The 72,089-nt window shown below is 38.1% G+C and overlaps 1 protein-coding gene across 1 annotated transcript; it reads left to right on the top strand.

The window, feature by feature from the left end:
- The first annotated feature begins 22,989 nt into the window (after positions 1-22,989).
- Positions 22,990-63,104, top strand: LOC148553471 (zinc finger BED domain-containing protein RICESLEEPER 2-like). Its single transcript, XM_088494825.1, has 4 exons — positions 22,990-23,112; positions 60,730-62,710; positions 62,812-62,843; positions 62,991-63,104. The coding sequence occupies exons 1-4, from the start codon at positions 22,990-22,992 to the stop codon at positions 63,102-63,104; spliced, it is 2,250 nt and encodes a 749-aa protein (XP_088350951.1).
- The last annotated feature ends 8,985 nt before the right edge of the window (positions 63,105-72,089 follow it).

Genomic DNA, 72,089 nt, shown 5'->3' with positions numbered 1-72,089 from the left:
GAAGACCAAAGAACCATGAGAAAGGAACAACAAAGGCAAGGAAGAGATATTGAGGAGCTCAAGCACTCCATAAGATCTTCAAGAGGAAGAACAAGCCGCCATCACTAAGGTGGACCCGTTCTTTAATTTCCTTGTTCTTTATTTTCTGTTTTTCGAAAATTGTGCTTTATGTTTATTTATGTTTGTGTCTTTACTACATGATCATTAGTGTCTAAGTGTCTATGCCTTAAAGCGATGAAAATGAATCCATCACCTTTCTTAAATGAAAAATATTTTTAATTGCAAAAGAAAAAGAAGTTCACGAATTTCAAATTTTAAAACAGTTTAGTTATTTTGATGTGGTGGCAATACTATTGTTTTTCTGAATGAATGCTTGAACAGTGCATATTTTCAAATTTGATTGTTTATGAATGTTAAAATTGTTGGCTCTTGAAAGAATGATGGGAAAAGGAGAAATGTTATCTGATGATCTGAAAAATCATAAAATTGATTCTTGAAGAAAGAAAAAGCAGTGAAAAGCTTGCAGAAAGAAAAGAAAAAAAAAGAGGCGAAAAAAAAAGAGAAAAGAAAAAAAAGAAAAGCAAGCAGAAAAAGCCAATACCCCTTTAAACCAAAAGGCAAGGGTGATAAAAAGGATCCAAGGCTTTGAGCATCAGTGGATAGGAGGGCCCACAGGAATAAAATCCTGGCCTAAGCGGCTAAACCAAGCTGTCCCTAACCATGTGCTTGTGGCGTGAAGGTGTCAAGTGAAAACTTGAGACTGAGCAGTTAAAGTCGAGGTCCAAAGCAAAAAGAAGAGTGTGCTTAAGAACCTTGGACACCTCTAATTGGGGACTCTAGCAAAGCTGAGTCACAATCTGAAAAGGTTCACCCAGTTATGCGTCTGTGGCATTTATGTATCCGGTGGTAATACTGGAAAACAAAGTGCTTAAGGCCACGGCCAAGACTCATAAAGTAGCTGTGTTCAAGAATTAACATACTTAACTAGGAGAATCAATAACACTATCTGGATTCTGAGTTCCTATAGATGCCAATCATTCTGAACTTCAAGGAATAAAGTGAGATGCCAAAACTGTTCAGAAGCAAAAAGCTAAAAGCCCCGCTCATCTAATTAATACTGATCTTCATATATATTTTTGGAATTCATTGTATATTCTCTTCTTTTTATTCTATTTGATTTTTAGTTGCTTGGGGACAAGCAACAATTTAAGTTTGGTGTTGTGATGAGCGGATAATTTATACGCATTTTGGCATTGTTTTTAGTATGTTTTTAGTATATTTTAATTAGTTTTTATTATATTTTTATTAGCTTTTAATTAAAAATCACAATTTTGGACTTTACTATGAGTTTGTGTGTTTTTCTGTGATTTCAGGTATTTTCTGGCTGAAATTGAGGGACCTGAGCAAAAATCTGATTCAGAGGCTGAAAAAGGACTGCAGGTGCTGTTGGATTCTGACCTCCCTGCACTCAAAGTAGATTTTCTGGAGCTACAGAAGCCCAATTGGTGCACTCTCAATTGCGTTGGAAAGTAGTCATCCTGGGCTTTCCAGCAATATATAATAGTCCATACTTTGCCCGAGATTTGATGGCCCAAACAGGCATTCGAAGTCAGCTCAAGAATTCTGGCGTTTAACGCCGGAACTGGCACAAAAGCTGGAGTTAAACGCCCAAACTAGCACAAAAGCTGGCGTTTAACTCCACGAAAAGTCTCTGCTCATGGAAGCTTCAACGCTCAGCCCAAGCACACACCAAGTGGGCCCGGAAGAAGATTTTTGCATTAATTACTGATTTTTGTAAACCCTAGGCTACTAGTTATCTATAAATAGGACCTTTAGCTATTGTATTTTTCATCTTTTGATCATCCTGGAATCATGTTTTGATGATTGAACCCTCTTTGGGAGGCTGGCCATTCGGCCATGCCTAGACTTTGTTCTTATGTATTTTCAAACGGTAGAGTTTCTACACACCATAGATTAAGGTGTGGAGCTCTACTGTTCATCATGAATTAATACAATTACTATTGTTTTTCTAATCAACTCAAGTCTATTTCTTCTCTAAGATGTTCATTCGCACCCAAGAACATGATGAATGTGATGATTATGTGATACTCATCACCATTCTCACCTATGAATGCGTGACTGACAACCACTTCCATTCTACATGAACAAGCTTGAATGCATATCTCTTGGGTTTCTGATCTAAGATTGGAACCTTCGTGGTATAGGCTAGAATTATTGGCGGCCATTCCTGAGATCCGGAACATCTAAACCTTGTCTGTGGTATTCTGAGTAGGATCTGGGAAGGGATGACTGTGACGAGCTTCAAACTCGCGATTGTTGGGCGTGTGACAGACGCAAAAAGATCAATAGATCCTATTCCAACATGATCGAGAATCGATAGATGATTAGCCGTGCGGTGACAGCGCATTTGGAACGTTTTCACTGAGAGGACGGGAAGTAGCCATTGACAACGGTGATGCCCAACATAAAGCTTGCCATGGAAAGGAGTATGAATGATTGGAAGAAGGCAATAGGTAAGCAGAGGTTTAGGAGGAACAAAGCATCTTCATACGCTTATCTGAAATTCCAACCAAAGAATTACATAAGTATCTCTATCTTTATTTTATGTTTTATTTATCTTTTAATTATCAATTCTCCATCACCATCTGAATTCGCCTGATTGATATTTACAAGGTGACCATAGCTTGCTTCAAGCCGACAGTCTCCATGGGATGGACCCTTACTCACGTAAGGTATTACTTGGACGACCCATTGCACTTGCTGGTTAGTTGTGCGGAATTGTGACAAAGTGTGATTCACGTTTAAGAGCTCCAAGTGCTTTGGCGCCATTGTTGATAATCACAATTTCGTGCACCAGTGGTCGCCGGCGTTAGTTAGTCGCGGTGGAGGTTGGATTGAGAGTTGGGTGGTGTGGATGTTGGGAGGGGTTGGTGTGATTTCAGAGAGAGAGGGAAAAGAAGAAGGAAAGGGTATGGGTTGGAAACTGAAGCGCGACACTCCCTTTTTCGAATTAACGTTCGAAAAGTGACCTGTGCGAATGCACAAGGTCGTGTGCGGACGCACACAAGGAGAAAGAAGGAGGTATGCACGTGCACAAGTAAGGCCGGTAAGGCTAGAGGTAAGTGTATTTTGGAGTTCTTTTTGCCCTTGGAGTATGGACCGGAGTGTCTCATCTTGATTGGAGGAAGGGGAAGGATAGGTGATTTGAGGTGCTTGTGATTGGTTGGGTTGAGGTGGTTGGGTGGTAGGTTAGTTTGGTAGTTTCTTCCTTGGTTTGGTTGTTGATGTGGAGGGTTTTGTGAGTATCAGTTTTATGAATTGTTGTTGTTTCATCTTTGGTTTCCTCCATTGTCCCTCCATCCTTGGTTGGAATTATCTCTCTAACCTTGATTATAATTGTTACTCCCTTGATTGTAATTGCCTCCTTGTTGGGGGTACCCTTGGTTGAAATTGCCGCCTTGTGAGTGATATCATTCACTAGGGCGGTCATAGAAAGGGCAAATTATGGGTAGCCGCCAAGGTGTTATCTTCTTGGAGACTTGGAAATTCATCCGTGTAGTGGGAGTAGTAAGAACAAATACCGCATATTCTTTGGGGGACCAATTATTGACTTTGTTGGTGTTGAGGAGGTGGAGGAGGTTGTTGTTGATTTATTTGGAGTTGCTTCAGAATGCTTGTCATCTCGCACAAGGTCTTGGTAAGGGTGGTGGTCTCACCACTAGAAGAAACCTCATTAACGGTTCTAGGGTGATTGCTCCTTTGTCTAGCATGCAAGGTGGACTCGGCCAAATTGGTTATCAATTGCCACGCTTCTTCCACCGTTCTATATTTTGTCAAGGAACCATTTCTTGAAGCGTCTAGGAAAATCTTGTCTTGGGGTTTCATTCCTTGGTAAAAATAGTTAAGCAACACTAGGGTGTCAATCATATGGTTGGGGCATGTGTCAAGAAGCTTTCGGAACCGCTCCCAATACTCGTATAGAGTTTCCAATTCACCTTGGACAATGCATGAGATTTCTTTCCGCAACTTATCGGTCACTGCCGCGAGAAAGAATTTGTCTAAGAATTCTCTTCGAAGCAAGTCCCAATCACTAACAATCTCACTTGGCAAAGAGTAGAACCACTCCTTAGCTCTCCCATCAAGAGAGAAAGGAAAAGCATATAACCAAACCGCAACTTCACTAGAGCCTTCTCGCCTAGTAGTAGAGCATACACCTTGGAAGTCCTTAAGGTGTCTAATAAGATCTTGAGCGGGAAGTCCTTGATACTTGGGAAGAAGATTGATCAAAGCGGTTTTAAGCTCAAAATTAGCATTCAAGTCCGGATGACAAATATGAGTAGGTTGAAGAACAAAATCCGGAGCACCGGCTTCCTTGAGAGTGACTCACCTTGGAGCGGCCATGGTGTCCGTACCTAGATCAATAGAAGAGTTATTAGTAGTATCTATGGAAGAGTAAACAGTGCCTTCTTCAAATGACGATTCGGAATCAACTTCGGATATGGTAGGTGAATTGGCGAAAACCTTTTCACCACCTTCAAAGGCTAACCGTCTCCGAGCTTGTCTAAGGTGAAGAAAAGTTCTTTCTATTTCCAGATCAAATCTAGCTAAGATCGGATCGGGTAAAGAACGCGTCATTCAAGGAAAGAGATAGTGAGCTCATGACAATAAAGTGAACCAGACAAAGAGTAATCCTAACTAACACAAACAATCAAGCAAAATACAAGTATATACATATCCACATATTTACACTAACCAACAACATGGCACTCATGTGCAACTCCCTGGCAACGGCGCCATTTTGATGAGTGAATTTATGCCGGCGTAGAATTTATCAATAAATCCGATCGTAGTATAGTCTAAACCAACACGCAATTCCACATCAAACAATCTAAATTCAATAACCGAGAGTATGACTCCCGAGTCATTCTCCCTAGGAGTGCTTCACGATGCACATTGTTGGTTAGAAAGTGTATTGGTGTTTGGAGTTTCATACAAGAGAGGAACAAGCCAATAGTGTGAGTGAAAATCAAGCAATATAAATGCCATGGCTATAAGTGAGAATTGGACTTCCTATCATCATCATCTCCATCAATTGTGATTACAATTAGTTATTGCTTCACTTAGTTAACCCTTAGTATTAAGGAATGTCAAGTGAAAGTAACAAATTTGAGTTCACAAGTCCTAGTCTAACCCTAGGAAAGTCTAGCTTTAGTGACATTCAAACCAATTAGCAATCTCCAATTGATAACCAACAAAGGACATTAATAATTCAAGTGTCTCCAATATCTCAACTCCCAAGCCAAGTAGGAAAATTCTACTCCATAGTTAAAGTTGGCATTTTCTCAAACACTTGGAGAGCAAGGATGAAAGACATTGTAAAATTGAGAGTAAACTTGCAATCAAAGGTATACGCTACAAGAGATTAACAATAATCAAACAATTGAAACTAAGAACATGAAATTACCTCAATGTATTAATGGAAATAGAAGTAACAACATCCAAAAGCTAAGATCCCGAAGTAACTTGAACAATAAGAACTAAATTGAGAGTAGGAGAATCCAGATCTACAATTGGAAGCAATGTAGAGTTGAATTGACAATAGATCTCACCAATGGATACAAGAGAATTCCAATTTGAGAAGCAAAACCTTAGAAAGAAGCTAGAGTTTTCTCCCTAAAAAATGTAACTTCCAAAACTAATTAGAAAATATCTAAAAATGAGTGAATGAATGAGAATCTCCTCATCCCTTGGTCTTCTTATGGTTTTTTGCTCCAGAATCAGTTCCAATTGGGTCCCACAACTTCTGTGAATTCGCTGGGCATGTTTTCACTTAAAAATCACGTGCGGGCACCGATGCGTATGCGTATAGCATATGTGCGCGTTCCTAGGGTTTTTCACGATCGACGCGCAAGTGCCAAGCACGCCTGCGCATCCATGAGGTTCTGGCTAAGCCACGCGAATGCGCCGGCTTCTAGCTTTGGCTTCCTCGCGCCGATCCAGTAGCTCGCATCTGCGCGTACGCGCAAGGTACGCGTACGCGTCGCTGCTCAAGCTCCAAAGCTTCATTTTCCATGCTCCTTCCATTCATGCATGCTTCCTTCCTCTCTTCTAAGCCATCCTTGTCCTAAAAACTCTGAAATCACTTAACACCAGATCACAGCATCGAATGGTAATAGAAGAGGATTCAAATATGGCGTATTTAATATAAAAGAGGCATGTTTTCATTCATGAAGCAAAATCGGGAAGGAAATACAAAACCATGCATTATTTATGAATAAGTGTGAAAGAAAATCGATAAAACCCTTAAAATCCATACAAGATAAACCCTAAAAATGGGGTTTATCAGTCTCCCTCCATGGGAATCCCCCATCCTTCTTCACTCCCAGCCTATTATCCTCGAATCGGGCTTGAAACTGGGCCATAAATCAGCTCAGAAATTACCCACAGCAATTTCTCTTTAATGAGGCACATGCTGCTCGTCATGCATTCGCGTCGCTTGTAGTATGGCGCGATCACGCGCACGCGTCGTCCATGCGTGCACGTCAGCATTAGCTTCTCAAATCTTCATTTTCTTGTGTTCTTTCCACTTTTGCATGCTTCCTTTCCATCCTCTAAGCCATTCCTGCCCTATAATCTCTGAAATTACTTAATAAATACATCACGGTATCGAATGGTAATAAGAGCGGTTTAAAAGTTAGTGATTTTAAGGCCCTGGAAGCATGTTTTCATTCATATCACAAAATTAGGAAGGAATCTTAAAACCATACAAATTGTATGAATAAGTGTGAGAATAGTTGACAAAATCCACTAAATTTAGCACAAGATAAACCCTAAAAACGGGGTTTATCAACCTCCCCACACTTACACATTAGCATTTTCTCATGCAAAGCTCAAGAGAAGCTATAAAGGGATGAACAGGGATGGTAGGATTTATTAAATGCAACATGCAATGCAACCTATCTATATGAATGCAACTAAATGTTCTTACCTACTTGGTTAAAAGTAAATCAATCTCCAAGAACATATATAAGCAAGTAGGGCTAGGATGGTATGATAAATCATGAATTCCACTAATTCAAATCTCAAAATGAAGTACAAATAGACTTGCAACAAGAAAGCTCATGAAAGCCGGGAATAAGGAATTGAGCGTCGAACCCTCACCGGAAGTGTTTGCACTCTTATGCTCTCAAGTGTTTGAGGGTCGATTCTCTCAATTCTCTACTAATCTTGCTTTCTAAGGCTTGCTCTTCTTCTAACAATCAACATATTTTCAATGCATGAATACACATATCAAGAGGTCTTTCCAAGGGTTGTAATGGGGTCAGGGTGAAGGTAGGATTGTATTTGGTCAAGTGGACTAAAATTGAATCCTTGATTAACTATTCATACCCTGGGTCGAGCTAGGTGATCCAGGATGGGCGAAGACAAAAACGGCCGACCTCTTATAAGGTTGGCCCATCACCGACCTCTTCTCAAAGAGCTTGGCCAAATCGCGATAAGGTCCTAAGTAGGCCCAAAGCAGAAGATCACATCCCACCTGAAGGCGGCTGGCCAAAGATAAGTGGACTCACCCACGAAAAGATAAGATAAGATAACAAACTTATCTCAGGGAAGGTCACTCCACACTACTATAAATACACTGTATCCCCCAGGTATAACTCATACTCTGATTCTACACAAAAACCTGCTTAAAGCCCATGCTAACTTAAGCATTGGAGTCTCTTGTAGGTACCACCAACCTCCGGTGATCAAGGATCAGCAACATCTCAAGATTCAGCAAGTCAGACACGACAGCTCAGGCCACAATAGCAGATCTCCTCCGAGATCGACCTTCAGTTTCAGGTAACCCTCAGAACGTTGGTGCCGTTGCTAGGGACCCTGGAAGTCATCCCATCATCATGGAGGACACCCTCGACAACGATCACAACTCTGGTCTGGAAGACAGAACGCTGCATAAGAACACGGATACCACACCGAAGGATACACCTCAAAACAAGGAAGACAAACAACCCCAAGTACAGAAATTTTGGAGGCTATTCGTGCACAATAGAATCGCCTTAAACAGTTAGAACAAGAAGCCAACGGCAGCGGGAGGCTGAGTGATAAGAGAATTTTTGTATGGTTTGGAATCAATCAAAACTAGAATCAATTTGTTGGTAGCATAATCTAAACCAACAATGAATTCTCACTATCAAATATTAAATCCAATACAAAATATAAACCGAGAGTATTTAGCTCCCGGGTCGTCTTCCCTAGGAGTTGTAATTAAGTGTACAATTATTGGCTATGAGAGAGAGCATGGAGAACTGGGAATGAAAGCAAGAGAGCAAGTAATGTAAATAGAAAGAAAACAAATAAACATGCAAGGAATGTAAATGGCAACTCTTGGCAAGAATTGGAGAGTTTATGATTCCTATCCTAGTTATAGACCACAAACATGGCAAATGTGTGGAGTCAATCTAAATTAATCAATCCTCCTTGAGAATTAGACAAAAGCATAATTGATCTGAATCCATAAGTCCTAGTCAACTCACTAATTACTTAGTGAAAGACTAGCGTCAATGGAAACCAAACCAATTAACTATTACACAATGCGGAATGGACATCCACAACTCAATTCCACCCAAACATCCAATTTCTCAACCAAGAGTGTGAAAACTAAACAAGCAAGAAATTAAACATCAAAGTAATAAAAGTCAAAGTAATTAAATGCAAGGAAAGGAAACTTCAAATGCAAGAAAACATCTTGGCAAGTAATTGAGAGCTAAGGCTACCTATCCTAAACATTGACCACAAATACATGATGATTATGAAGATTTAATCCTACTTAGTCAACCTTACATCGAAGATAAGTCAAATAGGCATAGTTAATTTCAATCCCTAAGTCCTATGTCAACACTAAGGGGTCACATAGAGTCAAGGGAAACCAAATCAACTAACTACTCTAATATATCAAACAAGAATGGACATCAATGACTCAAGGATCACCAAAGTCAATAATTTCAAGCCAAGGGCGGAGAAAAACTAAGTGAAAACTAAGCCAAGCATTTTATCAAACACTTGGTGTGCATGAGAATAAAATAATATTAAATTACAATAAAACAAATTCTAAAACTACCAAACCAAGAAAGTGACAATGACAACTCAAGAAAACAATAAATGACATGGAAACATAAATTTGCATTAATTGGAATTAAAATAACAAAAGTGTTTATAACATGAAAATTGCCATAAAAGAGAAAATAACAAAAGAGATGAAGAAGATAAAGACAAGAAAGCATAAAAACATAAAGGAAACTACATTAAAGCAAGAATTAAAGTGCTGAAATTAAAAGGAAACTAAGCTAAAAATCCTAATTCTAGAGAGAGGGGGGAGCTTCTCTCTCTAGAAACTAAGAGAAAACATCATAAAAACTAAACTTAATTGCCCCCACTTCATGCTTCTTCAATTTGGCCTTAAATCGCTTCAAAAAATGAGTTGGATTGGCTTTTGAGGGCCCAAAAATCACTGCCAGCGAGTTGCAATTAATGAGGTCATGTGCAGGGACCTGTGCGGACACACAGATGTGTGCGTCCGCACACATGCTGAATCTTGACTTGTGCGTGCGCACAAGTACCTATGTGTACACACACTTAGACTTATGTCCACCATAGCAAATTGCATATTATTTTAAAGCCCCGGACGTTAGCTTTCCAAAGCCGCTAGAACCGCCTCATTTAGACCTTTGTAGCTCAAGTTATGACCAATTTAGTATAGAGAGGTCAAGGCTGGCAGCTTTCCAAATCCTTAATTTCTTGAATTCTTTCCTTTTGCATGCTCTTTTCCTCACTTCTTCAACCCATACTTGTCTTGGAAACCTGAAAATCATTTAACAAATACATCAAGGTACCAAATGGGATTAAAATGAATAAAATTGACTAAATCAAGCACAAAAGAGTATGTTTTCACTTTCAAGCACAAAATTAGGAAGAAATCTCAAAAGCATGCTATTTAGGTGAATAAATGTGGGTTTATGTGATGGAATCCACTCAAGTCAAACCAAAATATATCGTAAAATATGGATTCATCAATTCCCCCACATTTAAACCAAGCATGTCCTCATGCTAAACCAACCAAAGGAGATGGGTGCGTACGCACAAGTGCGTCCGCACGCACAGGTTGCAGGAAGCAGGGGAACACGCGCGCACAAGGCATGTTGGCACTGCGAACAGAGGGCAAAATCATGCGTGTGCATGTACACAGGTCGGTGTGCACGCATAGGAAGTAGAAAATAGCTGTTTTGTGCGCACGCACAAGTACGTGCGTACGCACAGATGCCCTGTTTTGCAAAAATTTTTCTTCAAAATTCTAAGGTACCAAGCCTTAGTTAAATCAAAACCAAACACCAAAACATGCAAGAACCCATAAATTCATGATCCAAACCAAAATTAACATAACCAACTCAAAATTAAACTAATTCTAAGCTAACCAAGCATAACAAAAAAAATAAGTCAAAATATGTACAAAAGAGAAGAGTTAGAACAATGTTACTGAAGAGAGAACTTTTGTGTGGCCTAGAAATTCGCAGAATAAATCCTCGTTGTAGGTATAGCTTCTAAACCAACAAAAGTCCTTTCTCACAAACGTTTTGGTTGTCACAAGTAACAAACCCCTAAATAAATTGATAACCGAAGTATTTAAACCTCGGGTCGTCTTCTCAAGAAACTGCAGGGAGGTATGTTCTTATTATTGGTTATGAGTTTTGTAAATTGGGGTTTTGAAAGTAAGGAACAAGTAATTTAAATGACAATTAAAATAAATAAATAACTGTAAAATAAACTCTTGGCAAGGTATGAGAATTTGGAAGTCCTATCCTAGTTATCCTTATCAATGGTGATGAGAATTGAATTTTAATCCCACTTAGTTAGCCTTTACTAAAGCAAAGGAAGGTCAAGTGACTAATTAGTTTGATCCTCAGGTCCTGGTCAATTCCTAAGAAAGGACTGGAGTTATTAAAGTTCAATTCAATTAGCAAAGACAACAATTATCAATCACGTTGAGTTTGATAACTCAAGAGTTACCAATTACTTTACCAAGGCCAAAAGGGAAAAAGTAAACTTACTCGAATAAAAATATCTTCAGATTGGAAGCAACAGTAACATAATTAAAAGAAAGCAATCATAAACTAAAATACCTCAAATAACATTAATTAAGAGAATCATATGTAACATAGAAGAGTTCATAAATTAAATTGACAAAGTAATTAAAAAGGAAACATTGAACTTGATAAAGAGTTGGAATACTAACTTGAAATAATAAGAAATCCTAAATCTAAAACCTAAGAGAGAGGAGAGAACCTCTCTCTCTAAAAAGTAAATCTAAACTATGAAAAGTGAATAATTGGAGAGCTCTCCTTGAATGGATGCATTCCCCCACTTTATAACCTCTAATCTATGCCTTCTGAACCTGGATCTGGGCCAAAAAGGGTTTCAGAAATCACTGGGAGTGTTTTCTCTAATTTCTGGTGCGTGGCGTCTGTCACGCATCTGCGTGGGTCACGCGGTCGCGTCATTTGGAGTTTTCCTTATCACGCGTTCGCTTCGGTCATGCGTACGCGTCATCTGTGTTCTGCTCATGGCGCGCGTCCGCGTCAGTCACGCATTCACGTCGTTGCCTTTTCGCACTGGGCATGCGGCCGCGTCGTCCATGCGTTCGCGTCGCTGCCAGTTTCTTCAAAAACTTCATTTTGTGCTTTCCTTCCATTTTTGTATGTTTCCTTTCCATCCTTTAAGTCATTCCTGCCTTAGAAGATCTGAAACTTCTCAACACACAAATCACAGCATCGAATGGTAATAAAGGGTAATTAAAATAAATAATTTCAAAGTATAGGAAACATGTATTTCACATATATCACATAATAAGGAAGGGAAAGTAAAACCATGCAATTTACATGAATAAGTGGGTGAAGGATTGAATTAATCTCTTGAATTGAGCACAATATATATCATAAAATATGTGTTTATCAACCTCCCCACACTTAAACAATAGCATGTCCTCATGCTAAATCCAAGATAAAGAGTAACGTAAGGTTAAAGTGGTAGAATCTCATGCAATGCAATCTATCCTAAATACAACTACCTAAATGAATCAGGCAATTCTAATTATTCTTCACTTGTATATAAAACTTACATGTAGTTAAATTAATTCACATTCTCAAGGAATCATATATGCATAGCCAAACCCTAGATAATGTTAAAGCACTTTTACAATTGAGATGGGTAAAAATATTTTTCAAACTTGCAAGACAATTAACAATTTAAGCAGAGATACACGGTGATGAGCTATTGAACCCTCACTGGATTTTGTGTTTACTCTCTAGTCACTCAGTGTTTATTGGGTTAATCACTCTATTCTTCTTTTTATCCTTACTTTCTATAACTTTGTTCTTCATCTAACCAATCAACAATTATAGAATACAGATATACAAAAATCATGAGGTCTTTTTCAAGGTTGTAATGGGACCAAGGTAAAGGTAAGAGTATATGTATAAGGCTAAGTGAGCTAATAAGTGAATCCTTGATTAGTCTAAGATCTCACCTAGCATACATATTTTGTAAATCAAAGTTTCTTAACCTATTTTCCTAACTTTTCTCACTTTGTGTTGCAAGCTCATGCATTAATTTTAATTTTATCCCATGTGCATTGATTCTTTTTATTTTTGCAATTGGGGAATTTTGTGTACCCCTTAATTAAATAAATATATTTTTTTTGAATGCACATGGTAATTCAATTGTTTTTGATTTCATGTAACGACCCAACTTCCAATACGTCATGATCGTACCAAAAGTAAGTCGTTACTGACCTGTTTTCCTTATTAACTATTTACTATTGAGCCTTTAGTTCGATATCGCGATCCAGTTTTAGTAAAAATACCAGAAAATTTTGTTTTTATTTATCAAATCATATATCAAGCATCACCAAATAATAATAATCATATAATTATTAGTAAATATTATACAAACAAATTCAAGTGTAACTTAGATACAAATCCTATCCCTCTGTATAAAACAAAAACTAAAGTAACAAGGGCGAGGGAATTCTATGAAAATAACCTAACTCAAAAACTTATCTCATAAATAAATTCTATAATCGCCCGCAGCTTCAAACTGAGTCTTCAAACCTGTATTACTGAAAAGGGTGGAAGATTTTGGGGTGAGAACAAACCACACGTTCTCAGTAGGGAATGGGAATGCTGTAAAAGTAATGATTAACATGCAAATAATTAACTTTGCTTAATAAACCATCTTTGTTAAATCCCTTGAAATACTTTTTAATCTTACTTTAGATAAATAATTACTTTCTTTAAATCTCTAAACCCAAAATAGATATCAATCGCAAAACTTGTCATATTAAATATCTTTCAGCCACATAATTGTTTCTCGGTCATAACGACAGATATTAATCATCTCTTTCCATTCACAAACTACTAGCACAAGTAAGAAACTCAATTCAGCACACAAACAAATCACAATAAAACAAATAACACAATTACAGAGAAGTAATACAAGCAAACACAACCAAATGCAAATGCACAACCACTATGATGCATGTCTGTCCTAAGCAGGCCATGAGCTCACGTGACGGTTTACACCCTGTAGCTCGACATTACCTAAGAACAAGTCCCAGATATGGCTTCCCTTTGTGTCCTTAGTGCATATGTGTCGGTGGTAAGAATACCACTCCTTCGTGACTACCGATAGTCGGCGCAAAGCCCGACCCCATAATATACGCACAAGGGGAAACAGTGATCCTCAGTTCGTGGGCGTCCCCGAGATCAATTCACAAACAAAACAGAGATCTTCAGTTCGTGGGTTATTCCCCGAGATCAATACACAATAACATAGTGATCTTCAGTTTGTGGGTTATACCCGAGATCAATACACAGCAAACAATGATCTTCCGTTCATGGGCTATAGCCGAGATCAACATACAAGAATTCATGGGTTATTCCCGTAATCAATGATTATCATTCCGTGGATTTTTCCCGCATATAAAATAAATAACAATCTATAGGTTTCCCCGAGATCAATGATCAATCAGTTCGTGGGTACTTCCCGATTTTAACCAATTATCAATTCGTGGGCTTTTCCCCGTTAGTTAAACAACTAACAGTTCGTGGGGTTTTTCCGCCTTTTATCACTTTTCATTATCCTTTCTAAAACGCAACAATCCACATATCAATTCGTCATTCTCTTTTTCCCTTTGAGTTCTTAACATTTTTCTTTAAACCTTTCTTAACTTTCTCAGGCATTTATCCATAAAAATCTTAACCATCAAGCCAGTCATAATCTCTACTTTAGCAATCTTGACTCAAGCCAACTCTAAAACTATTTTTCAGTTTGGTTCTCTATCGAAAGACTCAAGAAAAATCATTTATTTTAAATTCATTAAACACTTTACAAAACATAACCTCTCTTTGGAAATAATCGAATAGAACTCTTTCTCAAGTTCACTAACTTCACAAAGATTCAAAAATCATCTCTCTTACTATTCAAATTCAAATATTATTATTTCACCAAATTTCTAAAAAGGTAATTCTTTATTTCAATCCCAAAACATAACTCTTTCTATATTGAATCAAATTCAAAACATAATTTCTTTCTTAAATAATTCAAGTTCGAAACATAATTCCTTTCCTTGGTAAATTGAACTCAAAATATTTTAATTCTTTTCTAAATTAAATAAAGCTCAAGTAATATAATTTTCCAAATTCAAAGCTTCTAAAATAACTTTTCAAATGAAACCTCAGGTGTTTATAAAATTTCGGCAGCACCTCCCCTAAAACTCGGACTTAACCACCCTTACGGGTTCCCTCTTTCTCCACAAATCACCAGCCCTTTTCTCAACAATTTTCAAACAGGCAATTCTCAATCAACCAGAAATTCACAATTCATAATAATTAGCAAGTCAATCATACTCCACAATTCCAACTAATCCATCAATCCAACTCCAATCTCATCAATTCACAACTAAATTCATAAGTCATAAAATCCTTTCAAGTTAAACTCAATCAATTCTCCATCCGTTCATTAGCAATTATCATAACAGATTCTTAATAATTATCTCATCATAATTCAGTTTAAGAACTAACATCCTTTCATCAATTAAAATCAGAATTTCACCCAGTCATCATTTATTTTAAAAGTTAACCAGTCTAACTTTAAAAACTCATAACTAATTTTCCAAAACCATTCTTCAATCAGTCACTAACCAAATCCACTACCGTTACAATATATCAAATAACCAGCACATCATTCAATTCAATAGAAATCCGTCAAAGATCAGAATTTCAGTCAATTTGCAACCATCAAGCAAACCAGCCTATGGCAACCAGCTCAACATAATCAAATAACAGGATTCTCAGTAATTCCAAACAATCAGAAAATCAGAAATAGTTACAGCCTTAAATCAAAATCAGTATCACCGATTAATCATTCACCGCAATAAAACCAATCACAATTCAAACTCAATTCATCAATCTTTAACATGTTAGTTTTTCTTTATAATTAACTCAACATATTTTAATTTTGTAAATAGCACCAGTTTAATCACCGTTCACAACCACATTTAATTCAAATCATAACTCAGAAAAATCACCACTTACAGCCACATTTCAACCAATTCCAACCCATCACAAGTTCTTTTTATAGCCATTCCAATATATTAAAATTCCAATCCAATATCAAATAATTCAAAATAACTTATTCAAGATCAGAATCTCAGCCAACTCATCATAAAAATCAGTAATTCAAAATACAATTCACAACCAGATTTCAACCAATTCAGCAATATCACATAAGATCAGAATTTCCAACAAATCCATCAAAATTAGAAAACCAATATCAGTCACAGCATTAACCAAAATTAATCTTGTCAAGTTAATTACTCACGATAACAAAACCTAGTAACATTCACAGCCATAAACTAAACTCAATAAACCAATTTAGAATATTATCTCAATACCAAACTTTATCCAAATTTTACAACTTCAAACCAAGCTTATTCCTATCAATTAATCATATTTATGAATTATTTGCAATTACACACTAAACCTCTTTGGCATTCATAAGTTAAAAGCTGTTAATTTCAAATAAAATCCCTTACCTCGATTAGTTGAATTCACATAGATTAAACGTGGAAACTCCCTTCTCTTTTAATTTTTATGGCAGCAGCATTGTCAATCTCTTATGGCAGTGACGATGGTTGCAGCGAGACAAGGATTCGAATTGGGTAAGAATCAAAAGCAAACATAGCTCTGGAAGATTCAAAACAATTCAAAGACCAGAATTGTATTAAAACAAGAACATGGCAATTAAAAGTGACAAAATAAAACGTGCCAAATAGGTCAGAACCAAGGAGAAGAGCAAACCAGAATCAATGTAATAGGATTCGGAACCAACAGCAGCAACGGTGACATCAGTTCTCTCGGAGCAAGAACTACAACGATCTCAGCATCAATTATGCCTTTTTCGAACAGTAAACCAGCAACGACTAAAACAGTAATCCATAATTCTATAAATAAGCCAGGAAGGAACAGAGGAACAAGATAAAAACAGAGCAAGATTTAAAGCGTTTCAATTTCAAGAATAGGAGAATTGAAATCAGAACAAGGCTGGCGCTGTCTTTGACACTGGTGGCGGTGCACAACTCACCGGCGACTGAGGCAGCAACGTAGACAAGGCTTCCCCTCAACGGTGAGAAGCGGCGATGGCACGTGGTGGTGGTAACCCCGGCAATGACAAGGCCTGGCGGTGGCTGAACAACAATGAACGGCGGCGCAACACCTTCCTCTCTCACCTGCGAACTCTTTCTCTCCCACTTGTGAGCTCAACGGCAACGGCGATGGAAGCTTCTGCTCGGCGGGTTCGACGGCGACACGGGCTTCAGGTAACGGCGACGCCGACCTCTCCTCGCGCGGCCCTCTCCCTGGGTTTTGGTCTTCCTCCGTGACGGCGTGCAGCAGAACACGATAATCGGTTCGGCGGCAGCAGGCAGCGAGGCCATGGTGGCTGGGTAGTGACGTGACGACGGCTGGGCGGCAAGTTCGGTGGCGGCAGGGCACGAATGAATGACGGCAACGCGGGCTCGGCTCCATGGACGGGACGGCACTGTGCAGCAGCTCGACGGCGACGGTGGTACCAGGCCGGCGACGCTCTTCTTCCCTTCTGCCGGCGCTATCTCTTCCTCCGGTATCCTCTCTCTGTGTGTGTGTGTGTGTGTGATTTTTACGTTTAGGAAAGGAAGGGGAGAAATGGGGGTGCGGCTGAGTGTGGTGAAGGAGTTAGGGTTAGGGTTTCTGGGATTTGGGAATTAGGGTTTCTGATTCAATTTGGGAATTTGGGATTAGAAATTAGGATTTTATAAAATAATAAGGATAGGTATGAATAGATATTTTGATAAAATTGAAAGGTAGAGTTATTTTAAAATCAAATGTACTCTATTGAAAATATTTAGAAACATTATTTATCAACATATTGCTAAGTTGAATTAATTATTTCTAGTTTAAATTATAAAATAAGCATATTAATCATATAATTATAAAATATAGTTTAAACTCAATATTAATTATTCAAATTGAATGATATAACTTTTTATTATATTTCTATTATCAAAACTCTAATTTCAATTTGTGTAGAATAACTAATTATAACAAAAATTGTACTTAAACATTAATTAACTTAAACTTAAACTATTTATAAAAATCAAACTAATTATTTCGAGTAAATTAATCTCTAAGAGTATAAATTAATAAAATAGAACATAATTCATTCATAATAAAAATTACTTAAATTGAACGGTAAAATTCTTTCTTATTTTTCAATTACTAACATTATAATTTCAATTATATCAAATATTCAATAAAAATTATATAAGAATTCTAATTAATTTAAACTTCAATTATCATGAAACTATATTTAATTACCTTTAGTAAAATAATTTTCTTAAAATAAATCACAAATAACTAATTATTTTATTTTCAAAAACTAGGGTTGTTACATTCTACCCACCTTAGAAAAATTTTTGCCCTCGAAAATTAGAAAATAAATTTAAACTCAAATCAAAGAAAATGGAATCTATGAACAAAAATATAAGCATGGTCAAGAATGAAGATTCGGAAATAGTCAGATAAGTAATTAGATTTACAAGCAAGGAAAAGTATACAAGAACAATAAGTTAAGCCTGAAAGATAAGCAAGTTATATGCTGACGAGGAAATCCAAAACAAGGAATTCAAATGAAAACAATGAAGAGATAACACAAGTTCACGTGGCACGAATACAGATTATACGTTGAATCGAAACTAACTTCCTAACTTCTAACGCTCCCAAACCCCGTGAATCGCATTACCTATTCTTCTATTTCGTCTATGATAACCCATTAGTGTTCCTATATACATAAATTATTAGTATTAAGTTGGCCAGACCTAATACCATGAGGAATGCAATGGTAAACTAACAGCGTTGATCATCAGACAGTCATGCATATAAAACTCAAACTCTTGTTATCAGAATAAGTCACAAAGCATGACAGATACTCAGAGTATGCAATGAAGCATAGTCAGTCCATTCCCAAGGCTCTAACAGGAACGAACTGCTCTGATACCATATTGTAACGACCCAACTTCCAATACGTCATGATCGTACCAAAAGTATGGCGTTACTGACCTGTTTTCCTTATTAACTATTTACTATTGAGCCTTTAGTTCGATATCGCGATCCAGTTTTAGTAAAAATACCAAAAAATTTTGTTTTTATTTATCAAATCATATATCAAGCATCACCAAATAATAATAATCATATAATTATTAGTAAATATTATACAAACAAATTCAAGTGTAACTTAGATACAAATCATATCCCTCTGTATAAAACAAAAACTAAAGTAACAAGGGCAAGGGAATTCTATGAAAATAACCTAACTCAAAAACTTATCTCATAAATAAATTCTATAATCGCCCGCAGCTTCAAACTGAGTCTTCGAACCTGTATCACTGAAAAGGGTAGAAGATTTTGGGGTTAGAACAAACCACACGTTCTCAGTAGGGAATGGGAATGCCGTAAAAGTAATGATTAACATGCAAATAATTAACTTTGCTTAATAAACCATCTTTGTTAAATCCCTTGAAATACTTTTTAATCTTACTTTAGATAAATAATTACTTTCTTTAAATCTCTAAACCCAAAATAGATATCAATCGCAAAACTTGTCATATTAAATATCTTTCAGCCACATAATTGATTCTTGGTCATAACGACATATATTAATCATCTCTTTCCATTCACAAACTACTAGCACAAGTAAGAAACTCAATTCAACACACAAACAAATCACAATAAAACAAATAACACAATCACAGAGAAGTAATACAAGCAAACACAACCAAATGCAAATGCACAACCACTATGATGCATGTCTATCCTAAGCAGGCCATGAGCTCACGTGTCGGTTTACACCCTGCAGCCCGACATTACCTAAGAACAAGTCCCAGATATGGCTTCCCTTTGTGTCCTTAGTGCATATGTGTCGGTGGTAAGAATACCACTCCTTCGTGACTACCGATAGTCGGCGCAAAGCCCGACCCCATAATATACGCACAAGGGGAAACAGTGATCATCAGTTCGTGGGCGTCCCCGAGATCAATTCACAAACAAAACAGAGATCTTCAGTTCGTGGGTTATTCCCCGAGATCAATACACAATAACATAGTGATCTTCAGTTCGTGGGTTATACCCGAGATCAATACACAGCAAACAATGATCTTCAGTTCATGGGCTATACCCGAGATCAACATACAACAATTCATGGGTTATTCCCGTAATCAATGATTATCAGTCCGTGGGTTTTTCCCGCATATAAAATAAATAACAATCTATAGGTTTCCCCGAGATCAATGATCATTCAGTTCGTAGGTACTTCCCGATTTTAACCAATTATCAATTCGTGGGCTTTTCCCGCGTAGTTAAACAACTAACAGTTCGTGGGGTTTTTCCGCCTTTTATCACTTTTCATTATCCTTTCTAAAACGCAACAATCCACATATCAATTCGTCATTCTCTTTTTCCCTTTGAGTTCTTAACATTTTTCTTTAAACCTTTCTTAACTTTCTCAGGCATTTATCCATAAAAATCTTAACCATCAAGCCAGTCATAATCTCTACTTTAGCAATCTTGACTCAAGCCAACTCTAAAACTATTTTTCAGTTTGGTTCTCTATCGAAAGACTCAAGAAAAATCATTTATTTTAAATTCATTAAACACTTTTCAAAACATAACCTCTCTTTGGAAATAATCGAATAGAACTCTTTCTCAAGTTCACTAACTTCACAAAGATTCAAAAATCATCTCTCTTACTATTCAAATTCAAATATTATTATTTCACCAAATTTCTAAAAAGGTAATTCTTTATTTCAAGCCCAAAACATAACTCTTTCTATATTGAATCAAATTCAAAACATAATTTCTTTCTTAAATAATTCAAGTTCGAAACATAATTCCTTTCCTTGGTAAATTGAACTCAAAATATTTTAATTCTTTTCTAAACTAAATAAAGCTCAAGTAATATAATTTTCCAAATTCAAAGCTTCTAAAATAACTTTTCAAATGAAACCTCAGGTTTTTATATAATTTCAACAGCACCTCCCCTAAAACTCGGACTTAACCACCCTTACGGGTTCCCTCTTTCTCCACAAATCACCAGCCCTTTTCTTAACAATTTTCAAACGGGCAATTCTCAATCAACCAGAAATTCACAATTCATAATAATTAGCAAGTCAATCATACTCCACAATTCCAACTAATCCATCAATCCAACTCCAATCTCATCAATTCACAACTAAATTCATAAGTCATAAAATCCTTTCAAGTTAAACTCAATCAATTCTCCATCTGTTCATTAGCAATTATCATAACAGATTCTCAATAATTATCTCATCATAATTCAGTTTAGGAACTAACATCCTTTCATCAATTAAAATCAGAATTTCACCCAGTCATCATTTATTTTAAAAGTTAACTAGTCTAACTTTAAAAACTCATAACTAATTTTCCAAAACCATTCTTCAATCAGTCACCAACCAAATCCACTACCGTTACAATATATCAAATAACATCATTCAATTCAATATAAATCCGTCAAAGATCATAATTTCAGTCAATTTGCAACCATCAAGCAAACCAGCCTATGGCAAGCAGCTCAACATAATCAAATAACAGGATTCTCAGTAATTCCAAACAATCAGAAAATCGGAAATAGTTACAGCCTCAAATCAAAATCAGTATCACCAGTTAATCATTCACCACAAAAAAACCAATCACAATTCAAACTCAATTCATCAATCATCAACATGTTAGTTTTTCTTTATAATTAACTCAACATATTTTAATTTAGTAAATAGCACCAGTTTAATCACCGTTCACAACCACATTTAATTCAAATCATAACTCAGAAAAATCACCACTTACAGCCACATTTCAACCAATTCCAACCCAACACAAGTTCATTTTACAGCCATTCAAGATCAAATAATTCAAAATAACTTATTCAAGATCAGAATCTCAGCCAACTCATCATAAAAATCAGTAATTCAAAATACAGTTCACAACCAGATTTCAACCAATTCAGCAATATCACATAAGACTAGAATTTCCAACAAATCCATCAAAATTAGAAAACCAATATCAGTCACAGCATTAACCAAAATTAATCTTGTCAAGTTAATTACTCACGATAACAAAACCTAGTAACATTCACAGCCATAAACTAAACTCAATAAACCAATTTAGAATATTATCTCAATACCAAACTTAATCCAAATTTTACAACTTCAAACCAAGCTTATTCCTATCAATTAATCATATTTATGAATTATTTGTAATTACTCACTAAACCTCTTTGGCATTCATAAGTTAAAAGCTGTTAATTTCAAATAAAATCCCCTACCTCGATTAGTTGAATTCACATAGATTAAACGTGGAAACTCCCTTCTCTATTAATTTGTATGGCAGCAGCATTGTCAATCTCTTATGGCAGTGACGATGGTTGCAGCGAGACAAGGATTCGAATTGGGTAAGAATCAAAAGCAAACATAGCTCTGGAAGATTCAAAACAATTCAAAGACCAGAATTGAATTAAAACAAGAACATGGCAATTAAAAGTGACAAAATAAAACGTGCCAAATAGGTCAGAACCAAGGAGAAGAGCAAACCAGAATCAATGTAATAGGATTCGGAACCAACAGCAGCAACGGTGACATCAGTTCTCTCAGAGCAAGAACAACAACGATCTCAGCATCAATTATGCCTTTTTCGAACAGTAAACCAGCAACGACTAAAACAGTAATCCATAATTCTATAATTAAGCCAGGAAGGAACAGAGGAACAAGATAAAAACAGAGCAAGATTTAAAGCGTTACAATTTCAAAAATAGGAGAATTGAAATCAGAACAAGGCTGGCGCTGTCTTCGAAACTGGTGGCGGTGCACAACTCACCGATGACTGAGGCAGCAACGTAGACAAGGCTTCCCCTCGGCAGTGAGAAGCGGCGGTGGCACGCGGCGGTGGTAACCCCGGCGACGACAAGGCCTGGCGGTGGCTGAACAACAACGAACGGTGGCGCAATACCTTCCTCTCTCACCTGCGAACTCTTTCTCTCCCACTTGTGAGCTCAACGGCAACGGCCATGGAAGCTTCTGCTCGGCGGGCTCGACGGCGACACGGGCTTTAGGTAATGGCGACGCCGACCTCTCCTCGTGTGGCCCTCTCCCTGGGTTTTGGTCTTCCTCCGTGACGGCGTGCAGCAGAACGCGATAATCGGTTTGGCGGCGGAATAGGTTCGGCGGCAGTAGGCAGCGATGCCATGGTGGCTGGGTAGTGAAATGACGACGGCTAGGCGGCGAGTTCGGTGGCGGCAGGGCGCGAATGAACGACGGCAATGCGGGCTCGGCTCCATGGACGGGACGGCACTGCGCAGCAGCTCGACGGCGATGGTGGTACCAGGCCGGCGACGCTCTTCTTCCCTTCTGCCGGCGCTATCTCTTCCTCCGGTCTCCTCTCTGTGTGTGCGTGTGTGATTTTTACGTTTAGGAAAAGAAGGGGAGAAATGGGGGTGCGGCTGAGTGTGGTGAGGGAGTTAGGGTTAGGGTTTTTGGGATTTGGGAATTAGGGTTTCTGATTCAATTTGGGAATTTGGGATTGGAAATTAGGATTTTATAAAATAAAAAGGATAGGTATGAATAGATATTTTGATAAAATTGAAGGGTAGAGTTATTTTAAAATCAAATGTACTCTATTAAAAATATTTAGAAACATTATTTATCAACATATTGCTAATTTGAATTAATTATTTCTAGTTTAAATTATAAAATAAGCATATTAATCATATAATTATAAAATATAGTTTAAACTCAATAATAATTATTCAAATTGAATGATATAACTTTTTATTATATTTCTATTATCAAAACTCTAATTTCAATTTGTGTAGAATAACTAATTATAACAAAAATTGTACTTAAACATTAATTAACTTAAACTTAAACTATTTATAAAAATCAAACTAATTATTTCTAGTAAATTAATCTCTAAGAGTATAAGTTAATAAAATAGAACATAATTCATTCATAATAAAAATTACTTAAATTGAACGGTACAATTCTTTCTTATTTTTCAATTACTAACATTATAATTTCAATTATATCAAATATTCAATAAAAATTATATAAGAATTCTAATTAATTTAAACTTCAATTATCATGAAAATATATTTAATTACCTTTAGTAAAATAATTTTCTTAAAATAAATCACAAATAACTAATTATTTTATTTTCAAAAACTAGGGTTGTTACATTTCACATGAGCATGCTTCCTAAAATTTTATTTGAAACATCTTATTCTTTTTAACTTCCTACTTGTTTCTATCATCCATGTTCCCATAAAGTTCCCCACACTTAAACAATACACAATTTCTATCTTAAGCTAACTAAGTATTCAACTTGGGATTTTTATTTTATTTTTCTGCTTAAGGCTAGTAATGTGGTTTATAGAACAAGAGGGGATTAAAAAGCTCAAGGGGGGCTAACAAGGGGGCTAACAAGGGTGATGTAAGAGGTAGGCTAATTTGGGATAAGTGAGGAAAAATTCATATGATGGCCTCAATCATCTCTTAGTATGTATCTATACTCTATAAATGGACATATAGATTAAAACAAAGCAAAGAACATCAGAATAAAGAGAATGGTGAAACACACAGGAATAAAAATTATGGTTTGAATGTAACCATATAATTAAGCTCAAAACTCACAGGCTGTGTGTTCTCTAGCTCAAAAATCATATATCAGTTATACATGTCATGCAAGTAAAAATTAAGAGTTCCCATTATTCTCAATGTAAAAATTTTTTTTGTTTTTTTTTGGGTGGCTTTAAAGATTTAGTGTTCCTCCTTGATGAAATGTTGTTAACTAACTAACATGTTATGTTCTATATACAAGGTGTGTGGATTGTTTTTGATTATGTTAAAGTCTCTATTTTACTTCCTTTTTATTTTCAATTCAAACCAAACTATCATATGCTAAAAGGGTAAACTATACTAATTAATCCACATATTCTATAACTAATAAGTTAGAATTGCAATTAAACTAAATGGCTAAAATATAAACTAAAGAGCAAAATACGGAAATAAAGTAAAAATACAGCAAAAGAACAGTGTATAAGTACTGAAAAGTAAAAATAAAGATAAAAATATAGAAAAATAAACAAAATAAGATAGAAAGAGTCCGTAGTGGTTCACCAAAAAGAAATACGCCAGGGATGGCGACCTCCCCACACTTAAAATAAAGCATCGTCCTCGATGCTCACTCAAGCTGGGTGTTAAGGAGTGTCATCACTTGAAGGATGGGCTAGGGAGAAGAAGGGTTACAGAGAAGGAAGGGAGAAGAAGGGGAATGGGGAGCGCGACGGGTAGGGTTTCGCGTCACTGGGGGTTAGTGAATTTGAATCCACGCGAACGCGTGGGCCACGCGGTCGCGTGGCTAGGGTGGACGGGGGGTTGACGCAATCGCATGGAATGGGTAAAAGGATGCATGACGCGGTCACGTGAGGCATGCGACCGCGTCGCTGGAAATTGTGCTAAACGCACAATTCCAGCGTCGTTTCAGCGCAACTCTCTGTCTCCTTTGGGGTGTTGTGCAATCCACGCGACGTGAACGCGTCACTCACGCTTTCGCGTGGGATGGGTATTTTGCAAGTGATGTGTTCGCATCATAAACGCAAACGCGTGGGCCGTTTTGTGCTAAACTCACAACAGCCGCACGATTCCAGCCCAGATTTCTGGGCTTTGGATTTTTACGCCGATTTCCAGATCACGCATTCGCATGATTAATGTGGACACGTGGGAGGAGTTTTTCGCAACTAACGCAAACGCTTTAGCGATGTGATCGCGTCGCACGCCTTCCTTTTTTTTTTAGATGCAGGTATGCAATGATGCAGTATGCAATGCTAATGCAAATGCTATGAATAACATCCAGGTTCAATAAAAATAACATAACATAAAATCAAATAGTACGAAATAAAAATTGAAAAAGAAACGACTATACCATGGTGGGTTGTCTCCCACCTAGCACTTTTAGTTAAAGTCCTTAAGTTGGACATTGGATGAGCTTTCTGTTATGGTGGCTTATGCTTAAATTCATGCAGAAATCTCCATCAATGTTTGGAATGCCAACAGCCTCCGGGGTCCCAAACTAGGCATGTAAAGCTTCTGAGCAGCTTCAAACAGATTGTCAGGCTTCTGGGGTGACGAATATCAGAATATTTTCCAGGATCCCAAACTTTGCTTTTAAATCTACCTTCGTCTTGAATTATATTTTTCCATCCAGGCGGTTTAGAAATTAGATTCTCACCAAGATGACCAAACGTCTTCCGAGATCCATTCGATTGAACATGATACCAATCCGTGCGCTTTGAATTGAAGCATGGAATCTTGTTGAATCTTGCACACCAGCTCTGAGTACGAGCCATTTCCCTCTTACTCTTAAAGCCGCAGAGAGCTCTAAGCTGGCCATCTGTTTCAAGCAAACCATATTCAAGTGGAAAAGTAAAGATAAAGGTTAAGGATTGTACCCACTTGAAGCTTGTATTAGGTGGTAATGGCCTTGGGATAGGTGTTTCCAGTGGTTCTGTAAGTTCTACTCCCTTGTAATCTTCTACGAATTCCTCTATTTCCTTGCAAACTTCTTCAAATGCAACTGTGTCCTGATCAAAGTCTTCTATGTCTTCCTCATCACTTAAGTCATAAGCTGGAGGTTGAGAGAAATCTACCTCCGCATCATCTTCGTATTCACTTGGATAAGGTTCTTCAATCTCAGAGAATTCACTTGCGGAAGCAAGTTCATTACTAGGAGAACTTGACTTGAGACTATCATCATCAAGAAAATGTGCGTCTTGGGTTATTCCGTCTAGTTCTTCATGAAATACCTGCTTTGGGGGTTGTGCACTACACTCCTTAGCATTAATTGTAACGTCCTTGACGGAATTTTTCACAACTCTGGATTCCCATGGAGGTTCAGCATCTCCTAAATCTTCAATCAGTACTTCTTCTTCTTGGATAATTTGAGCTTCCTCCAATTTTTTCAAGACAAAGTTATGCTCATTACTGCCCACTGGGGTTTCTAGTGTCTCCTTTATGCTACGTTCGTCATTAGATTCTCCACATAAAGCTATTGGAGTTCCTTGAGGGTCTAAACATCTGGAAGATAATTGATGTATTGCTTGCTCCAGCTGATGAAGGGTTGTATGAAGTTGATCTACTGTTTCCTTGAGGCGAGCCTGTGATTCTCGAGGTGATGGATTTGGACATGGTACATAGGGAAGTGATGGAGTTTGGGAGTAATTGGATTAGAATTGGGGTAAATGAGGATTATATGGTGGTGAATGGTGAAAAGGAGCTTGTGAGTGTGGTGGCTCAAAGTTATGTTGAGAGGATGGTCTATAGGCACAGGGTGGGGCTTGTTGGTAGTTACAAGGTTGTCCACCATATCAATTAGCTTGGTATGCATTGTAAAGTGGTCCTCGTCTGTGATATTGTGGAGGGTGTTGTTGCCTAAAGGGTTGATCAAGTCCTCGTGGCTCCATCCATCTTTGATTGTTCTGACCTTGGTGCATGTTCCTGCTATAACTTCCGTTTCCTTCAACAATATTAGAACCAAACTCAAAGCGAGAGGGGTGAGAATTCATAGTAGCTAATAAAAATAAAAAGGGAAAAACAAAGACAAATAAACAAATAAAAGAAAAAATATGTACAATAACAAATAATAAGGCAAACGTTTGTAATTCCCCGACAACGGTGTGATGCCAGGGCATTTTGGCCAGTTTCACGGACCTTTTCTTTACTGTTTTTAAGGTAGTTTCATGCATTTTCTTAGAAAATAAGCTAGTTTTGGGTAGATATTCACTTACATCTTGATTCAAGTATACATTGTGCACTTTACATGATTTCATGAGAATTTTGCATGAATTATATGATAAATTGGATGATGCATGATCCCATGATTAAGAGCAAGACTTTGATGCACTTTGTTTGATTGATTTCAGGCCAAAAGAAGAAGAGAAGAGCCACGTTAGTGGCTACGTTAGTTACACTAACATGGGCACTAACGTGGAAGGAAGGAAAGCCACAACGTTAGTGAGAAAAGTTAGTGGCATTAACTTTGAAGAAGGAGAGCATTGAACGAAGACCCACGTTAAGAGTCACGTTAGCTACACTAACGTGAACTCTAACGAAGGGACAAAAGGCACCAAGCAACGTTAATGGGGAAGGTGAGCCCCAATATCGCTTGCGAAAGGGGTATATACCAACATTAGTGGAAAAAGTGAGTGCCACTAACGTTTTCGAAGCAAGAAGACCCACATTAGCTTCCACGTTAACTACATTAACGTGGGAACTAACGTGGAAGGAAAGGGAGATGCCAAAGTTAGTGGAAAAGGTGATCTCCACTAACGTTGGCGAAGCAAAAAGATCCACGTTAACTAGATTAACGTGGTAGTTAACGTGGGCAAAAGTCCCACTTGGCAGCCTGACCATGCCTTCTTCAAACAAGAATAACTTGAGCCACAAAACTCCAAATGAGGTGATTCCAGTGGCATTGGAAAGTAGGATTCCAGAACTTTCCAAGCATATATGGCATTACATGGTTGACACTAAATTTGAGAGAGAAAACCCGCCTTGAAAGTGCAATGATGAACATGGTATCAACCTGTATTAAAGCCAGCTGACCTCTTCACCTTCCAAGAAGTGTAACTCGAGTTGTAGAGCTCCAAATGATGTGCTTCCAATAGCATTGAAAAGTAGACATCCAGGGCTTTCCAACAATATATAATAGTATGGGGTGGATGATGACAAGTCATCTTAGCCTAGTTTCACTAGCCTTTTTCTTATGTTTTCAATTGAATTATGCACTTTCTTGAGCCACAAGCAAGCCAATTGGGTAGATTTTCATGCTTCCTTTGATTTAATCAACCATAGATGAATTAATGCAATTTCATGAGGTTTTGTGCTATAATTGTCACATATTACGAAAGAATGAATATCTCATGATTTTGAGCATAGCTTTGATGTGTTTGGTTGATTAATGATAGGTGAAGAAAGCTTGGAGAAAGGTTGAAGCAAGAAGGACTGGCTAGGAGGAAGAGAGGACAAAAATTTTGAGAAAACGTTTGCCTCAAACTTTAGCTCAAACTTTTGGAATAAGTGAAAACGAACCAGGGAGCAAAAAGCTTGACCAAAAGTTTGCCTCAAACTTTTGAGCAAACTTTTGGGCAAAAAGCTTGAGCAAAAGTTTGCCTCAAACTTTTTGGCAAACTTTTGGCATCACAAATCAACACCCTGGAGAGCAAAAGTTTGCGCCAACGTTTGCCTCAAACTTTTTGGCAAACGTTGGCGCCATGAACAACACACCCTGGAGAGCAAAAGCTTGCGCCAACATTTGCCTCAAACTTTTTGGCAAACGTTGGCGCCATGAGTGTGCAAAGGGGAGCCAACGTTTGAGCAAAAGTATGACCCCAAAATTTGGCTCAAACGTTAGTAGCAGCAAAGATGGGGTGGCTGATATGAAAAGTTTGAGTAAAAGTTTGCCTCAAACTTTTACTCAAGCTTTCATGATTCCAAACCCGGTTCACTTCGGTTCTTCTCCAAACTCAAAGAGCAATCAACCAAGGCCTCTATCAACCCAATTCCATCAAGAGCAAAGGCCCAATTGAAGGCTTGAAGACCATTTGAAGAAAGTGTATAAATAGCATAGGATTTAAGTTTTCAGGGAGCTTTTCTTTTAGTTTTCATAGAGAGTTTTCGGAGAGCTTTTGGTGTGGAGTGAATTTTAATTTCTAAGTCTCGGGGAAGGAGAATTGAATTCCCTTCCTCTTAGTTTTCTTGCTTTCAATTTCAATTACAATTGTCTTGGATCTTGGGTTGGAGAATTGAAGGAATTCTGTTTCAATCTCATCCTGAGACCTCTCTGTTTCTTTACTGCACAATTGAATTTCCATTTTGGTTAATTGCTTCTGTCTTCTACTTTCTCTGCAATTTACAATTTACAATTCCTTTGCAATTGTTCTTGTTGGATCTAGGAAGGCATTGAGATCTAGACTTGGTTATCTAGTCTCTTGGGTCCTGAGATCTGAATTATCATTTTACATTCTCTGTTTACTGCTTTCAAGCTCATTTACATTTCTGTTTCAAGATCCGATTCAATCCAATTCATCTTCCACTCTTATGTTTGTTGAATTTTACTTTGCCTTGTTTAATTTCTGCAAATCCAATTCCCAATTCCCTTTACAATTCAAGCCATTTACATTTCTTGCACTTTAAGATTCTGTAATTTACATTTCTTACGTTCTAAGTTTCTGCCATTTAATTTCTTGTTCTTTAAGATTCAGCACTTTAAATTTCAGTTCTCTTTAAATTCAATGCAATTTACCCATTCCCTTTACTTTCTATGCAATTTAAATTCTGCAAATCACAAATCTCTCAACCAAATCTTGATTCGCTTGACTAAATCAACCACTATACTAAAATTGCTCAATCCTTCAATCCCTGTGGGATCGACCTCACTCCCGTGAGTTATTATTACTTGATGCGACCCGGTGCACTTGCCGGTGAGTTTTGTGTCAGATCGTTTTCCGCACATCAGTGGACACTAATTTTGAGCTCCAGAAAATGGCAATAATGAAGCCCTGATCGCTAGCGTTATTGGCACTCAAGTTTTCCAGTAATGCTGGCAACTATGCCAGCGACCATGTCCACTTCAAAGGAGCATAACTTGAGCTACGGAGGTCCAATTGAGGTGATTCTAGTTGTGTTAGAAAGCTGACATTCAGTGCTTTCCAACTATATATAATACTCTATAATGGGCATGAAATTGGAGCACAAATAAGAGGCATCTTTTAAGCCCTAAAAACACCAACTGGGCAGCAAGTGCCACGTTAGCCACAATAACTTTAGCACTAACGCCACACTTGTAGCATTAGTGTGGCTAACTTTAGCACTAACTTTAGCACCTGGACCTCAACTTGACTCACTCTCTCTCAAGTCCACTTCAAAGCTCAAGCAAGCAAGCCCACAATTGTCAACCAATCAAGACCACAAGAAGCATCTAGAATAGGAATTTTCATTTAATTGTAATTTGCTTTTAATTTCATTTTGTAATTTAGGAGAGCCTATATAAAGGCCTTAGTCTTTACATTGAAAGAAATCTTGAAAAGTCTGGACAAATCTTGAAAAGGGGGGAATTCTGGAAGGGGGGATTGAAGAGGGGTCCTCGGACTCCCTCCCCTCATACACTTTTCCTTCTCTTTCTTTTAGTTGTAATTTTCATTTATGAATGTTGAATTTTCAAATTTAGTTTGAATCTTCATATTTACTTTTCTGCACTTTCTTTCTTTTCTATTTTTGTAGAGTAATGATCAACTAACTCTTTACATTGGGTTAGAGAGCTCTATTGTGATTCAATGGATTAAGTGTAGTTCTTATTCTTCTTCTTCTTTCTTTCCTCTTGATTTTACTAGAGAGCTTTCGATCTTCATCCAATTGGGTAGTTATCTTGGAAAAGAAACTATTCATACTTGGATCTCTTCTGAACCTTGAAAGAGGAATGAAGAGATCATGCTAGAAATGCTTTCTCATGCTGGACCAAATTGGGTGTGGATGGATATGTGACTATAATTCTTCCAACACTTGATTTGGAAAATGCATGTGGTATAATCAGTGACCATACTTCATCTCTTCTCATGAGCAATTGACCAAGGAATTGGTTATTGATCAAGATTTGAGAGTTCTTGGAATTCGATCAATTAAGATTGCCAAGGAGATCAATGAATGCATTGATTGAGGAAGAGATGAGAATGAACTTGATCCGGAGGATTACAATATCTCTTGATCCCAATGTTCATTTTATTTTTAGTTCTTACATTTACTTTTCTTGCCATTTTACTTTTCTGCACTTTATTGCTTTCCTTACTTTTATGCCATTTACATTCCCTTTTTACTCATCATCGAAATCTGAATCGTCTAACTAGGATAATCAATCAACTATTGATTGCTTAATCTGTTAATCTTTGTGGGATTCGACCTCACTCTATTGTGAGTTTTACTTGATGACAATTCGGTATACTTGCCGAAGGGGAATTTGTTGAGAGACAAGTTTTCCGTGCATCAAGTTTATGGCGCCGTTGTCGGGGATTAATTGTGATTAACAAACTACCGGTTGATTGATTTACTAGATTAGACACTTTTCTTTTGTCTTTATTTTCTTTTGCTTCTTTATTTTCTTTTGCTAACTAACTGTTTGTGATATTGCCTCACTGGGAATTTCCTCATCTGTGACAATGGAGATTCCAATTTCTTTTGGTGATTATTGTTTGAGACAAAGCTTTCTGCAGGAATGAAAGGAGCATCCATCATATTTTAGTCAATCATATTTCATGGGAAACTCTCCACCACCACATAATGATTCACTTTACTATGCTCATGGTGGGTGGGAGTATCAAGAACATGAAATGGGGTACTTTCCAGAGCCATAGAATGGTCCATAATTTGGTGAAATTAATCACTACTCAAGTTGTGGCTGGGAAGATCATAATCAAAGAGATTTCACTCATTCATACCCCATTCATCAAGAGCCATCACCTCTCAATTATACAACCTCACCTCCAAGTTTTACATGCCTAAATTCTTCATCATTTGAGTATGCCTCAGCACAAAAGTCTATCCAAAATCCATACAATTCATTTCACCATCCACAAAACTCAATCCACTACCCACAAGAGTCATACCACTTTCAGAACACACAACCACAAAACATCCAATGCCATTCACAAGCCAACCCCGCCCAACCATTACAATCTACACAACCTCCTTTAGATAAACTTGCTAGGGTGGAACTTATCATTGAAGAACTCAGAAAAAGTAGAGTAGAGGAGAGACTCACTAGGATAGAACTCCTCCTTAAAGAAATAATAAAAACAATCGAAGAGGAGAAAATAGCAAAAAGGGACCATGAAGAAAAATTGAGGGAGAATGCACAACTCTATTCTGAAGAACAATTCATTGAAGAGCTGAGATCACAAAGAGAGACCACTTCACTCTCTCCAAAAATAGAGGAGTTCATTCAAAGATCAAGAATAAGGGAGGAAGTCAATCAAGGGAGCCCACACTCCAATGAAATAGAGAGTTGCATAGAGGGTGAGTTCATTGAACCACCAATTCAAGAAGTTCTTGATGAAGAGGATGCTCCACCCATCATACAATACCCAAATCCTGAAATCAAGGTGGTAAAGGCAATCAACATAGACACTAACAAAAGGATGGTGACCAAGAAAAGAAGGACAATATTCATGAAGAAGAAAAGGTCAACCAAAAGCCATCCCACCCCTACCCCAACAAGCAAGTTTACTCAAGCTAACAACAAAAGAAGGCTTGCTGGGGAGAGGCACTCAAAATAAGGGGCATTAACTGGCTCCTCTTTCCTCTTGAGGTCATTCCTCTTAACAAACTGGAAGAAGAGGAAGAAAGTCGTGAACAACATGTCAAGCTAATGACATTAAAAGAGCGCTTGTTGGGAGGCAACCCAACCGTAGGTAACATTTCCTTGCTTTGCTTAGTTTACTTTCAATAATTTGGCATATGATTGCACTCTAAGTTTGGTGTTGCCATGCAACAATTTGAATTTCAATCTTCACTGGGTACTTGCAACATTCTAGATTGACAGTGGCACACTAAGTTTGGTGTTGCCACTTAACTTTCATGCAAAGTACCATGCCAACACCACTTATTAATGCAATCAAAATTGTCTCTGTTTTACTTCTTGTGCTTTTGTTGTGATTCATAATCTTGCTTGCTGAAACACATGCATACTCACACTTTATTTTAAGACATTCATGATCCATCATAAACCCCGTCACCACTGTTTTAATTGTTGCTTGAGTATAAGCAATCATTCTATGTCTGGTGTGGGAAGGGGAAGAATAGGAGGAAAAGGGCAACAACAATGAAGATAAAATACAAGGTGGTAAAGTTTCTTTCTCCTCTTACTTATTTCCAGCACTTTAATTTGCATGATTGTCTTCTATGTTCTTTGTATGTATGTGTGCTTTCTCCTTGTGAATAAGCATATCAATTCTGTCTTTTAAACTTTTTATTGATTAAGGCTGTGTTTTCTAGTCTGAATGTTATTACTGCATCCTTACTTTGCTTACTAGTATGCTTGTCCCTTTTGAATCAAATGAAAAGAGAATGAGTGTTTTATAAAAGACCAGAGTAGAGTTCATACTATGGAGTAAGTTCCTGATTTTGTGGTGTGGTCATAAGTTAGCTAAGTTAGTTCAACCACAAGGTGGGAAGACAACTATCTGTCCTGAATCATATGCTTTGAACACACCCCATGAGACTAGCTAAATAAGAAGATCCTAATAAGAAAAAGGGAAAGAACAATAAAGGTTGAAAAATAAAAGAAAAAAAAAAGAGTAAGCAATAAGGCTAGGCACCAATGGTTTTAATCTTGAGGCATGTGTCTGTGGTGCTCTTGTGTGAGGGATCTACTTGGATGAATAAGCTCTTAGGGGTGCCTTATCACTTGGTAACTTGGGTTAACTAACTCGGGATTATCAGCTGAAAGTCCACTATCAAGAGTAACCCTCACTACAGAGCATTTAGTAACCCAAAGAGGTGCTGGACACCAAGGTCTCAAGAAAAGAAAATAAATAAACTATGTGCCTGTGGTGTGTATGTATGGGGGAGAGACTTGAGCAAGTAAGTCCTTAGGGGGTGCTTCAACACCTAGCACCTTGAACCAACTGGTTCGGGAGTGTTGGCTGAAAGCTTATTTTAAAGAGTTGCCCCCTTACAGAGCACTTAGCTTAAGAACAAAAATAAGCCCTGAAATGACAACAAAAGGATCAATGAATAAAAGTCTCATGGGATGCAATCACAGTGAGTATTCTAGGACATGATAAAGGTCTGAAAGCCAGGAATGAACCTAAGTTGCTATGCATGAAACCACCATAAAACCAGGGACATGACTTCCATAAGAATGACTCATTTCTCTTGGCATTCCATTCATCATTCTCTTGTTCCAGTACTTGCTTAGGGACAAGCAAGCTTTAAGTTTGGTGTTGTGATGCCAGGGCATTTTGGCCAGTTTCACTGACCTTTTCTTTACTGTTTTTAAGGTAGTTTCACGCATTTTCTTAGAAAATAAGCTAGTTTTGGGTAGATATTCACTTACATCTTGATTCAAGCATACATTGTGCACTTTACATGATTTCATGAGAATTTTGCACGAATTATATGATAAATTGGATGATGCATGATCCCATGATTAAGAGCAAGACTTTGATGCACTTTGTTTGATTGATTTCAGGCCAAAAGAAGAAGAGAAGAGCCACGTTAGTGGCTACGTTAGTTACACTAACGTGGGCACTAACGTGGAAGGAAGGAAAGCCACAACGTTAGTGAGAAAAGTTAGTGGCATTAACTTTGAAGAAGGAGAGCATGGAACGAAGACCCACGTTAAGAGTCACGTTAGCTACACTAACGTGAACTCTAACGAAGGGACAAAAGGCACCAAGCAACGTTAATGGGGAAGGTGTGCCCCAATAACGCTTGCGAAAGGGGTATATGCCAACGTTAATGGAAAAAGTGAGTGCCACTAACGTTTTCGAAGCAAGAAGACCCACGTTAGCTTCCACGTTAACTACATTAACGTGGGAACTAATGTGGAAGGAAAGGGAGATGCCAAAGTTAGTGGAAAAGGTGATCTCCACTAATGTTGGCGAAGCAAAAAGACCCACATTAACTTCCACGTTAACTAGATTAACGTGGTAGTTAACGTGGGCAAAAGTCCCACTTGGCAGCCTGACCATGCCTTCTTCAAACAAGAATAACTTGAGCCACAAAACTTCAAATGAGGTGATTCTAGTGGCATTAGAAAGTAGGATTCCAGAACTTTCCAAGCATATATGGCATTACATGGTTGATACTAAATTTATGAGAGAAAACCCGCCCTGAAAGTGCAATGATGAACATGGTATCAACCTGTATTAAGGCCAGCTGACCTCTTCACCTTCCAAGAAGTGTAACTCGAGTTGTAGAACTCCAAATGATGCGCTTTCAAAAACATTGGAAAGTAGACATCGAGGGCTTTCCAACAATATATAATAGTATGGGGTGGACACTAAGTTTGAGCTCCAGAAACTGGCAATAATGAAGCCCTGATCACTAGCGTTATTGGCACTCAAGTTTTCCAGTAACGCTGGCAACTATGCCAGCGACCATGTCCACTTCAAAAGAGTATAACTTCAGCTACGGAGGTCCAATTGAGGTGATTCTAGTTGTGTTAGAAAGCTTACACTCAGAGATTTCCTACTATATATAATACTCTATAGTGGGCATGAAATTGTAGCACAAACAAGAGGCATCTTTTAAGCCCCAAAAACACCAAATGGGCAGCAAGTGCAACGTTAGCCACAATAACTTTAACACTAATGCCACACTTGTAGCATTAGTGTGGCTAACTTTAGCACTAACTTTAGCACCTGGACCTCAACTTGACTCACTCTCTTTCAAGTCCACTTGAAAGCTCAAGCAAGCAAGCCCACAATTGTCAACCAATCAAGACCACAAGAAGCATCTAGAATAGGAATTTTCATTTAATTGTAATTTGCTTTTAATTTCATTTTGTAATTTAGGAGAGCCTATATAAAGGCCTTAGTCTTTACATTGAAAGAAATCTTGAAAAGGCTGGACAAATCTTGAAAAGGGGGGAATTCTGGAAGGGGGGATTGAAGAGGGGTCCTCGGACTCCCTCCCCTCATACACTTTTCCTTCTCTTTCTTTTAGTTGTAATTTTCATTTATGAATGTTGAATTTTCAAATTTAGTTTGAATCTTCATATTTACTTTTCTGCACTTTCTTTCTTTTCTATTTTTGTAGAGTAATGATCAACTAACTCTTTACATTGGGTTAGAGAGCTCTATTGTGATTCAATGGATTAAGTGTAGTTCTTATTCTTCTTCTTCTTTCTTTCCTCTTGATTTTACTAGAGAGCTTTCGATCTTCATCCAATTGGGTAGTTATCTTGGAAAAGAAACTATTCATACTTGGATCTCTTCTGAACCTTGAAAGAGGAATGAAGATATCATGCTAGAAATGCTTTCTCATGCTGGACCAAATTGGGTGTGGATGGATATGTGACTTTAATCCTTGATTTGGGAAATGCATGTGGCATAATCAGTGACCATACTTCATCTCTTCTCATGAGCAATTGACCAAGGAATTGGCTATTGATCAAGATTTGAGAGATTGAATTCCAAGAAATTGGAATTCGATCAATTAAGATTGCCAAGGAGATCAATGAATGCATTGATTGAGGTAGAGATGAGAATGAACTTGATCCGGAGGATTGCAATATCTCTTGATCCCAATGTTCATTTTATTTTTAGTTCTTACATTTACTTTTCTTGCCATTTTACTTTTCTCCACTTTATTGCTTTCTTTACTTTTATGCCATTTACATTCCCTTTTTACTCATCATCAAAATCTGAATCATCTAACTAGGATAATCAATCAACTATTGATTGCTTAATCCGTTAATCTCTGTGGGATTCGACCTCACTCTATTGTGAGTTTTACTTGACGACAATTCGGTACACTTGCCGAAGGGGAATTTGTTGAGAGACAAGTTTTCCGTGCATCACGGTGCCATTTTGAAGAGAGAACTTTTGCATGACCTAGAAATTCGCAGAATAAATCCTCGTTGTAGGTATAGCTTCTAAACCGACAAAAGTCCTTTCTCACAAATGTTTTGGTTGTCACAAGTAAAAAACCCCTAAATAAATTGATAACCGAAGTATTTAAACCTCGGGTCGTCTTTTCAAGGAACTGCAGGGAGCTATGTTCTTATTATTGGTTATGAGTTTTGTAAATTGGGGTTTTGAAAGTAAGTAACAAGTAATTTAAATGACAATTAAAATAAATAAATAACTGTAAAATAAACTCTTGGCAAGGTATTAGAATTTGGAAGTCCTATCCTAGTTATCCCTATCAATGCTGATGAGAATTAAATTTTAATCTCACTTAGTTAGCCTTTACTAAAGCAAAGGAAGGTCAAGTGACTAATTAGTTTGAGCCTCAGGTCCTGGTCAATTCGTAAGAAAGGACTGGAGTTATTGAAGTTCAATTCAATTAGCAAAGACAACAATTATCAATCACGTTGAGTTTGATAACTCAAGAGTTACCAATTACTTAACCAAGGCCAAAAGGGGAAAGGTAAACTTACTCGAATAAAAATATCTTCAGATTGGAAGCAACAGTAACATAAATAAAAGAAAGCAATCATAAACTGAAATACCTCAAATAACATTAATTAAGAGAATCATATGTAACATAGAAGAGTTCATAAATTAAATTGACAAAGTAATTAAAAAGGGAACATTGAACCTGATAAAGAGTTCGAATACTAACTTGAAATAATAAGAAATCCTAATCCTAAAACCTAAGAGAGAGGAGAGAACCTCTCTCTCTAAAAACTACATCTAAACTATGAAAAGTGAATAATTGGAGAGCTTTCCTTGAATGGATGCATTCACCCACTTTATAACCTCTAATCTGTGCCTTCTGTACTTGGATCTGCGCCAAAAAGGGTTTCAGAAATCGCTGGGAGCGTTTTCTGTAATTTCTGGTGCGTGGCGTCTGTCACGCGTCCGCGTGGGTCACGCGGTCGCGTCATCTGAAGTTTTCCTTATCACGCGTTTGCTTCGGTCATGCGTACGCGTCATCTGTGTTCTGCTCATGGCGCGCGTCCGCGTCAGTCACACGTTCGCGTCGCTGCCTTTTCGCACTGGGCATGCGGCCGCGTCGTCCATGCGTTCGCGTCGCTGCCAGTTTCTTCAAAAACTCCATTTTGTGCTTTCCTTCCATTTTTGTATGTTTCCTTTCTATCCTTTAAGTGATTCCTGCCTTACAAGATCTGAAACTTCTCAACACACAAATCACGGCATCGAATGGTAATAAAGGGTAATTAAAATAAATAATTTCAAAGCATAGGAAACATGTATTTCACATATATCACATAATAAGGAAGGGAAAGTAAAACCATGCAATTTACATGAATAAGTGGGTGAAGGATTGAATAAATCTCTTGAATTGAACACAATATATATCATAAAATATGGGTTTTTCAGTTACCAAGCACTTTTATTTAATGTCTTTAAGTTAGACAATTGGGAGAGCCCTTGCTATGGTGGCTTGTGCTTGACTTTCCCACCAATGCTAGAATTTGCAATGTCCTCCGGGATCCCATTCTTAACCATCAACAAAAACAAAAGACAACCAAAAAGCAAGCTATTTACATATTAACATATATACAATAGCTACTAACTTTACACCATTGCAACTCCCCGGCAATGCTGCCAAATTTGATAAGAGAATTTTTGTTTGGTTTGGAATCAATCAAAACTAGAATCAATTCGTTGGTAGCATAGTCCAAACCAACAATGAATTCTCACTATCAAATATTAAATCCAATACAAAATATAAACCGAGAGTATTTAGCTCCCGGGTCGTCTTCCCTAGGAGTTGTAATTAAGTGTACAATTATTGGCTATGAGAGAGAGCATGGGGAATTGGGAATGAAAGCAAGAGAGCAAGTAATGTAAATAGCAAGAACGCAAGTAAACATGCAAGGAATGTAAATGCCAACTCTTGCCAAGAATTGGGGAGTTTAGGATTCCTATCCTAGTTATGGACCACAAATATGGCAATTGTGTGAAATTAATCCAAATTAATCAATCCTCCTTGAGAATTAGTCAAAAGCATAATTACTTAGTGAAAGACTAGCGTCAATGAAAACCAAACCAATTAACTATTCTCACACAATGTGGAATGGACATCCATAACTCAATTCCACCCAAACATCCAATTTTTCAACCAAGAGTGTGAAAACTAAACATGCAAGAAATTAAACATCAAAGCAATAAAAGTCAAAGAAATTAAATGCAAGAAAAGGAAACTTCAAAGGCAAGAGAACATCTTGGCAAGTAATTGAGAGCTAAGGCTACCTATCCTAGACATTGACCACAAACACATGATGATTATGAAGAGTTAATCCTACTTAGTCAACCTTACATCGAAGATAAGTCTAATAGGCATAGTTAATTTCAATCCCTAAGTCCTATGTCAACACTAAGGGGTGACATAGAGTCAAGGAAAACCAAATCAACTAACTACTCTATATATCAAACAGGAATGGACATCAATGACTCAAGGATCACCAAAGTCAACAATTTCAAGCCAAGAGTGGAGATAAACTAAGTGAAAACTAAGCTAAGCATTTTATCAAACAGAAAAACTAAGTGAAAACTAAGCTAAGCATTTTATCAAACACTTGGTTTGCATGAGAATAAAATAATATTAAATTGTAATAAAATAAATTCTAAAACTACCAAAGCAAGAAAGTGACAATGACAACTCAAGAAAGTAATAAATGACATGGAAACATAAATTTGCATTAATTGGAATTAAAATAACAAAAGTGTTTATAACATGAAAATTGCCATAAAAGAGAAAATAACAAAAGAGATGAAGAAGATAAAGACAAGAAAGCATAAAAATATAAAGGAAACTACATTAAAGCGAGAATTAAAGTGCTGAAATCAAAAGGAAACTAAGCTAAAAACCCTAATTTTAGAGAAAGGGGAGCTTCTCTCTCTAGAAACTAAGAGAAAACATCATAAAAACCAAACCTAATTGCCCCCTTCATCCTTCTTCAATTTGGCCTTAAATAGGTTCAAAAAATGAGTTGGATTGGGTTTTGGGTCCCAAAAATCACTGCCAGTGAGTTGCAATTAACGAGGTCACGTGCAGGGACCTGTGCGGACGCATAGATGTATGTGTACACACACTAGACTTATGTCCACTATAGCGAATTGCATGTCATTTTGAAGCCCCAGACGTTAGCTTTCCAATGCCACTGGAACCGCCTCATTTAGACCTCTATATCTCACGTTATGACCAATTTAGTACAGAGAGGTCAGGGCTGGCAGCTTTCCAAATCCTTCATTCCTTGAAATCTTCCCTTTTGCATGCTCTTTTCCTCACTTCTTCAACCCATACTTGCCTTGAAAACCTGAAAATCACTTAACAAATACATCAAGGCACCAAATGGGATTAAAGTGAATAAAATTGACTAAATTAAGCACAAAAGAGTATGTTTTCACTTTCAAGCACAATTTAGGAAGAAATCCCAAAAGCATGCTATTTAGGTGAATAAATGTGGGTTTATGTGATGGAATCCACTCAAATCAAACCAAAATATATCGTAAAATATGGATTCATCACTGAGCGAGATCTTTGGAGAGAAACCAGAAGGCATTGAGAGCTGGAAGATAAGCTCCTCAAACTCGAGGCCGACTTCAAAATAAAAGCTACTCAGCCCAATCGCGAAGATAGCCCCACAAGGACCAAGACCCATTCACAAAGGAAATCATGGAAGCTAAAGTTCCAAAAGACTTCAAAGCTCCTGACATGACTCCCTACGATGGTACATCCGACCCAAGTCATCATCTCAGCAACTTCGGGAGCCAAATGTACCTCACGGATGCCTCAGATGCAACTTGTTGTAAAGCCTTCCCGACTACCTTGACCAAAACAGCAATAAAGTGGTTCGACAGCCTGCCGCCAAGGTCGATTGCAAGCTTCGATGACCTCTCCAAGAAGTTCCTGGCTAGGTTCTCCATCCAGAATGATAAAACCAGGCACGCCCAAAGCCTGCTAGGGTTCAAGCAAGGAGATCGGGAGAGCCTCTGCAGTTATATAGAAAGATTCAATAAAGCATGCCTTGACATATAGAATCTCCCTATAGAAGCAGCAATTATGGGACTTATCAATGGTCTGCGAGAAGGACCCTTTAGTCACTCCATATACAAAAAACACCCAACATATCTGAACGAGGTACAAGAACGGGTGGAAAAGTACATCAATATGAAGGAGAACTCTCGATTAGGAGAAACTTCAAAATCTGGATTCTCCTACCCACCTCGGGATAAGGATAAGGAGTCCAGGAAAAAAGAAGACCAACCTACTGAGAAACCTAGAAAATACCACAACTACACCCCTCTTCGGGTGTCTCTTGTGGACGTCTACCGAGAGGTATGTAATACTGAGAAGATCCCACCACCTCGCCTGATTAAACACAAGAGAGGAGGAAGTCGGACCGAGTATTGCGAATACCACCGAGTCTACGGGCATTCTACCAACGAGTGCTATGACCTAAAGAATGTCATAGAGAAATTGGCACGAGAAGGGAGATTAGATCAATTCTTAGCCAACAGAGTAGATGAACCAAAAAAGAGAAGAAGGGATGAAGAGGTCGGACGAGCTGAACGTCCCCCTCACACCCCTGAGAGACATATCCACATGATAAACGGTGGATTCGCAGGAGGAGGGATCTCTAAGTCATCCTGCAAAAGACACCTTAAAGAGGTGTACTATGTCAGAGAAGGGGACAGGTCACCTGACCTCCCCACTATTACCTTCACTTAAGAAGATGCCGCAGGCACCATTCCGGGGCATGATGACCCCGTGGTCATTACCATCATACTAGCTAATGCCAATCTCCATCGAACATTGGTAGACCAAGGAAGCTCCGTGGATATCCTGTTCAAATCCTCCTTCGGCAAGCTCGTTCTACAAGAGAAAGAGCTCAGAGCATATCCAAATAGTTTATTCAGACTCAGAGATGCTCCAATCCAGCCACTTGGGTACATCCCACTGTGGCTAGCCAACGTCTTCTTGGTAAAGAAGTCAAATGGAAAGTGGCGGATGTGTGCTGACTTCACAGACCTCAATAAGGCCTGCCCAAAAGATCCCTACCCACTCCCAAATATAGACACTCTAGTGGATGCCTCTTACGGATATAAGTACATTTCCTTTATGGACGCCTATTCAGGATACAACCAAATCCCAATGTATTCGCCCGACCAAGAAAAGACCTCGTTCCTAACCCCTAGAGCGAACTACTGCTACATAGTTATTCCTTTTGGACTCAAAAACGCAGGGGCTACATACCAAAGATTGATGAACAAAGTTTTTGCCGATCACATCTGAAAACTAATGGAGGTATATGTAGACGACATGCTGGTAAAGACACAAAGGGAGGAAACGCTGTTATCCGACCTCACTGAAGTGTTCAACACCATAAGACAGCATGGAATGAGACTTAACCCCACAAAGTGTACCTTCGAAGTAGAGGCTGGCAAATTCCTAGGCTTCATGCTAACTCAAAGAGGGATCGAAGCAAACTCGGATAAATGCCAGGCCATACTTAGCATGAAAAAGTCCAACCTGTGTCAAAGAAGTCCAGCAGCTCAACGGAAGACTAGCGGCTCTGTCCAGATTCTTAGCTGGATTGACATTAAGATCTTTCCCTTTTTACGCAACACTAAAGAAAGGAAAAAGGTTTGAATGGACCCCAGAATGTGAACAAGCCTTCCAAGACTTCAAGACATTCTTGGGGCAATCATTGATTAACCTAAGCTTCCCACCTAACCTAAGACAATCTATGTAATTAAAATATAAAACCTAACTACCCATTAACTATCTTTTGCCACATGTCCATGCATTCCAATTTGAATACAATACATATGCATTGCTATCACTACTTACTTTGGGGCATTTTATCCCCTTTTTATTGCTTTCTTATTTTCTTTTTCTTTTCCTTCTTTTTATTTTATTTTATTTTATATTTTTTTCTTTTTCCTTTCTATTTGTTTTTCTTTTTGTTTTATTCTTGTGGTGGGTACTATATATATGAGAGATCAATCCATATGCTTAAGATATTGAATGTATGAACATGCGCCCAACTCTTTTTCATATTTTTCATAAAAAATATAACATACCCAACTCCCAAACCAAATGTTCCCCACCCAATTTCCCTACACTTAGATCATGTACACTATTTTTACTAGTCTAAACTAACCAAGGATTCAAATCAAGGACATCTATTGTTTTTCCACTTAGAGTAAGTGATGTGCTAAAATAAAGAACAAATGGGGTAGAATAGGCTCAACATTGGTTTGTAAAGGATGATAAAAGGGTAAGGCCATATGGGTATGTGAGTTTAGTGAAACAAAGGCCTCAATCATATATATGCATGCATAGGCCAAACAATGGAAATATAGAATCAAGCAAGACGAAGATCACAATTTTAGAGAGAACAACACACACCGAAACAAAATGTATTGGTTGATAAGATGCAACCAATCAATTAGGCTCAAAATCTCACAAGGTTGTGGGTTCTAACTCTAAAACCATGTTCCAAAATACATTCTTCAAGCAAGTTCAACAAAAATTTTTATTCAAATTAGCAAAATGCCCTAAAAGAGTTTTTTGAAAAAGAAATCATCACTTCAACCTTGTAGTCCTAGCAAGAAAAATGGTAAAATATGTACAGATTCTAATTATCATGCAACCTATCATACAATGCAACAACTAACTAATAAAAAAAATTAAAAATTGGTGTTGGAAGAAGAAATTGTTACCCATAGAAGTCGGTCCTCGACCTCCCCACACTTAAAGATTGCACCGTTCTCAGTGCACGCAAAGATGAGCAAGGTGGATGCGTTGCTACAACTGATGAGTTTCTTCTAAAAGATTGTGCAGATGACTTATTTGTTACCCCATTTAGAAGCTTTGCCCTTTCCCTCTTGGTGGCCAACCTAAGAGGAAAGGAAAAGAAAGAAAATTAAGCTCATCACAAAAATATCAAAGCAAATAAAACATGGGCAGGGGCTAATGCCAAATAAGAGTAGGGTTCTCAGCTACATGGTAGTTACAACATGTAAGTGAGAAAATAATATAAGCTAAGTGTTCATACCATGGGTCGAGATAGGCAAGCCGACCTAAATGAAGACAGGGACAACCTACCTCTTATAACGGTTGGTCGTAACCGACCTCTTCCCAAAGAGCTCAGCCAAATTGCTATAAGGGCCCAACTAGGCCCAAAGCAGAAGATCACAGCCCGCCTGAAGACGGCTGCCCAAAGATAAGGGGGCCCACCCCAAAAGATAAGATAAGATAACTAACTTATCTCCAAAGGAGGTCACTCCACACTACTATAAATACACTGGAGCACCCAGGTATAACTCATACTCTGATTCTACACAAAAAACCTGCTTAAAGCCCATGCTAACTTAAGCATTGGAGTCTCTTGCAGGTACCACCACCCTCCGGTGATCCAGGATCAGCAGCCCAACTAGATCCAACAGGTCGGACACGACAGCTCCGGCCACCATAGCAAATCTCATCCAAGATTGACCTTCAGTTTTAGGTAACCTTCAGAACATTAGCATTGTTGCCGGGGAACCTGGAAGTCATCCTCTCATCATGGCAGACAACCTTGACAATGACCACAACTCCGGTTTGGAAGAAAGAACCCCGCTTAAAAATATAGATGCCACATCAAAGGATGTGCCTCAAAACAAGGGGGACAAGAAATCTCCAAACACTGAAATCTTAGATGCCCTCTGTGAATAGCAGAATCGCCTTAAACAATTCGAACAGGAGGCTGAACATCAACGGGAGGCCAAGAGAGACCTCTGAAGAGAAGTGAGACATTGCCGAGAGCTAAAAGACAAGCTCACAAAGCTCGAGGCCGATCTCAAAACCAAAACTGCTTATTCCAACCATGAAGATAACTCCCGCAAAGATCAAGATCCATTCACTAAAGAGATCATGAAAGCTAAAGTCCCAAAGGACTTCAAAGCTCCTGACATCATCTCAGCAATTTCAGAAGCAGGATGTACCTCAGAGACGCCTCATATGTAATTCGATGCAAAGCTTTCCCGACTACTCTGACAAAAACAGCGATAAAGTGGTTCGACAATTTTCCTCCAAGATCAATCACAAGTTTTGATGACCTAGCCAAAAAGTTCCACGCTAGATTCTCCATCCAGAAGGACAAGACCAGACATGCTCCAAGCTTATTGGGAGTTAAACAAGGAGATCGAGAAAGCCTTCGCAGCTACATGGAAAGATTCAACAAAGCATGACTTGGCATACAAAGTCTCCTGACAGAAGCAGCCATCATGGGGCTCATCAACGGCCTGAAAGAGGGACCTTTTAGTCACTCAATATCCAAAAAATATCCAACATCTCTAAACGAGATACAAGAACGGGCAGAAAAGTATATCAATATGGAGGAAAATTCTCGATTAGGAGAAACTTCAAAATTCGGATTCTCCTACCCACCTCGAGATAAGGATAAAGGGTCTACGAAAAAGGAGGATCAGCCTGCTGAGAAACCTCGAAAGTACCACAACTACACTTCGCTCAGAGTGTCACTTGTGGATGTATACAGAGAGATATGCAACACTGAAAAGATCCTGCCCCATCGTACGATTAAACATAAAAGAGGAGGAGGAAATCACACGGAGTATTGCGAATATCACCGAATCTATGGACATTCCACCAACGACTGCTTTGATCTAAAGAACGTCATTGAAAAACTGGCGCGAGAAGGTCGACTAGATCGGTTCCTAGCTAATAAAACAGACGAGCAAAGAAAAAGAAGAAGGGATGACGAGACCAGACGAGCTGAACGTCCCAATCGCACCCCGAAAAGGCATGTCCACATGATCAATGGAGGATTCGCAGGAGGTGGGATCTCTAAGTCTTCACGCAAAAGACATCTTAAGGAGGTGTATCATGTTGGAGGAGGAGACCGGTCGGTCGACCTCCCCAATATCACCTTAACCCAAGAAGACGCCGTGGGCATCATCCCAGGGCATGATGACCCCATGGTCATTACCATAATACTGGGGGTGCATGAAATTGTAAATCACACCTTTCACAACTCGTACCACTAACCAGCAAGTGCACTGGGTCGTCCAAGTAATACCTTACGTGAGTAAGGGTCGATCCCACGGAGATTCTCGGCTTGAAGCAAGTTATGGTTATTTTGTAACTCTTAGTTAGGAGATTAGTATTAAAAATGATTGGGTTTATGAAGAGTAAATAGCATAAATTAAATAATACTTATTATGCAGTAATGGAGAACAGATTGAGGATTTGGAGATGCTCTGTCTTCTAAATCTCTGTTTTTCTGCTGTCTTCTTCTTCACGCACGCAAGGCTCCTTCCATGGCAAGCTGTATGTTGGTGGATCACCGTTGTCAACGGCTACCATCCGTCCTCTCAGTGAAAATGGTCCAAATACGTTGTCACCACACGGCTAATCATCTGTCAGTTCTCACTCATGTTGGAATAGGATCCATTGATCCTTTTGCGTTTGTCACTACGTCCAGCACTCATGAGTTTGAAGCTCGTCGCAGTCCTCCCATCCCAGATCCTACTCGGAATACCACAGACAAGGTTTAGACTTTCTGGATCTTAGGAATGGCCACCAATAATTCTAGCCTATACCACGAAGACTCTGATCTCACGGATTCGAATGCTCTGTTATCATGAGATGCAATCAAACACGTGAACCAGGAATCCAAGAGATACACACTCAATCTAATGTAGAACGGAAGTGGCTGTCAGGCACGCGTTCATAAGTTGAGAATGGTGATGAGTGTCATGAATCATCACATTCATCATGGTTATGTACAAGCGAGTATCTTAGAACAGAAACAAGCGTGATTGAATAGAAAACAGAAGTAATTGCATTAATCCATCGAGACACAGCAGAGCTCCTCACCCCCAATCATGGAGTTTAGAGACTCATGCCGTAGAGATACAATGTAAAACGTGAAAGTTTCATCAGGTACAAAATAAATCTCTAAAAGTAGTTTTTATACTAAAGTAATAACCTAGGTTTACAGAAAATGGGTAAACTAAGATAAATAGTGCAGAAATCCACTTCCTGGGCCCACTTGGTGTGTGCTTGGGCTGAGCATTGAAGCTTTCATGTGTAGAGACTTTTCTTGGAGTTAAATGCCAAGTTGCTGCATGTTTCTAGCGTTTAACTCCAGTTTTTATGCTAGTTCTAGCGTTTAACGCCAGAATAGGGTAAAGACTTGGCGTTAAACGCCAATTTGCGTCGTCAAAACTTGGGCAAAGTATGGACTATTATATATTTCTGGAAAGCCCTGGATGTCTACTTTCCAACACAATTGAGAGTGCACGAATTGGGCTTCTGTAGCTCCAGAAAATCCATTTCGAGTGCAAGGAGGTCAGAATCCAACAGCATCTACAGTCCTTTTTCAGCCTCTGAATTAGATTTTTGCTCAAGTCCCTCAATTTCAGCCAGAAAATACCTGAAATTACAGAAAAACACACAAACTCATAGTAAAGTCTAGAAATGTGATTTTTATTTAAAAACTAATAAAAATATAATAAAAACTAACTAAATCATACTAAAATCCGCAGCTAGAGGTGTCCAGAGTTCTTAAGCACATTCTTTTTGCTTTAAATCACGACTTTAACCGCTCAGTCTCAAGTTTTTCACTTGACACCTTCACGCCACAAGCACATGGTTAGGGATAGCTTGGTTTAGCCGCTTAGGCCAGGATTTCATTCCTTTAGGCCCTCCTACTCATTAATGCTCAAAGTCTTGGATCCTTTTTACCCTTGCCTTTTGGTTTAAAGGGCTGTTGCCTTTTTTTGCTTGCTTGTTCTTTTTCTTTTTCTCTCACTTTTTTTTTGCAAGCTTGTATTCACTGCTTTCTCTTGCTTCAAGAATCAATTTTATGATTTTTCAAATTATTAATAACATTTCTCCTTTTTCACTATTCTTTCAAGAGCCAACAAATTTAACATTCATAAACTTCACTATCAAAAACTATGCACTGTTCAAGCATTCATTCAGAAGACAAAAAGTATTGCCACCATATATAAATAATTTGAATTTTTCTTATTAAGAACTCAAAAATAAAATTGCCTCCTTACTCTAAAGAATCTGCCATTTTATTCATGTTTAATGATGATGAGAAAAATAAATTATAGCTTAATTGGAAACAATAAGAAAATAAAAATAAAGATACTAATTACTATTATTCATATGACTCCTAAGGTAGATCTCTAATAGCAAAAGTTATCACAGAGTTAAGATTAGGACTCAACAACCTTTATCTTGGGACATGGATGCTCCTTCAATCTGTGGGGTGTCTGGCCCTTCAAGAGACAGCTTGTGACGCTTCAGCTCCTGTAGTTCACGCCCTTGCTTTTCTTGTTCCTTCAGCAGTTTGTAGAGCATGTTATTTTGAGTTTGCTGATCTTCTTTCAGTTGATCCATAGCTTTTTACAACTTGGTGACAGATGCTTCTAGGCGGGTCCAGTAGTCAATCTGAGGGATTTCTGGGAGGAACTCATGTGCCCTCTTTTTGATAGAGTTATCCTGCACTTGTTGTCCTTCCATTAACTTTTTGGTGATTGGGTGCTTGACTGAGATATACTCATCCATTTCCATCTTCACCCCAGCATCTTTACATAGCAGAGATATTAGGCTTGGGTATGCCAATTTGGCGTCAGTGGAGTTCTTGTTTGCAATGGTATAAAGCTCACAAGAAATCAGATGATGAATCTCCACTTCATTTCCCAGCATAATGCAGTGGATCATCACTGCTCTCTTGACAGTGACTTTAGAGCGGTTGCTGGTGGGCAGTATGGAATGCCCAATGAAGTCCAACCAGCCCCTAGCAATTGGTTTGAGGTCTCCTCTCTTGAGTTGATTTGGGACACCCTTTGTATTGGTTATCCACTTGGTTCCAGGGATGCATATGTCCTCTAGAACTTGGTCTAAGTGCTTATTAAATCTCACCATTCTCCTATTAAAGGATTCTGGATCATCTTGTAGTTGAGGTAGCTTGAAGACGTCTCTTATTTTGTCCTGGTGGAAGTAAATAATCTTTCCTCTGACCAAGGTTCGAAAGGTATAGAAAGTGGCTCCTGTTAATCTCTGCTTATCTGTTTGCCACAGATTTGAGTAGAATTCCTGAACCATGTTTCTACCTACCTTTGTCTCAGGATTAGCAAGAATTTCCCAGCCTCTTTTTTGAATCTGCTCTTAGATCTCTGGATATTCGTCTTCTTTTAGATCGAATTTAACTTCCGGGATCACTGATCTTAGACCCATTATTTTGTAGTAATGGTCTGCATATTCTTTGGTTAAGAACATCTCTTGATTCCAAAGTGGTTTTGGAACATTCTCTTTCTTGCCTCTTGAAGTGGTTTGTTTTCCTTTCGGAGCCATGATCTTAGTGAGTCTTAGCTCAGTGATCACGAAAAGCACACCAAACTTAGAGGTTTGCTTGTCCTCAAGCAAAAGAAAGGAAAAGAGAGGAATAGAAGGAGAGACAAATTCGAATTGTGGAGGAGAGGGGGTGGCCGATTGTGAATATAAAGAGGAGGGGGTGGGTTCGAAAATTTTGAAAAAGATATGCCAGAAGATATGATTTGTAAAAAGATAATTATGATATGCAAAAGATATAGTTTTTAAAATTGAAAAGATAAGAGAGAGATTTGAAAAAGATAAATCTACTTTTTGAAAAGATAGTATGATGATTTCAAAAGGATTTGAAAAGAATTTAAAAAGATAGATGAGGTTTGAAAAAGATTTGAAAAGAAGTTGAAGAAGAATGAAGAAAGATTTTTAGGCTTGAAATTATTTTGAAATTGAAATTGAAAAATGAGAATTTGTAACAAGTTCATGCAAGAAATCATGGATGAAAATATGAAAATTTGAGAAAAATTGAAGTAAAAAACAAACTTCCTCCCCTCCACACTTTTTGCGTTAAACGCCCAGTTGTTGCTTGTTTTGGGCGTTTAACGCCATCTGCTGCTTCTTTTAGGCGTTTAACGCCCAGCCAGGTACCCTGACTGGCGTTAAATGCCAGAAATCCTTTATCACTGGGCGTTAAACGCCCAGAATGGTACCCATTCTGGCGTTTAACGCCCAGAAAGGTATCTTTACTGGCGTTAAATGCCTAGAAGATGCTTCTTTTGGGTGTTTAACGCCCACAATTCCCTTTACTGGCGTTTTTGTGCCAGTGATCTCCTTTTCTCTACTTTATGCTCTGAATTCTTCTGTAACTCTATGAACTCCTGCAATTGTTAATCATTCTTAAAGATAATTTATATAAAACTCATATAATTATTATTTGCATAATAAATAAACATTGCTAATGGCTGGGTTGCCTCCCAACAAGCGCTTCTTTATTGTCCTTAGCTGGACTTTACTAAGCTTTAATCTAGTCTCAGCTTTGAGCATTCTTGCTCAACATTGCCTTCAATATAATACTTGACTCTCTATCCATTAACAATGAACCTCTTATTAGAGACGATATCTTGAAGCTCTACATACCCATATGGTGACACACTCGTAATCACATATGGTCCCTTCCATCGAGATTTCAGTTTCCCAGGGAATAATCTGAGCCTAGAGTTGAACAGCAGAACTTTCTGTCCTTGCTCAAAGACTGTGGGTGACAGTTTCTTGCCATGCCACCTTTTTGCTTTCTCCTTGTAAATTTTTGCATTTTCAAAAGCATTGAGTCTGAATTCCTCTAGCTCATTCAACTGGAGCAATCTTTTCTCTCCAGCTAACTTAGCATCAAGATTTAGGAATCTGGTTGCCCGGTAGGCCTTATGTTCTAATTCCACTGGCAAATGGCATGCTTTCCCATACACAAGATAGTATGGAGAGGTCCCTATGAGAGTCTTGAATGTTGTTCTGTATGCCCACAGAGCATCATCCAAGCTTTTTGCCCAATCCCTTCTATGGATAATTACAGTCCGTTCCAAGATTCTTTTTAGTTCTCTATTAGAGACTTCAGCTTGCCCATTTGTCTGTGGATGATATGGAGTTGCTACTTTGTGGCTAATTCCATATCGAACCATAGCAGAGTAAAGCTGTTTCTTGCAGAAGTGAGTACCCCATCACTAATTAGTACTCTAGGGACACCAAACCTGCTGAAGATATATTTCTGGAGGAACTTCAGCACTGTCTTAGTATCATTAGTGGGTGTTGCAATTGCCTCTACCCATTTAGATACATAGTCTACTACCACCAGAATATACGTGTTTGAGTATGATGGTGGGAAAGGTCCCATGAAGTCAATACCCCATACATCAAACAACTCAATCTCCAATATCCCTTGTTGAGGCATGGCATAACCATGAGGTAGATTACCAGCTCTCTGGCAACTGTCACAGTTATGTACGAACTCTCGAGAGTCTCTATAGAGAGTAGGCCAGTAGAAGCCATATTGGAGAACCTTGGTGGCTATTCACTCACCTCCAAAATGGCCTTCATATTGTGATCCATGGCAATGACATAAGATCTTCTGTGCCTCTTCTTTGGGCACACATCTACGGATTATCCCATCTGTACATCTCTTAAAGAGATATGGTTCATCCCAAAAGTAGTACTTTGCATCAGAAATTAATTTCTTTATTTGCTGCCTGCTGTACTTTTTGGGTATGAATCTTACAGCTTTATAGTTTGCAATGTCTGCAAACCATGGTGTTTCCTGAATGGCAAACAATTGCTCATCTGGAAAGGTTTCATAGATCTCAATAGAGGGGGAGAACGCCCCTTCTACTGGTTCTATTCGGGACAGATGATCAGCCATTTGGTTCTCTGTCCCTTTTCTGTTTCTTATTTCTATATCAAACTCTTGCAGAAGCAACACCCATCTTATGAGCCTGGGTTTTGAATCCTGCTTTGTAAGTAGATATTTAAGAGTAGCATGGTCAGTGTACACAATCACTTTTGATCCTACTAAGTATGATCTAAACTTGTCAATGGCATAAACCACTGCAAGCAGCTCTTTTTCTGTGGTTGTGTAATTTTTCTGTGCATCATTTAAAACACGACTAGCATAATAAATGACATGTAGAAGCTTGTTGTGCCTCTGTCCCAGTACTGTACCAATGGCATGGTCACTGGCATCACACATTAGTTCGAATGGTAATGTCCAGTCTGGTGCAGAAATAACTGGTGCTGTGACTAGCTTAGCTTTCAGAGTTTCAAATGCCTGCAGACATTCTGTGTCAAACACAAATGGCATGTCAGCAGCTAGCAGATTGCTCAGAGGTTTTGCAATTTTTGAAAAATCCTTTATAAACCTCCTATAGAATCCTGCATGCCCCAGAAAGCTTCTGATTGCCTTAACATTGGCAGGTGGTGGTAATTTTTCAATTGCTTCCACTTTAGCTTGATCCACCTCTATTCCCTTGTTTGAAATTTTATGCCCAAGGACAATTCCTTCAGTCACCATAAAGTGACATTTTTCCCAGTTTAAAACTAGGTTAGTCTCTTGGCATCTTTTCAGAACAAGTGCTAAATGGTCAAGGCAGGAGCTGAATGAGTCTCCAAATACTGAAAAGTCATCCATGAATACTTCCAAAAATTTTTGTACCATATCAGAGAAGATAGAGAGCATGCACCTCTGAAAGGTTGCAGGTGCATTGCACAGACTAAAAGGCATCCTTCTGTTTGCAAACACTCCAGAAGGACATGTGAATGTTGTTTTCTCTTGGTCCTGAGGGTCTACTATAATTTGGTTGTAACCTGAATAGCCATCCAAAAAGCAGTAGTATTCATGACCTGCTAGTCTTTCTAGCATCTGGTCTATGAATGGTAAAGGAAAGTGATCCTTCCTGGTGGCTGTATTGAGCCTTCTGTAATCAATACACATACGCCACCCTATAACTGTTCTTGTAGGAACCAGTTCATTCTTTTCATTATAAACCACTGTCATGCCTCCCTTTTTGGGGACAACTTGGACAGGGCTCACCCAGGGGCTATCAGAAATAGGATAAATAATCCCAGCCTCCAGTAACTTGGTGACCTCTTTTTGCACCACTTCCTTCATGGCTGGATTTAGCCACCTTTGTGGTTGAACCACTGGCTTAGCATCGTCCTCCAATAGGATCTTGTGCATGCATCTTGCTGGGCTGATGTCCTTAAGATCACTTATGGACCACCCAAGAGCTATCTTGTGTGTCCTTAGCACTTGAAGCTGTGCTTTCTCTTCCTGTGGATTTAAAGCAGAGCTTATGATCACTGGAAAAGTGTCACCTTTTCCTAGAAATGCATATTTCAGGGATGGTGGTAGTGTTTTAAGCTAGGGTTTAGGAGGTTTCTACTCTTCGTGAGGAATTTTCAGAGGCTCTTTTATTTCTTCTGATTCCTCCAGATCAGGCTGGACATCTTTAAAGATGTTTTCTAGCTCTGATTCGAGACTCTCAGCCATGTTGATCTCCTCTACGAGGGAGTCAATAATATTAACACTCATGCAATCTTTTGATGTGTCTGGATGCTTCATTGCCTCAGCAGCATTCAGCCTGAACTCATCCTCATTGAGTCTCAAGGTCACTTCCCCTTTTTGGACATCAATGAGGGTTCGTCTAGTTGCTAGGAAAGGTCTTCATAGAATGAGAGTTGCACTCTTGTGCTCCTCCATTTCCAGTACTACAAAGTCAGTGGGAAAGGAAAATGGCCCAACCTTGACAATCATGTCCTCAATTATGCCTGATGGATATTTAATGGAGCCATCAGCAAGTTGAAGACATATCCTGGTTGGTTTGACCTCTTCAGTCAAGCCAAGCTTTCTGATAGTAGATGCAGGGATTAGATTGATACTTGCCCCAAGGTCACATAGAGCTGTCTTGGTACAAGTATCCTCTAATGTGCATGGTATCATAAAGCTTCCGGGATCCTTAAGTTTTTCTGGTAAGCTTGTTAGAATAACTGCACTGCATTCTTCAGTGAGAAAAACTTTTTCTATTTCTCTCTAATCCTTCTTATGACTTAAGATCTCTTTCATGAACTTAGCGTAAGAGGGTATTGGCTCAAGTGCCTCTGCAAACGGAATCTTTATTTCAAGAGTCCTGAGATAGTCTGCAAAGCGGGCAAATTGTTTATCCAGTTCCACTTGGCGGAGTTTCTGAGGATAAGGAGGATAAGGCATTTTGGCTTTATATTCTTCAACCTTAGTTGCTGCAGGTTTATTTCCTATAGAGGTATGTTGAGAAGCATTCTTGAGGGAGTTATTATCAGCACTTGCAGGTGTCTGATCCCTCACTGGCGTTTGAACGCCAGAACTGGACATGGATTGGGCGTTTAACACCAGTTTTTCACCCTTTTTTGGCGTTTGAGCGCCAGACTTATTCCTCTCTGGGCTCTTACTGTCCTCAGAGGGATTTTGGGTAGCAGGTTGCTCATCCTCTGTCAGCTGTTCTTTTCTTGGCTTTCTACTGGTATGAGTTGAGGTATTTAATGTTTTTCCACTTCTTAATTAAACTGCTTGGCACTCCTCTGTTCTCTATTTTGATAACTGCTATTTTTTCTGATTCAATTGTGATTTGGTGCACGAATTGTGAATCACACTTTTCACAACTCGTACCACTAACCAGCAAGTGCACTGGGTCATCCAAGTAATACCTTACGTGAGTAAGGGTCGACCTCATGGAGATTGTCGGCTTGAAGCTAGCTATGGTTATTTTGTAAATCTTAATCGGGAAATCAATGATAAGAGTGATTATATTTATAAAGAGTAAAAAGCATAAATTAAATAATACTTGTTATGCAGTAATGAAGAACAAATTGAGGTTTTGGAGATGCTTTGTCTTCTAAACCTCCGCTTTCCTACTGTCTTCTTTTTCATGCGCGTAGGTCTTCTTCCATGGCAAGATGTATGTAGGTGGATCACCGTTGTCAATGGCTACCATCCATCCTCTCAGTGAAAATGGTCCAAATGCGCTATCACCGCATGGCTAATCATCTGTCGGTTCTCACTCATGTTGGAATAGAATCCATTGATTCTTTTGCGTCTGTCACTACGCCCAATACTCGCGAGTTTGAAGCTCGTCACAGTCATCCCTTCCCAGATCTTACTCGGAATACCACAGACAAGGTTTAGACTTTCCGGATCTCAGGAATGGCCGCCAATAGTCCTAGCCTACACCACGAAGACTCTGATTTCACGGATTCGAATGCTCTGTTGTCAGGAGATGCAATCAAACACGTGAACCAGGAATCAAAGAGATACACACTCAATCTAAGGTAGAACAGAAGTGTTTGTCAGGCACGCATTCATGGGTTGAGAATGATGATGAGTGTCACGGATCATCACATTCATCACAGTTAGTACAAGCGAGTATCTTAGAATAGAACCAAGTGTGATTGAATAGAAAACAGAAGTAGTTGCATTAATCCATCGAGACACAGCAGAGCTCCTCACCCCCAATCATGGAGTTTAGAGACTCATGCCGTAGAGATACAATGTAAAACGTGAAAATGTCATGATGTCTAAAATAAATCTCTAAAATTTGTTTAAATACTAAACTAGTAACCTAGGTTTACAGAAAATGAGTAAACTATGATAGATAGTGCATAAATCCACTTTCGGGGCCCACTTGGTGTATGATGGGGCTGAGACTTGAGCTTTACACGTGCCTAGGCTATTTCTGGAGTTAAACGCTAGGTTGTAACCTGTTTTGGGCGTTTAACTCCAACTTGTAACCTGTTTCTGGCGTTTAACGCCAGAATAGGGCAGAGAACTGGCGTTGAACACCAGTTTGCGTCATCTAAACTCAAGCAAAGTATGGACTATTATATATTGATGGAAATCCCTGGATGTCTACTTTCCAAAGTAATTGAGAGCGCGCCATTTGGACTCCTTTGGCTCCAGAAAATCCATTTCGAGTGCAGGGAGGTCAGAATCCAACAGCATCTGTAGTCCTTTTTCAGCCTCTGAATCAGAATTTGCTCAGGTCCCTCAATTTCAGCCAGAAAATACCTGAAATCACAGAAAAATACAAAAAATCATAGTAAAGTCCAGAAATGTAATTTTTATTTAAAAACTAATAAAAATATACTAAAAACTAACTAAATTATACTAAAAACTATCTAAAAATAATGCCAAAAAGCGTATAAATTATCCGCTCATCACAACACCAAACTTAAATTGTTGCTTGTCCCCAAGCAACTGAAAATCAAACTAGGATAAATAGAAGAGAATATACTATAAATTCCAAAATATCAATGATCAGATGAGCGGGACTAGTAGCTTTTTGCCTCTGAACAGTTTTGGCATCTCACTTTATCCTTTGAAGTTCAGAATGATTGGCATCTATAGGAACTCAGAATTCAGATAGTGTTATTGATTCTCCTAGTTTAGTATGTTGATTCTTGAACACAGCTACTTTATAAGTCTTGGTCGTGGCCCTAAGCACTTTGTTTTCCAGTATTACCACCGGATACATAAATGCCACAGACACATAATTGGGTGAACCTTTTTAGACTGTGACTCAGCTTTGCTAGAGTCCCCAATTAGAGGTGTCCAGGGTTCTTAAGCACACTCTTCTTTTTGCTTTGGAGCTCGACTTTAACCGCTTAGTCTCAAGTTTTCACTTGACACCTTCACGCCACATGCACATGGTTAGGGACAGCTTGGTTTAGGCGCTTAGGCCAGGATTTTATTTCCTTAGGCCCTCTAATCCATTAATGCTCAAAGCCTTGGATCCTTTTTACCCTTGCCTTTTTGTTTTAAGGGCTATTGGCTTTTTGCTCTTGCCTTTTGGTTTAAAGAGCTTTTGGCTTTTTCAGCTTGCTTTTTGTTTTTCTTTCTCCCTTTTTTTTTCGCTAAATTTTTTTTCTACAAGCTTTTTTATTCACTGCTTTTTCTTGCTTCAAGAATCAATTTTATGATTTTTCAGATTATCAAATAACATTTTTCCTTTTCATCATTCTTTCAAGAGCCAACATATTTAACATTCATAAATAACAAATTCAAAAGACATATGCACTGTTCAGGCATTCATTCAGAAAACAAAAGGTATTGTCACCACATCAAAATAATTAAACTAATTTCAAGGATGAATTCGGAACCATGTACTTCTTGTTCTTTTGTAATTAAAACATTTTTCATTTAAGAAAGGTGATAGATTCATAGGATGTTCATAACTTTAAGGCATAGACTCTAGTCTTTATTTATTATTTAATGAAAATAATATAAATTAGGCATAAAAGCATACACTTAGCAATAAAAGAAAAGAAACTAAAGACATAAAGACACATGACTCTAATTTTAATACTCATATACTCTTAAAATAGATAAAAGGTTATCACAGAGTTAGGACTCAACAACCTTTGCTTTGGGAGGTAGATGCCTCTTTAGTCTGTGGGGTGCTTGGCCCTTCAGGAGATAGCTTCTGGCGCTTCAGTTCTTTCAGTTCACACCCTTGCTCTTCTTGTTCCCTAAGCAGTTTGCAGAGCATGCTGTTTTGATTTTGCTATTCTTCCTTCAGTTAATCCATAGTTTCTTGCAACTTGGTGATAGATGCTTCTAGGCGCCCCCAGTATTCAAATTGAGGAATTTTCGGGAGGAACTCCTGTGCTCTCCTCTTGATGGGGTCGTCCTGCACTTGTCCTTCCATTGACTTTTTGGTGATTGGTTGCTCAACTAAAATATACTGATCTACTCCCATTTTTACTCTAGCATCTTTACACAATAGAGAGATCAAGCTTGGATAAGCCAATTTGGCATCTTTGGAGTTCTTGTTTGCAATTTTGTAAAGCTCACAAGAAATCAGCTGATGAACTTCCACTTCTTTTTCCAACATAATGCAATGAATCATCACTGCTCTTTTAATGGTGACTTCAGAGCGGTTGCTAGTGGGCAATATAGAGCGCCCAATGAAGTCCAGCCAGCCTCTATCGACTGGTTTGAGATCTCCTCTTTTGAGTTGGTTTGGGTAGGGCTGTTCAAAAAATAACCAAAATATGGTTAACCGGTTAAAAAACCATAACCATATTTTGGTTAACCAGTTTAATAAAACAATTTTAAAACCATATCCATATTTTTTAAAATTGGTTAACCAAAACCAAATTAAAAAAAAAAACGGTTTTTAACCGGTTAACCAAAACCAAAACCAAATTTAAAAAACCTAAATCTAAACCTAATTCACTCTCCTTCGTCTCTTCGATACCGACAAAACCCAATTCACTCTTCTCCAGTTCACCGCCGTCAACCGTTCTTCTCCTCCGCCTCTCGCCGGAGCTCGTTGTGGCTCGTCGGACATCTACCTCTTCAAGTATTCACTTTGATTCGCGACTCTGGCTCTCTGCCTCGACCTCCCATTCGCAACTTTGTGTCTCTGTCTTCACTTTGATTCGCCTGAGTATCTATCTTTTTCGATTGTCTTCTTTCGTCGGTGGCTTGCCGGAGCTCATCAATTGAGGTAAACCCCCTCCTTGCCTTGGTTCTGAGTTCTAAGTTGGATTTGTTATTTGGGTTTTTTCTATTTTGTTGATTTGTTCTGTTTTGTTTCTTCATTAGTATACTTCTGACTTCTTCATTTTAATGGATTGAAAAGGTGTAGATTTTAAATCTCTCAGCATTGAACTCTTCATTTCAATGGATCCTACTGTAAGTTTCTTCTTCACTTTGGTTCACTTTTTGATTGGTTAAGACTTTATTAATTTGTATGAACTGAATGGAGAACTGTTGTTCTAATTATCTGTCTCATTGAATGGAGAATTGTTGTTCTGGCTACTGCATTATGCTGTGTTTCTGCACCATTAAACTATAGTGCATATCAGTTCCTATTTTTCTGTGATTGAGCTTTTATTTTGTTTTACTTGATTTGTCAATCATATGAAAAATCACTATTTTTTTGGTTGAACGGGAAGGAGGAAAACAGGTTTGCCTCACAAAGTACTTACTATAGTTTTGATCATATAAACAGGATTTGGGACTTCTACTTTTGTACCATTTGTTTGAATTATCTTCAAGGTTTATCGCTTCTTGAGCTTTAGATATTCTTATCCGTTTAGGTTTTGGTTAGGAGAAACTTAAGACTACAAGAGTAATATTGAGGGATATTAGTGAGATGGCATGAAGTTGTAATTGCTTATATTACATGCTTTTGTTGTCCTGTTTTTGGTATTGTTTCGTGTCTCCTGATCTTGATGTTGAACTGCTTAAGCTGTAGTACAAGTTAAATGAATTCATTGAATTGGCACTGCTTAAGACTTTGACACCTTTTGCTAGTGGTCTAGTATTCTAGAAAGTTGAATTCCTGTTGGGTATGATAAGCTACACTTCTATTCATGGGAAAAATACTTGATAAGAAGAATTGCAGTGATTATGCTACTTTTTTGAATATCAGAGTTATGCAGCAGAAAACAACAATGCAAAAACTAGATCAAGTAATAAAGAATTAGAATCTAGAATAGGTAAAGCAGAAAAAGAAATGATTGAATGAACTTTACTAAACACACTTTGATTAGAGAAGAATACAAGACATAGTCCAAGTAGAGCATTATGCATAGCTATTTATAGAAACTAGGAACTAATAGTCTTGAACTAATAGACTTGAACACAAGATTGAAAACAGCTATAAACTTATAACAGAATTGAAAAAAGTCACTTCCTAACAAACTAACAAATTGACAAAGTGAATATAACTAATACTTTCAATAACTTAATCTTAGCTAGCTTAACTAACTATACTTTCAATAGCTTCAACTAAACCTCCCACAAGCCCATGACCACTTCTCTTACTCTGATTTCCTATTATGCTATTGTTATTATATACTATATACCACTTACTAATAGTTTTAGTAGTTAGTGGCGCAAGTAAAGGGCATTGCCATTGTTAGTGGAATGGTATGCATTACTTTATTTAAATAGTTTTAGTAGTAGTTAGTGGAATGGTATGCATTATCTTGGGCTTTGGGTCATTATTTATGCTTACTTATTAGTCCTTCACATAAAGAATACTTTAACAGCATATTGATTGAATCATCATATATAACACAGAATAAATAACACATGTAAGTAAATTCTGATTCATTCATTCAATAGCCTTATATGTAATAAGTTTATATATGTTTGTTACATTACATCAGACATGATTCTGTTGGGTGTATCTCTTGTCTTTTGTTAAGTTAAAAAGCAGAAAGCACTGAGTAGAGTCTTGAAGTAGAGAAGATAATGAATAATGAATGATATATTGATATCATTGTATTTTGGTGTGATTTATGACTAATATTTAATTCGTTTGAACACCTCTGGAATCAGTTTCAAAGTATATGTATATATTGTTTGAACTTGGCTTTGTGTTTGATAACTTTGCTTTGTTGAAGTATTTAATAATTAGATTTTATGGCTTCTTATTCAGAATGAGGTAGCCGATCGTGATGTTCCCATGTCAGAGTCTGCAGAGCATTCGGCTTCTACATTACCTCCTCTCCCAACCACATCATCTGAGCGCAAAAATCGATCAACAGTTTGGGACCACTTCAAGAGAACATCTGATGATGAAAATAAGGCTCAATGTCAACACTGTTTAAAAGTGATCAAGTGCGGGAATGGAACAAGTGCAATGAGATCACATTTAAAGATTTGCATAAGCAATCCCGGTTCAGATAGAGGCAAACGACAGAAAACAGGCACATCGCCTAGCCCAGAAGCACAAGTGGGTAGGTTTGATGCAGAATATGCCCGGGAAAAATTGATATCAATGTTTATTCGCGAGGAGCTTCCTTTTCGATTTGTAGAAAGTCAATGTTTCAAAGAATATTCGGCGGCTCTGCAACCAGGATTCAACACTCTTTCACGTATTACATTGGCACGTGACATCTTGATGTTCTATGAAACAAAGAAGGTTCAACTTCAAAAATACTTTTCCAAATATGGAGGAAGAGTTTGTCTTACAACTGATAACTGGAGTTCGTGTCAGAATATGGCGTATATGTGTTTGACTGTTCATTTCATCGATGTGGACTGGAAGTTGCAAAAGAAAATACTAAATTTTTGCCAAGTCACCGGCCACACAGGAGAGATTATGGCTCAAAATGTTGAAGCTTGCTTGAATAGCTGGAAGTTGAACAAGATCTTGAGTTTGACAGTTGATAATGCATCGTCCAACGATGTAGGAGTTATGTATTTAAAAAAAAGGCTGATTTCTTGGAAGAGTTCAATTTTGAATGGGGAGTATCTCCATATGCGGTGTTGTGCGCATATTTTAAACCTGATTGTGAAGGATGGATTGAAGGAGATTGATGATTCGGTCGCCAAAATTCGGGATGCTGTGAAGTATGTTAGATCCTCAAATTCAAGATTAGCTAGGTTCAAGGCATGTATTGCACAAGAGAATATTCCACATAAGAGTCTTGTTTGCATAGATGTTGAAACGCGATGGAACTCTACATACTTAATGCTAGTAACAGCTTTAAAGCATCAGAAGGCATTTGAGCTATTAGAGATGCAAGACAAAAAATTTGTTGAAGAATTAAACAAGGGAAGAGGGGTACCTTCAATTCAAGATTGGGATTATGCTAAGTCCGTCTTACCATTTTTAGAGATGTTTTACGATGCTACACTTCGCATCTCTGGATCCTCTTATATCACTAGTAACTTATACATGAAAGAAGTGTTTGCTCTTAGAAGGAGGATTCAACAATATCGTGATGATGATGATTTGAGCATAAGTCTTATGGCAAGTAAGATGAAAGCAAAATACAACAAGTATTGGGGAAATGCAAAAACTATTAACATGTTGTTGTTAATTGCCGTAGTTCTAGATCCTTGCCATAAGTTGGATTATGTTGAATGGTGCCTAGTTAATTCTTTTGGTGCGGAAGTGGGCGGTGAATTGAAGACAAAGTTGTCTTCTTGTCTTCATTCACTTTATAATTTATATCAAGGTGCAGATGAAGGAAACCAAGATGATACCCTCTCCCAACCGAGTCCAAGTGACAAAGCCAAAGACATTTATGATATGGGGTTATATCGCCGATCAACCGGTCGCAAATCCAATCTTAAATCTGAGCTTGATCGTTATTTGAATGAAGACTGTGAGCCAGATGATAAGCCTTTGGATATTCTTGGATGGTGGAAGGTAAACTCGAATCGGTTTTCCGTCCTAGCAAATATGGCACGGGACATATTGGCTATACCAGTTTCAACAGTAGCTTCCGAGTCTGCTTTTAGTATGGGGGGAAGAATCATCGATCAATATCGTAGCTCATTGACTCCTAAGATGGTAGAAGCCCTTGTATGTACCGAAGATTGGCTTAAAGGAGACTTTTTCTCTTCTCTTGCACCTGAGAATTTCGAAGAGCTTGAAAAGGTCGAGCAAGGTAAATTGAATATTAAATGTTTCTTAAATATATCATATGATTTACTTAGAAAATGTTTTAGTTTAACTTATAATTATAATTTTTTAAAAGTTATAATTATAGTTTTTTTTTGTGTGCAGATTTGATTTTATCAGAGGACATTACTTGTTCAGTGGGTCCAGGTTCAATTGCGCTTGAGGATGACTAGAAAGTCTGATTGTTTGTTTTCTTTAGTTATTCTAAACACTTAGGTGGTAAAGAGATTAGACTTGCTTTTCCATATATGATTAGACTTGTTTATGTTTATGTTTGGTGATAGTCTGATAGATCAAAGAAATTCTGTACTCCTTGGATGGGGATATTGGTGTCAACAATTATAGCAGTTGCAATGTCATTTTTTGCGGTTGGAATTTGCATCGTTTCTTTGGCTTAGGAGAAAATTTTCATTGTTAAAGAAGCCTTTTGAAGTGCCATTGGGAATGAAGAGTTTGATCCCAATGTGCCTTATACCTTCTTTGCTCTTGGTGTATGTGATAAGTATTGCCACCAAAAGTTTAGAAAAGTAATTATTATTGAGGTTGACATTTTATTGTCGATTGATACTCAAGGACATTGGAGAATGATAAGTTTTGTGAGTCGTTTTTGTGATCACTGTGATGTAACATACATGTCAGGTGGTAAAGTGTTAGTTCAATTTCCTTGACAAAATTTACCATGTCAAGCATAGATTCCAATTTACCATGTCAAGCATAGATGACCATGTCTATGCTTTTGTGTTGATTCCAATTAAACCGGTCAATTCAATCCAATTTTTAACATCATGGATTTAAGTCAAATTTTAACTTATTTTGTTGATATTTCTCGGATTGATGTTACTTGTATTATTTAGAAAGAAAAAAAATTAATTTTTAGATTAAAAAAATCAATTTAAAAGAAAAAAGGTAAAAAATTTGGATTTTTGTATGTAAAAATATTAATTTTTGTGTAAAAATTGGTTTTTGGGTGTAAAAACTAATTTTTTGGTTTAAAAACCAATTTTTTAGTTTAAAAACCGGTTTTTTAGTGTAAAAACCGGTTTTTTGATATAAAAACCGGTTTTTTAGTATAAAAACCACTTTTCTGATATAAAACCGGTTTTTATTTTAATAACTGGTTAAAAACCGGTTTTGAATTTTACTAACCGGTTAATAACCGGTTTTATAATATAAAACCAATTTGGTTAATTAACCAATACTATATTTTTGGTTAACCAAAAAATTGGTTTGGTTTTTAGATTAACCAAACCATGAACACCCCTAGGTTTGGGACACCCTTTGTGTTGGTTGTCCATTTGGCTCCAGGGAGGCATATGTCCTCTAGGATTTTGTCCAAGCTCTGATTTAGTCTCATCATTCTCCTATTAAAGGAGTCTGGGTCATCTTGCAGTTGAGGTAGCTTGAAGATCTCCCTTATTTTGTCAGGATGGGTGTGAACAATCTTCCCTCTGACCAGAGTTCGATAGTCATAGAATGCGGTTCCAGCTATTCTCTGCCTGTCTGTCTGCCACAGATTAGAGTAAAATTCCTGAACCATGTTTCTTCCCACCTTTGTTTCAGGATTAGCTAGGACTTCCCAGCTCCTGTTTCGAATTTGTTCTTGGATCTCCGGATATTCGTCTTCTTTCAGATCGAATTTAACTTCCGGGATCACTGACCTTAGACCCATTATTTTATAGTAATGGTCTGAATGTTCTTTGGTTAAGAACTTTCCTTGATTCTAAAGTGATTTTGGAATATTCTCTTTCTTGCCTCTTGAGTTGGTTTGTTTTCTCTTAGGATCCATGATCTTGGTGGGTATTGGCTTAGTTATCACGGATAAACACACCAAACTTAGAGGTTTGCTTGTCCTCAAGCAAAAGAAAAGAAAAGAGAGGGATAGAGGGAGAGCCAAGTTCGAATGTGTGGATGAGAGGGGGGAGGCCGAACGAGGATTTAAAGGGGACGGGGGTGGGTTTTCGAAAATCTTTTAAAAAGATATGATAGAAAATGTGATTTGGAAAAGATAAGTAAGATAGGAAAAGATGTAATTTAGAATTGAAAAGATATGAAAGATATTAGAAAAAGATAGATTTGTTCTTAAAAAAAAATATTTGAGAAGAGGTTGAAGAAGAATTGAGAAAGATTGAATTTTAGGATTAAAATATTTTAAAAATTTTTGGAAAAAGTTTGAAAATTGAAAGTATGGGAACATGTTTATGCAAGAAAAATGGATGGAGATATGAAATTTTTAAAAAAAATCAAGTTGGGAACAAAAACTTCCTCCCCTCCACAGTCCTGGCGTTAAACGCCCAACTGCTGCTTGTTTTGGGCGTTTAACGCCCATCTGTAGATTGTTTTGGGCGTTTAACGCCCAGCTGTTGCTTTTGGCTGGCGTTAAACGCCAGAAATCTTTCGTCACTGGGCATTTTTCTGAACGCCCAGGATGCTGCAGGTATGGCGTTAAACGCCCAAAAAGGTATCTTTATTGGCGTTAAATGCCCAGTAGATGCTTCTTTTGGGCATTTAACGCCCAAATATACCTCTTACTGGCATTTTCTTGCCAGTGAGCTCTTTCTCCCTGTTTTGTATTCTGAATCCTTCTGTAACCCTGTGAACTTATGCAATTAATTCTTTACCTTGAAGACTATTTATATTAAACTTTATAATTAAAAATAAATAATTAAATAAATAAATAAAAAGCTTTTCTAATGGTTGGGTTGCCTCCTGGCAAGCGCTTCTTTATTGTCTTTAGCTGGACCTTGCTGAGCTTTTAATCTAGCCTCAGCCTTGAGCACTCTTGCTCAACATTTCCTTCAAGATAATGCTTGATTCTCTGTCCATTAACAATGAACTTCTTATTAGAATCAATGTCTTAAAGCTCCACATAGCCATATGGTGACACACTTGTAATCACATATGGTCTCCTCCACCGGGATTTCAGTTTCCCAGGAAATAGCTTGAGCCTAGAGTTAAACAGCAGAACCTTCTATCCTGGTTCAAAGACTCTAGATGACAGCTTTCTATCATGCCACCTTTTTACTTTCTCTTTGTAAAGCTTGGCATTTTCGAAAGCAGTGAGTCTGAATTCCTCTAGCTCATTCAGCTGGAGCAATCTTTTTTTTCCAGCTAATTTGGCATCAAACTTTAGGAATCTGGTTGCCCAGTAGGCCTTATGCTCCAGTTCCACGGGCAGATGGGAGGCCTTACCATACACAAACTGGTATGGAGAGGTCCCTATATGAGTCTTGAATGCTGTTCCGTAAGCCCACAGAGCATCATCCAAGCTTCTCGCCCAATCCTGTCTACGGGTACTTACAGTCTGTTCCAGGATTCTTTTTAGTTCTCTATTAGAGACTTCAGCTTGCCCGTTTGTCTGTGGATGATATGGAGTTGCCACCTTGTGACTAATTCTATACCAGACCATAGCAGAGTAAAGTTGTTTGTTGCAGAATTGAGTGCCCCCATCACTAATTAGTGCTCTAGGGACACCAAACCTGCTGAAGATATGTTTCTAGAGGAACTTCAGCATTGTCTTAGTATCATTAGTGGATGTGACAATGGCCTCTACCCATTTGGATACATAGTTGACTGCCACCAGAATATAAGTGTTTGAGTATGATGGTGGGAAAGGCTCCATGAAGTCAATACCCCATACATCAAACAACTCAATATCCAAGATTCCTTGTTGAGGCATGGCGTAACCATGAGGCAGATTACCAGATCTCTGGCAACTGTCACAATTACGTACAAACTCTCGGGAATCTCTATAGAGGGTAGGCCAGTAGAAGCCACATTGGAGGACCTTGGTGGCTGTTCGCTCACCTCCGAAATGGCCTCCATATTGTGACCCATGGCAATGCCATAAGATCTTCTGTGCTTCTTCTCTAGGCACACACCTACGGAGTATTCCGTCTGCACATCTCTTAAAGAGATAGGGTTCATCCCACAAGTAGTACTTTGCATCAGTAATTAATTTTTTCTTTTGTTGCCTGCTGTACCCCTTCGGTATGAACCTTGCAACTTTATAGTTTGTAATGTATGCAAACCATGGTGTTTCCTGAATGGCGAACAAATGCTCATCCGGAAAGGTTTCAAAGATCTCAATATAAGAAAAGGACGCTGATGAACGGGAAATTGTTGTCGGTAAGGAATTTCTCTTTAATATTCCCTCGACACTCCTTAGAAGGGGGTTCCTCAACTTTGGATTCCTTAATGTGCTCAACATACCCTAAACATCCATCCACTACTTCCTTTTGTTAGCTAATCTCTACCTTCTCCTCTTGTTGTGCTTCTTGCTTCAACTCTCCTTCCTCACCATGGAGTTCCAAGTTCATATCCTCACTAAGCTCCTTGATTTCTTCTCCACATTCAACAACGGGAGTACTTATGGTGCATGAGTTCAGGTGAGATGTCAGGCGACCCACGACTTCTACTATCCCGGCCACCCTTACTCTTAACTCCTTAAACTTAGTTTCATCCTCCTCTTGTTGCCTTAAAATACGAGATTCAAGGTCTCTCAGTTCTAACATGAAGGCTTTGTCAGGAGATGGGATTGGAAGAGAAAATTCATCGGTTAGGGGAAGATTGTTGTAATCGGAAGGTGGTTCATATTGGTGGAGTTCTTGAGGTGGTGTATATGGAATTTGTGGTTCTTGAGAGTATTGGTATTGGGATGGTGGTTGTTCTACATGTGATTCTAACGGTGGTTGATATGGTGTGTATGAGTTATGGTCAAGTGGAGGTAAATGGTGGTATGAGACTTGTGAGTATGACGTGTGGCTATATTGAGGATATGGCTCATAGGCATATGGTGTTGATTTTTGAAAGTCACAAGGGAGTTCATCATAGCCAGTGGACTGACATGCATCATAGAATGGCCCTTCTTCATAGTGCATTGGCAGAGGTTGTTGCCATGGAGGTTGATCAAATGTCTGAGGCTCTTTCCACCTTTGATCTCCAATTCCTTGATACACATCCTCATTGAAGCTTTCATTTCCTACAACATAGTTTGAGCTACACTCATAGCCAAAGTGAGAATTCATAGTGAAGTAGAAAATAAAAACAAAGAGCAATAAGAAATGAAGGTGGCTAAATCCTAAAACTATCAAAAATCAACAAACAAACCAAACATAAAGCTATTCACAATATTTACAATAGCCAATAACATAGCACCATTGGCTCCCCGGCAACGGCGCCATTAATTTGATGAACGGGAAATTGTTGTCGATAAGGAATTTCTCTTATAGAAAGAAGAATTTCGTTGTTAGTATAACTCCCAACCGACAGACAACTCTCGCATCAAATTAAGGTTTTTTTTTTTAGGTTGTCACAAATAACAAACCCCAATGAATTTATAACCGAAGTATTTAGACTCCGGGTCGTCTCCCTAGGATATAATGGAGTGCATGCGTATTGGCTATGATGGGGTAAAAAGAGAGGGGTTTAGTTTGATTAGAGGGGCAATAAAATAAAAAGACAAGAAAAGTAAATTGAGCAAATAATTAAAGAAGGCAAGTAATAAAGAGAGACATTCATGGCAATGGATTGAGGTCATAGGCTTTCTATCCTAGTCATGCATGACTAATTCATCTTATTTAGTTAACTCACACATCCGGAGAATGTCAAACAAGATTAATTAATCATGTCACAAATATAAACAAGAATTTATCTCATTACGTCAACTCCAACAAGTAGGGAGAAAGTCTAATGAGACTAGCTAATCTCAATCCAAAAGTCCTAATTGACTTACTAATTAAAATAGCAAAAGATTAGCGTCAATGGAAATAATATTAGCTAACAACTCTAGATCACCAACATAAGTTGGGTTTTCATGACTCAAGGTTGCCCAATTACTCTTTCCAAGCCAAGAATGCTCGAAACCTACTCTAACATCCTTTCAAGCATTTTGTCAAACACTTAGAAGGCATTAGAGGGAAACATGGCAAATTGCAAGGAATGTAATTCTACACTATTCAATTTCGAGGAATTAAACAACAATAAAGCAAGTCAATAATAAAAGAACATGAATCATAAATTGCATTAAAGGGAAATCAAATCCAACAAGAGCATCTATGAACATAAAAGAGAAATTAACATTACAGAACATGAGAATGAGAGAGTAAAAGTAAGAAATTATAAAAGAAACAAGATGAAAACATGTAATTAAACCTAGATCTAAGATGGAAATCAACCTAACCTAATTCTAGAGAGAAAAGGGAGCTTCTCTCTCTAGAAACTAACTAAAGGCTCATGTTGGCTAAACTTAATTGCTCCCCTTTGCTTGGACTTCAATTCTGCATGAAATACACTCAGAAACAAGTTGGATTTGGGCCTGGGCAGCTCAGAAATCGCCCCCAGCGTTTTTCCATTAAGTGGGCCATATAAGAATATCGGCGCGCGCGCGCCATGTGCGCGTGCGCATCGCAGGCAAACTCCCAACCCACGCGGAAGCGGCATGTACGCGTGCGCGTCCTTGTGAGAAACCACTTTTGTGCGTGCGCACCTTGTACGCGTGCGTGTCCATTGGTTCATTCCAAATCTTTGTTTCTTCATGCATTCTCCATTTTGCATGCTTTTCTCCTCATTTCTTCCATCCAATACTTGCCTTATGAACCTGGAATTACTTAACAAACATATCAAGGCATCGAATGGAATTAAAGTGAAACAAAAATCACCAAATTAGGGCCTAAAACCATGTTTTTACACTTAAGCAAAATTCAAGGGAGAATTACAAAACCATGCTATTTCGTTGAATAAATGTGGGAAAAAATGAATAAATCCTCCAAAATAAGCATGAAATAAACCACGAAATCGGGGTTTATCAGACGCCCCTTCTACTGGTTCTATCCGGGACAGATGATCAGCCACTTGGTTTTCTGTCCCTTTTCTGTCTCTTATTTCTATATCAAACTCTTGCAGAAGCAACACCCATCTTATGAGCCAGGGTTTTGCATCCTGCTTTGTAAGTAGATATTTAAGAGCAGCATGTTCAGTGTACACAATCACTTTTGATCCTACTAAGTATGATCTAAACTTGTCAATGACATAAACCACTACAAGCAATTCTTTTTCTGTGGTTGTATAATTTTTCTGGGCATCATTTAAAACACGGCTAGTATAATAAATGACATGCAGAAGCTTGTCATGCCTCTGCCCCAATACTGCACCAATGGCATGGTCACTGGCATCACACATTAGTTCGAATGGTAATGTCCAGTCTGGTGCAGAAATAACTGGTGCTGTAACCAGCTTAGCTTTCAGAGTTTCAAACGCTTGCAGACACTCTGTGTCAAACACAAATGGCGTGTCAGCAGCTAGCAGGTTGCTCAGAGGTTTTGCAATTTTTGAAAAATCCTTTATAAACCTCCTATAGAATCCTACATGCCCCAGAAAGCTTCTGATTGCCTTAACATTAGCAGGTGGTGGTAATTTTTCAATTGCCTCTACCTTAGCTTGATCCACCTCTATTCCCTTGTTCGAAATCTTGTGCCCAAGGACAATCCCTTCAATCATCATAAAGTGGTATTTTTCCCAATTTAAAACCAGGTTAGTCTCTTGGCATCTTTTCAGAACCAGTGTCAGGTGATCAAGAGAGGAGCTAAATGAGTCTCCATATACTGAGAAGTCATCCATGAAGACTTCCAGAAATTTTTCCACCATATCAGAGAAAATAGAGAGCATGCATCTCTGAAAGGTTGCAAGTGCATTACACAGCCCAAATGGCATCCTTCTGTAAGCAAATACTCCAGATGGGCATGTGAATACTGTTTTCTCTTGATCCTGGGGATCTACTGCAATTTGGTTGTAGCCTGAATAGCTGATAAACCACTATTTCATGGTTTATATTTGCCGTCCTAATTATGTGCTTTGATTGAAAACATGTTTCTTTGGACTTATATTTGCTAATATTAATCCTCTCTTATTACCATTAGATGCCTTGATATGTGTGTTAAGTGTTTTCAGAGATTATAGGGCAGGAATGGCTCAGAGGATGGAAAGGAAGCATGCAAAAGTGGAAGGAATACAATAAGTTGGAGAAATTGCTAAGCTGTCTAGCCTGACCTCTTCGCACTCAAACGGCTATAACTTTAGCTACAGAGGTCCAAATGACGCGGTTCCAGTTGCGTTGGAAAGATAACATCCGGGGCTTCGATTTGATATATAATATGCTATAGTTCCTCTGACGCTAGGCGATGCGACCGCGTGCTTCATGCAGTCGCGTCGCAGGGACGGGAATCCAACGTGGCAAAATTCGAAACCAGCGAATTCTGGACTGTTTTTGACCTAGTTTGCGGCCCAAAAAACACAGATTAGAGGCTATAAAGTGGGGGAATGCATCCATTCATGGAAGAGGCTCTCATATTCACAATTTTAGGAGTAGATGTAGTTTTTAGAGAGAGAGGTTCTCTCCTCTCTCTTAGGATTAGGATTTAGGATTTCTCTTAGTTTTAGAAGTGACTCTCAATCCCAGGTTCTTTATTTTTATTTATTTTCCTAATTTAATTTATGAACTCTTCCATGTTACATTTGATATCTTTATTAGAGTTAATTGAGGTATTTCAGATTTATGATTGCTTTCTTTTATTTATATAAATAATTTAGATTTTTTTTCCTTTTGGCTTTGGTTGAGTCATTGGAGACTCTTGAGTTATCAAACTCATTGTTAATTGAAAATTGGAATTCTTCAAGAATTAATTTGAGTTCCACTAACTCTGACTTTTCCCAAGAAAAGACTAGGACTTGAGGAATCAGAATTAATTCATCCACTTAACTTACCTTCATAGTTAGAGGTTAACAAAGTGGGAGAAAAATCCAATTCTCATTACAATTGATAAGGGTAACTAGGATAGGACTTCCAGTTTTCATATCTTGCCAAGAGATTTTATTATTATTAGTTTATTTTACTTGCTACTTAACTAACTTTTTACCTTGATCCAAAATCCCCAATTTACAAACTCATAACCAATAATAAATACACCTCCCTGCAATTCCTTGAGAAGACGACCCGAGGTTTATATACTCGGTTATCAATTTTAAAGGAGTTTGTTACTTGTGACAACCAAAACGTTTGTACGAAGGGATTTCTGTCAGTTTAGAGACTATATCTACAACGCGACTGTTTTTATGAACTTCTTTACTGGCAAAAATCCTAACGTCAAAATGACGCCGTTGCCGGGGAATTGCAAACGTGTGCCTTATTATTGGTTATTGTAAATATTTTCTTTTTGCTTGTTTATTTGTTTTTATTTTTGTTTTTATTTTAGGTTTTTCATAAATTAAGAGGTTATTGGTTTTTATTTAGTTATAAAAAAAATTTTCAAAAATTTGTTCTTAATGTTCATCTTGATCTTCAAGTTGTTCTTCGCGTTCATCTTGACCTTCAAGCTGTTCTTAGTTGTTTT

This window comes from Arachis ipaensis, chromosome B7 (genome assembly GCF_059453495.1).
Source record: "Arachis ipaensis isolate K30076 ecotype BB chromosome B7, ASM5945349v1, whole genome shotgun sequence".
NCBI classification, from domain to species: domain Eukaryota; kingdom Viridiplantae; phylum Streptophyta; class Magnoliopsida; order Fabales; family Fabaceae; genus Arachis; species Arachis ipaensis.
The sequence above is the reverse complement of the archived record's forward strand: the minus strand, read 5'-3'. Positions and strand labels throughout refer to the sequence as shown.

Coding starts and splice junctions, on each gene's coding strand:
- LOC148553471 (XM_088494825.1), top strand. CDS start 22,990: ATGCGGGCTCGGCTCCATGGACGGGACGGCACTGCGCAGCAGCTCGAC. Junction 23,113..60,729: donor CTTCCTCCGGTCTCCTCTCT/GTGTGTGCGTGT, acceptor CTTCTTATTCAG/AATGAGGTAGCCGATCGTGA. Junction 62,711..62,811: donor AGGTAAATTGAATATTAAAT/GTTTCTTAAATA, acceptor TTTTGTGTGCAG/ATTTGATTTTATCAGAGGAC.